General features: G+C 45.0%; 2 protein-coding genes across 2 annotated transcripts in view; one reads left to right on the forward strand and one right to left on the reverse strand.

The window, feature by feature from the left end:
* Positions 1 to 10,026: 10,026 nt before the first annotated feature.
* Gypc (glycophorin C (Gerbich blood group)) lies at positions 10,027 to 50,992 on the reverse strand. Its single transcript, XM_051163404.1, has 3 exons — positions 50,892 to 50,992; positions 21,194 to 21,241; positions 10,027 to 10,384 (listed from the first exon to the last, which is right to left on the reverse strand). Exons 2-3 carry the CDS (start codon positions 21,225 to 21,227, stop codon positions 10,188 to 10,190), a joined length of 231 nt encoding a protein of 76 aa, XP_051019361.1. The 5' UTR covers positions 21,228 to 21,241; positions 50,892 to 50,992; the 3' UTR covers positions 10,027 to 10,187.
* Positions 50,993 to 54,684: 3,692 nt separating this feature from the next.
* Tslp (thymic stromal lymphopoietin) overlaps positions 54,685 to 72,089 on the forward strand; it is a 160,214-nt gene continuing 142,809 nt past the window's right edge. Inside the window, exon 1 of the mRNA XM_051163981.1 lies at positions 54,685 to 54,763. Within this exon, the coding sequence (XP_051019938.1) occupies positions 54,685 to 54,763 (79 nt within the window). The remainder of the gene's footprint in view (positions 54,764 to 72,089) is intronic.

Raw genomic sequence — 72,089 nt, forward strand, 5'->3', positions numbered from 1 at the left:
AAAATTGCTTATTATTTTTAAAGTTTGCATGCAGTATATATCTTATGTGGAACTTATTCCCCTGGCTTCCTTTCCTTTCATATCTTTCCCCTTCCCCTCCCATTAGCTCCTTTTGTCCTTGTTGTGTGACAAACCTTTTCCCAGGGAGACACACACATACACATGTGCTCACCCAGATCGAAAGCTCACCACAGACCAAAGCACAGACACCAGTGAAGTCCAACCTGGTGAATCAATGAGTTTTAATGGGGTTACTTACAGGACTACGGGTGAGGGGTTACTTAGAGGAGCAGAAATGACTGGAAGACAGCTGCATCACCATCAAAGCCCACCCCAGCACGGGTGGCAGCTCACAAAAGCTGGGAACCTGGAGCACACTGCACAGCCTACAGGCCACTGAGCAGTTGGGGAGCATCCTTTCCAGGTGCCTCTGTTGGTCTCAGCCTCTTCCAGGCCTGGTTTCTGCTTCTCCTGGGCAGCTGGTCTGGTCTGTAAGTCTTTGCAGCTTTGCTTGTCTGACAATCTTCTCTGCAGCTAGACTTTGCTTACTCTGGCAGGGAGGAGCCTAGTAAATCTGGTTGGTTTCAGTGCGGTCTTGAATCTATTTTTAGTTGTTTACCTCTCTGCAGGATGGAATGTTTTGATCACAGAGGAAACTGTTACACAACAGTCCCTTACATGATTTCACTTCTGCTTTGATAACACACACACACACACACACACACACACACACACACACACACACACACACACGCATGTTTTTATGTATCTATGTAAAATATAGGAGCCACAAATAAGATAAATCATGACATTTGTCTTTCTGATGCTGGCTTAATTCACTCCACAGGATTAATTCTGATTGCGTCCACTTTCCTGTGCATGGCAGAAACCTTCAGGATGCAGACACTTTCTGAGTCCTTGGTTGTTCTGAGTCTTTCAGGACTTCAGTTGTTCAGGAATTAAGTCCACAGTCAACAACTAGGACCTTGTGAAATTAAAACCATCTGCACAGCAAAGGAAACAGTTTGTTACATGAAGAGACAGCTCCACAGAGCGAGAGGAAAATTCCCTAACTACAGGTCTGAGAGAGGAGTATGTCTCTGCAATATACAGGGGCTAAAGACCTGCACATGGAGTCTTACATGAAGCTAGTAAAAGGTCTTGAGCATAATGAAAATGAAATAAAGGAAAATCTATAATATAGAATCTATATGATAAAGTTTTATGTATTGTCATATTAAATGTCTGGTTTTTACTTTCTACAAATCAAGTTACCAGATGTCCATACTTACCATAAAGCAATGTGGATGAAAAGATTCCCTCCCCCCTCTGTGTGTGTGTATGTGTGTATGTGTGTGTGTGTGAGAGATCAGTCAGTAAAATACACGCCACACAGCCATGAGGATCTGAGTTCAATCCCCAAGATTCTGTCAAACTCCAGGCATGGTGGCACACACTTCTAAGTCAGTGATGACAAGGTAGGAGGCATAGTCACACACGCAGTCTCACTCACTTGCACATCTATTCACACATGAATGTGTGTGATGATCACATTTTTGCTGGAGGGATTTCTTTATGTTTGGCATTTTGAAATGACAAATATGTGGAAATGCCTTTGCTCATGATGACATCGTGACAGGCACAAACGCTGATTCATCCAGGTGTCTGGGGATAAAGATGGCTTCACTCATGAAAGGCATTGCGGCAGAATGTTCCTCAGAGCAAGAACAATGCATCTTAAAGAAGCATTTACCGCCCCCCCCCCCAACTTGCATGAATGCTGAAATTTGAGATGAAGCACGAAACAGGGCAAATACACACCTTGTGTTCATAAGATGCGAAGATCAATACAGCAAGGCTGCTGTCCATGAGAGTTCAAAAGTAGGCTTGAGAGTCCTCTACGCACTATAGAAATGTCACTCATCATGTCTGTTATCTGTTATATGTTTATGTGCATGTCCCTTTGTGCACACATGTGTGTGGGCGCATAAGTATGTGCAGGTGTGTACACATGCATGCCTTCCACCTACTTTCTGAGACAGGGTCTCTTATTGAACCTGGAAGTGACAAGTTGGGTGAGACAAACTGGCCAGCAAACCCCAAGGATCACCCTGTCCATGCCTCCCCAGGCCTGGTTACAGGCACACATACCCACACCTGCTGGGGATCAGACTAAAATTCCCCAAAGTGGCAAACACTTTATTGCCCGATCCATTTTTCTAGCCCCAAATCATGTCAACGATCCCAAGTCCCCTGTAGACTCCGAAAGTTCTCCCCACGGTCAGTGTTTGAAGTGTTATGAGCCACCAGTGCTGGTATGGAAGAATAGGTCTCTGAGCACTTGCCACCACCCGACAACTGTCTTGTCATCTCTGTCTACAGGGTCATCTCTGTCACTTGACCCAGCATCTCTGCCTACAGTGTTAGCCCTGTCACTTGCCCTGTGGTGTTGGTATTAGCGGTCTCTTTTTAACGACATCAATATTGAGACTTATTTACTTTCTTAGCACTTTGCTCTTCTAGTTTATCTGAAAAGGAACCCAGCTTTACCATCAGGCATGCCCAACCAGTTTCCATTGCAATACCCCTACGTTGTCACCTTCAAAGTCCATGTCCAGGAACTGTGCGGTTGAGTCACAAAACCCAAAAATCTCATGGTTATCCTCTGCTAATATTTTCAACCATCAAGAAAGAAAATATATATAGTCAATGTAAGAATTTCTATTGCAGTAGGAAATCCAAACGTTGATTATTCCACTAAGCATGAAATAATTATAGAATCATGCCATCCTTTGTAGGACTAGAGGAGACACCCAGTGATGTGAAACAGGAGGCCCGGGAAGATGTTTCATATTTCAATCATGGAGTCGTTATTGTGATCATTTAGGGTTTAAGACATCATTTCTGTTTAGACAGAAGCAGGTGGTACCAGTGTGGCCTCAAAGGGTGCACATCTGATGATGGCTAGAGGCAGCTCCAGGGGTCTGTATGGTGCCTATACACAAAGCCACCTCCAAGTGCAAGGGTGGTCTCAGGCTCAGCCCTGTGAACGCTTTCTTCCCTTCCATATGCTTATATAATCTTAGTGACGGTATCCAGTCCTGTGTCTTTAAACACAATTCATGTCGACTTGCAAGTGTTTTCTAGTCTTCTAGCGCCTCGTCTCTTCATCATAGATGCACACATGCCCCATTGAGTTTCCACGGTGGCCTGAATTTAGTAGACCTTGATCCACGTGCCTCAATTCCACCCCAAGCCTGCCCCCTCTCATCTCAGTAACTAACAGGCAATCGTCAGTGGGTGAAAACCTTTTGGGAAGGTAGGAATTAAAGCTGGTACCCATTTGGGAACACGAGAAAAGGGGGGCTTCCTGTGGGGACTGCGAGCGGGACATTGGTGGCGGTATGGCTCTCTTCCTGTTTGCATGTGCTCTGAGCAATGTCCACTTCCTGGCTTCAAACTGGCCAGTTGAATTGCTTTGACTTAGATAATATGGAAAAAGTGGTGTGCACCTTTCGGAGCCTGGACCCTTCATAGGTTCTACTTGGCCAACCCCACACAAAAAGTCTGCTTAGTTTCCAGGACAGTGAGACACTCCTGCATACAACAGAGAGGAATCTTCCCAGATGGGGTCCTCTGCAATGCACCAAGTAGCCCACATCAGTGCCAGCTGCCAGAGGAAGGATGGAGACACCAGTGACAATCTGTATGTATCTAGCCAAGTCGCTGAGTGCCTGTAGCCTTATGTGAGTCCTGAGTAAGACCAGCAGAAGACCTCCACCAAGGCCTTGCCCAGGTGGCTGACAACAGAATTCTGAACAAATGAAATTATTTTTGCTTTAGTATTAATTATGTGGCGAGAACCTAGAGTGATCCACCGATCTCACCACCTGCCACCAAGTCTTCCAATTGTGCACCACACAGTGGGCAGTAACCTCTGATCTCTCTCACTCTCTCTTCCCAGCTTCCTCCTCCTAACCAATGGTCCTTTTTGCAATGCAATACCCCCAGGGTGGAGTGCCAGAGCCTGTCTTTTTCTTGGGCTGAAACTCCCCCCATCAACCCCCCCTCAGTCTATCTACAGTCTTTATCAGTTTGTAGAGAGAAAGTCTCAGTGGGGTCAAGCCACCCAAGACTGCTTTCACCTTGGGCCCAGCCTAAGGCAAGGTCACATTGTCTTCACACGGCTGTAAAACTTGACCTGAAAACAGGTAAAATTTCATCACGATTCTTGACACACTTGCATCCTTGTGCGAAGAAGTGTTAGGCTGGGGAAATATCACAGCCTATAAAAATCCTTGCTGTACAGACACTCACAAAGACTGAGTTTGATTCCCCATCACTCATGTCAAAATCTGGGCATGGTGACACACACTCTCAGTTGCAGTGCTGGTGAGGTGGAGACAGCCTCAAGCCAAAGACAAACGCAGTCTCAACAGAACAAGGTGTATGACATCTCAGGTTATCTGTCCTCTGACCTCCATACACAGCTGCATACTTGTGCGTGTTCCTTCCACCACACCCCCATACTTCACCCCTCCACTGTCCCCTTAAAGTTCCAACACTTTGTTTGGTTCATGAGAACCTGGAGTGTGGAGGGGGTCAAGTAATTCTTCCTTGTTGTTGTTAAGAGTCAGAGCTTGAGGTGCGACTTTGTCTGACACTGACCTATTCCAGAACAATTCACCCGCCATTACCCTGTGTTGATGATATGCTACGTTGCAAACTTGCGAGTGTCTGCAGTTCTATTCACGGCGCTGAGCCAGCTACAATCCTGTAGGCCCCGAGGCATTCCGATGCTCTGATGAGAAAATGTTCAGGAAAGGAATGCAAAAACAACTGAGATAAAAAGTGTCAGGGGTTCTTTCCAAGGAGATAGAGTTCTCCTCTGGGATTTTACACAGTGCCTGGCTCTGAGCCCTGACCCACTGCCCTGCCTTCTGGAGAAGATGAAATCCACACCTCCCCTGACAGGATGGAATACACACTGAGAATCCAGTCTCAGCTGTGGGATCATGGGAGCAGAGTGTGAGTCTTCCCTCCCTCCCTCTCCTCCTCCTTCTTCCTCCTCTCTCTCTCTCTCTCTCTCTCTCTCTCTCTCTCTCTCTCTCTCTCATTCTCTCTCTCTCTTTCTCTCTTTGCCCCTGCCTCCACCCTGTATACAGCATGTGAGTGGGGCCAGAGGTGAACCTTCAGTGTCTCGTTCTGTAGCTATTTTCTTTTTAAGCCCTATGTAAGTCTCCTCTGTGTAGGCAAGGAAGAGAAAGAGTTGAAAATGGCTGCTCTTTGGAAAGCTAACTGACTCGGCCCTCGACTTTCTGACCTCTGCAACCTCTACTTAAGCCTGGCGGTAGAGTTCTGGACCCTCTGGTGTTCAAGACTAGATCTCCTGTCCTTCAGGGATGAGGTGGTGGAGGAGTGAGAAGTATAAACCTGCTGTGTGGGATTGCTAGGAAACGCTGCCTGACTTTGCCTTCGTGCGGTTTCACTTATGCCTCTGGTTTTAGCATCAACTTCACCCCTTTTCTGTGGCACTGCAAATGTGGGTCTTTCTAGGGTGCACAAGGTCATGGCTGAGGTTTTCCCTCCCAGGCCCTTCTGCTCATAATGTATCTCGTCTGTCAAGTCTGTCCCTTAGCCTTACCTCTGCTCTCCGTCTTTAAAAACTTCTGGACATCTCCTGATAGCAGTAGACTGAGCACAATAGACCGTTTAGCTGCCCTGGAATCTCATCTCCTAAATACAAATTAAGGAGTGAGAAAGGGTGAGCTACCCCGGGAAATATGTGTTGGAGGTTGGTCTGATGTATTTTGATGCTAATTACTGCTCGCTGTGTCTGTGCCCAACCTGTACCTTGCCTAAGAGCCTAACCTGTTTGACCAATAAAAGGCCATCACACCTGGGCAGGGCAAATGGGATAGGCATGGCTAAGGTTCCATGACTTGGAAAGACAGAGAATCTTGGAAGGAGGAGAGACTGGAGGAGAGGGGAGGAGAAGAAGGCTGGGCCCTGAGCTGGGTAGAGAAGCACATGGCCAGTGTGGATGGAGACTTGGCCCAGATGATGATAATTAGTAAGTATTTGGGATTAGGGATGGGAGGTAATTTGATAGAAATGATTAGAAGCAGATGGCATGGGATTGAGGCAGGTATCCCATACCTGCCCCACTATGGGAAGTAGTTTAGGGGATTAATATTGGCCCTGCTCCAGGTTAACTAAGACCCTTTTAAAATATAACAGGTGTCTGTGTCTTGATTGATTGCTAGCAGGTTAGAAAATACTGTCGTAATAATAAGTATAAGCCTAATACTGTGTGGTTTTTGAGACTGAGTCTCTTTTGATCTTACCACTCGAGTGTGCTTACTACTGTGTCTGGGTTCATCTTTTAAATGTATTTGCTCACATGTATACAATGTGTTTTGATTGACTGAAACTTTGTTTTCCTTTTTTTTTTTTTTTTTTTTTTTTTTTTTTTTCTGAGACAGGGTTTCTTTGTGTTATCGTGGCTTTCCTAGACTCACTCTTTAGACCAGGCTGACCTTGAACTCAGTGATCTGCCTGCCTCTGGCTCGGAGAGTGATAAGATTGTGGGCCAGCTCTGTTCTCGTTTTCTATAAGGCCTGGGTCCAGTTAGTGCTGCATGTATGTGCGCAGAGGGTGTGAGCCCATCCACAGGCAGCTGGGCAGCTTACCTGGGGCCTCAGCCCTAAAAAACAAAACAAAACAAAACAAAAGAAAAGAAACCCACTAACTTTCCCTCCTGGAACTGCCTTCAACATTTTTAAAAAAAAATTTTTTTTAATTTATGTGCATTGGTGTGAGGGTGTCAGATCTTGGAGTTACACACAGCTGTGAGCTGCCATGTGGGTACTGGGAATTGAACCTGAGCCGTCTTTTCAACTGTCTCCCCAGCTGGGGCAGGGCTGCAGGGGTCCCTCACCAAACCATGCAGTGAAGTTGACTGACTGGCTGGATCTTGTACATGAACGTTCAGGAGGCGCTATTTCACAGCGGCCTTCTCCAGACACCCTCTCTTACACTCTTTTAGCCTATCTTTTTGCAGAGTTTATTGAGCCCTACTGATTGGGGAGTATGGTGCAGATGCTCCATTTAGGGCTGCCAATCCAGCCTTTGAAGTGGGTTCTGGGGGTTCAAACTTCTTAGGGTGTGATAAGACCTCTGCTCTCTTCCTCTAGCCTTCCTCTACCAGACCCTCTTTTTCCTTCTCCCCCTTCTCCTCCTCCTCACTACCCCCGCCCCCCCCCCAGCACCTTGCTAGCTTAGGAAAACTTGAGTGTGCGCTGTGCATGCATTCCCAGCAGCATTTCTGGGGGGCACGATGCAACTGTGCATGCAATGATGCATGCATTCCCAGCAACGTTCCCAGTGGGCATGATATATCGCTTCTGCACAGTGCTGAGGGAAAGATAAAAAAGCTTCCACGTGATTTGTGTGTGTGTGCCTGTACCCTCACACGTGCTCATGCATTATGTATTTGTACTACCTCATTAATTCATTTTACTCTTTGGCACAGCCTTCCAGCTTCTGTAGTCACCAGAGATAGCACCTTTCTTGGTGGCCTCTGACCGAGCCACCTTCAGTGAGTCAGTTCCACACAGCTCGAATCATCACATCTGTTGTTTGGGTTGATCTAGGCTGGGTTGGGCATTAGACTGTTCCAGTAGGTTTTCTGGGCATTGGTTAGACATTGAGGTTGAGAGGATGGGAGGCCATGTGTGTGTGAGCACAGGGAACAGCTTCTCAGAATGTCCACAGGCAACACAGATGCCTTTGGGCTACTAGTGGAAGGAAGGACAGTTGTCCAGACCTTTTGGAGGCCCAGGGGCTCTAGGACCATCCTATGCAAGGATGGATATGTCTGTGCTGGCTCTGGGTGCCTCTTCTGTGCCTACTGATCAACCACTTGTGCTCACATCAGTGAAGACAAAGCCCTGAGCTGTGCATGCTGAAAAGCTGAAGTGATGACACCACAGAGAAGGAAATTAGAAGTCCTTTAGTGTTTCTTAGCCGTGTTCTCAGGAACCCACATAATAGGAGAGGACCGGCTCCCTCAAGTGCTCCTCTGGCCAACACATGTGTGCAACAGCTACACACACACACACACACACACACACACACACACACACACACACACACTATTAAGAAAACCTAGACACATTCTGTGAAGACACAGTGGGTCTCTGGCTAAGCCCACTTGAAAATAGAACATTTCTCAGCTCCCTCCCTTGGAGCCATAGTCTACCTGGCCTCATCAAGGCATTGAGATCCACAGCCCAAATTCAACTTTGCTCAACTATGATGCTTTCTAAGCTCATCGACACCGGACTACACCTTTTGTTTGTTTTGTTCTACAATTATTTTCCCGGGCTGCTGTTATGTGTCCCAGTCTCAGGTGTGGGCTGATAACATTGCAGGCCCTGTCCATAGGTGCTTTCTGAAGTTGTTAATTAGCCATGGCCATCTGCCATGCAGAAATAGACAATGCATAGTTTCAAGGCTCTTTTATTACAGCTCATAGTTACACCATTTTACGATTAGTCAACTGCAGTTAATGTCTTACTGTGCCTAATGTATAAATTAAATCTTAACATAAGTATGTGAGGAAAAGCTAAATACAAGGGGTTCAATACTGCCTTGGGTTTCAAGCATCCACGAGGGTTTTAGACCAGGTCTCTTTAGATTAATGGGTGACAACTGTAGCCAGGCTCTTACTTCATAGATGAGAATGCAGACATCTTCCATTACAGGTTCATCTGTCACTTGACCAGGACAGCATCCTGTTAAAATTAGATCCCTGCCTTTCTTTGACACGCAGCATTCCCACGGATTTCAGCTCCCTTGCCTGGCGTCCATGCTTGACTGAGCTTGTATTCTCTTTAGTCTCCCAGGGAGCATGACATGGCTTTTTTCCCCTGGATCTTAGTGGAGCTGGCACAGCTGAGGGAGATCCTGAGAGGACTTGGGTACTGCAAGGGGCAGTCTTTAAACTCAGCAGTGCTGGTCTCAGAGTGATGGCAATCTTACCTCGAAGGGGTTGGTTAATTAGTTCACTTTTCTCCCTGTTGTTCAGGAGGCTTTTTGAGGTGGTGCAGAGGTGAATTTTCATTAGTTGACACAGGCAAGCCATGTATCCAGTGTGTTAGTGACACTAGGATACAGCGGTCACCTAGTATAGGACACTTCTGTCCCTGCCCACAGTGCTGGGAGTTAGGAACCAGAGGTAGCACAATTTAGCATCCTTTCCACTTGAAAAATGCCAACACTAAAGCTGGAGATGTCAAATGCATGGCTTGAGGTCCTAAGACCAGTACAGAGGAGCTAGGACCCAAACCCAGGGATCTGCAATCTCTTCGAACACAGGGGCATTTTCGTTCGGACTAAGATGTGATGGAGTTCACTCATGGATGTTGACCACAGCTCTCTTTTTCTTATAGCATTTATCAAGAGGTCAGTGCTTCAGCCAGTGGCCTGGTTGCTGTGTTTTCTCCTTGCATTTGTTTCGTACAGCTGGTACTAGAGAGGGGAAAGGCTATTCTTTTCCCTGTTCTCTTGCCAGAACTAGACAATTCTTGCTCCATGCATACAGACACAATGTTATACCAGAGGAAAGCCAGCAATGGGTGGCATTTACTGTGTCCCAGATACCTAGAGTAGTGCCATCTGATACAGGATATTCAGTCATATTTCAAATCTATTTGTAATCCTTTTGAGCTGGGTTGATGAAGGTGCCTTTTAGGCCTGGCACCTGCTGTTCTCCCCAGATGTCAGTGACTGACATCTGATGCCATTATCCCCAGTCAGCTTATAGACATCCCACCTCTGTACATCCCACTCCCCAGTCCAACCACCCCGCGCACGCTGAAGAGGACTTTCAGGCTGGTGAGATGACACCTGCTTTGCCCAGGGAGATAAGTGTATCCAGATGGTCTCTCTTCCTTGCAGAGCCAATGCCAGCCTCTGGGTAGCCTCTGACTCCCCAGAAGCAGTGCTTTGTGCCTTGATTTCTCCCATATGTATCAGTTTCCTGGCAGGCACCCAGAGTTCTGCAATAAGAGTCTTGGGGTGCCCTTGAGGGTTTCCTGGTGCTGATAATGGCAGCACACAGTGTGGGTACTTTCTCTCCCGAAGCCAGAAGCATTTTGCAGGAGCATAAAGTCTTCTACCACTCAGATAAAGTATTCCTTCTTGCTGTTGTCCCCGGCGTCCTGGAGGGCTGGGTCACTTTGCAGGGCTGCATCGGCACTCTCCGCAAACTCTGTGCCTTTGGCCTCATTGGTGTGGTAGGTGCCCTTGTGTCTGTACAGGTAACGAAGCATGAGAAAGAGAAGGCAGACCAGGACCAAGGCCACAGCAGTGATCACAGCTGCAAGAGAGAGACAGGATGCATGTCAGTCTGGGGCAGTGTTGCAGTATGACTTTTTCCTCTGGGCGTAGAGTCATGTCATCTTGGAGTAGACTATACCTCTGCAAGGCCACGTAGCTATGGCCAATCAGCAAAATAAACATATGGATGTCTGGGTCTCTGCAACTACTGACATTGCCTGGTTGACAAGGGAAGAGAGAATCACAAGACTCTCACTGGGGAAATATAATTTCCATTTACTATCTTATGTCTGTGCATGATTGAGCATGCATATGGTTAAAATCAGATGCATCACATGCAGGCATATGCCCAGTATACAGAGGTTCACTTAACCAGACTCCATCAATTAACTTGAGAATTCACCCCGTGACTGCCCAAGTGTGAGCCAAACAAGGATGACAACAATGAACTTGCCAAACTTGATTTAAAAATTTTCATGAGGGCTCAACCCTACACAAAGAACTATAGTCAACTGAAGAAAGTTGGGAATGGGAGAGGTGGCCTTCCCCAAGGAAAAGTACACCAATTGGTTGACTACTGCCAAATGGTCAGCATTATATGGACTGAACAGGTTATATTTAGGAACATGTGTGTGTGTGTGTGTGTGTGTGTGTGTGTGTGTGTATGCATAAAATAAAATTAGCAAAAATAAAGGCCATGAATTTAAAGGACAGTGAAGAGGGGTATACAGAAGAGTTTGGAGGGAAGAAAGGGAGAGGAAAAGTTGTAATTAAATTATAATCTAAAAAAAAAAAAAAAATTCATCTGTGTTCCTGGGCTCCAGGCCCTACTGGCTATCCCAGAGACTGTAGCCATCAGAGAAAACCAGGTGAGAGGCCCTTCCCCAACAGCCTGCCTTTGGGACCTGCCAGGCAAACCCAGCAGTGGTGCGGTCCATGTACCAGTTTGCAGGCTTCAGCCCTACCAGCTATTGCAGAGACTGTAGCCATCAGAGACTACCAGGGGAGGCAACTCCCCCAATCTCTTGTCTGTGAGGTCTGTCCAGGCAACCTAGCAGTGGTGTGGTGTGGTCTGCACCAATGTCTTCTGAGCACTAGTCACCAGGCCCTAGCTCTACCTCCAATCCCAAAGGCTAGCAACCATTAGAGTCCTCCAAGTCTGGCAACAGGACAGCCAGATGGCCAAAGGTCAGTGTAAGAACACACTCAACAAAATCAAGGGCCATATGGCACTACCAGAACTTAACTATCCTACTATACCAAGCCCTGGATATCCTAACACACTTGAAGCACAAGGAAACAACCTTAAATCTAATCTTATGAAGATTATAGAGGAAATGAATAAATCCATCAAAGAAATACAGGAAAATACAATCCAACAGGTGAAGAAATTAAATGAATCCTTAAAGAAATACAGGAAAATACAAGCAAATAGGAGAAATAAATGAATAAAACTGCTCAAGACCTGAAAATGGAAATAGAAGCAATAAAGAAAACACAAAAATGAGACAAACCTGGAGATTGAAAACCTAGGAAAGAGAATAGAAACTACAGATGCAAGCGTCACCAAAAGAATTCAAGAAATGCAAGAGAGAATCTCAGGCATAGGAGATAAGATAAAAGAAACTAATATTAAAACACTAAATCCAAAAAGTTTCTAACACAAAACATCCAGGAAATCCGAGACACTAGAAAAAAACCAAACATAAAATAATAGGAATATAAGGAGAAGACTCCCAGCTCAAAGCCTCAGAAAATATCTTCAACAAAATCACAGAAGAAAATTTCCCTAACCTAAAGAAAGAGATGCCTATAGACATAAGAAGCCTATAGGACACCAAGTAGATTGGACCAAAAAAGAAAATCCTCCTGCCACATAATAATCAAAGTACTATCCGTACAGAAAAAAGAAAGAATATTAGAAGCCACAAGGGATAAGCAACATATAATGGCAGACCTATTAGAGTTACACCAGACTTCTCAACAGAGACTTTAAAAGCCAGAAGGGCCTGGGAAGATGTCTTACATAACCTAAGAGACCACAGATGCCAGCCCAGACTACTATATCCAGCAAAACTTTCAATCACCATAGATGGATAAAACAAAGACACTCCATGATAAAACTAAATTTAAACAATACATTCCTACTAAACCAGCCCTAGAAGGGATGCTAGAAGGAAAACTCCAACACAACAAGGGAAACTACACTCAAGAGAACATGGGAAATAAATAATTTCACACTAGCAAAACCAAAGGAAGAAAAGGACACACACTCATGCTACCACTACCAATATCAAAATTACAGAAACAATCATTGTTCATTAATTTATCTCAACATCAATAGACTCAATTCCCCAATAAAAAGACACAGACTAACAAAGTGAATATGAAAACAAAATCCATCTTTCTGTTGCATACAAGAAACACACCTCAGCAACAAAGATAGAGATTACCTCAGAGTAAAGGACTGGAAAAATGTTTTCCAATCAAAGGAACCCAAGAAACCATCTGAATAGTCATTCTGATATCTAATATAATAGCCTTTCAACTGAAACTAATCAAAAGAGATGAGGAAGGACACCCCATACTCATCAAAGGAAAAATCCAAGAAGATGACGTCTTAATTCTGAACATTTATGACCCAAATACAAGGGCACCCATATTTGTAAAAGAAACATTGCTAAAACTTAACTTACACATTGAACTCTACATATTAATAGTGGGAGATGTTAATACCCCACTCTCACCATTGGGCAGGTCAACAAGACAAGAAACTATATAGAGAAATAATGAAACTAGCAGATGTTATGAATCAAATGGACCTCACAGATATCTACAGAACATTCCACTCAAACACAAAAGAATATGCCTTTTCTCAGCACCACACAGAACCGTCTCCAAAATTTATCATATACTCGGTCACAAAGCAAGCCTCAACAGATACAAGATGATTGAAATAACTCTTTTTATCTTATCAGACCACCATGGGTTAAAGCTGGAACTCAACAACAGAAACATCAGAGAGCCTAAAAATTCATGGAAACTGAACAGCTTCCTACTTAATGACCACTGGGTCATGGAAGTAATAAAGAAATAAATTAAAGACTTCCTAGAATTCAATGAAAATGAAGGTACAGAATACCCAAACTTATGGGACACAATGAAAGCAGTGCTAAGAGGAAAGTTGATAGCATTAAGAATTTTCATATAGAATTCGGAAATAGCTCATATCATCAACTTAATAGAACACCTGAAAGCTCTAGAACAAAAAGAAGCAAATATACCAAAGAGGAGTAGACTGAAGGAAATAATCAAATTAGGGCTTAAATCAATAACTTAGAAATAATAGAAAGATACAAAGAATCAACAAAACTAAAAGCTGATTCTTTGAGAAAATCAACAAGTTTGATATACCTTTAGCCAAATTAACCTAAAGGCAGAGAGACAGTATCCAAGTTAACAAAATCAGAAATGAAAAGGGGGCCACCACAGCAGACACTGAGGAAACCCAAAGAATCATTAGGTCTTACTTTAAAAGTCATACTCTACAAAACTGGAAAACATAAATGAAATGAACAATTTTCTTGATAGATTCTACTTACCAAAGTTAAATCACGACCAGGCTAACAAGCCAAATAGTCCTATAACCCCTAAGGAAATAGAAACAGCTATTAAAAGTCTCCCAATTAAAAAATAAAGCCCAGGGCCAGATGGTTGTAGCACAGAATTCTACAAGACTTTCAAATAAGAGCTATACTAATACTTCTCAAACTATTCCACAAAACAGAAACTGAAGGAACATTGCCAAAATCATTCTATGAAGCTATAGTTACCCCGATAACTAAATTACACAAAGACTCAACCAAGAAAGAAAATTTCAGACCAATATCCCTCATGAACATTGATGCAAAAATACTCAGTAAGATACTTGCAAACCCAATCCAAGAACACATTATAGCAAGAGCATCATCCACCATGATCAAGTTGGTTTCATCCCAGGGATGCAGGCATGGTTCAACATACAAAAACCCATCAATGTAATCCACCATATAAACAAACAAAGAAAAAACACATGATGATCGCATTCAAAGCCAAGGAAACCTTTGACAAAATCCAACACCTTTTTATGATAAAAGTCTTGGAGAAAGCATGGATACAAGGCCCATACATAAACATAATAAAGGTTATATACAGCAAACTGATAGCCAACATCAAATTAAATGGGGAGAAACTCATAGCAATTCCATTAAAATCAGGGACAAGATAGGGCTGCCCATTCTCTCCATATGAACATACTTGAAGTTCTAGCTAGAGCAATAAGACAACTAAAGCAGATCAAGGAGATACAAATTGGAAAGGAAGAAGTCAAAATATCTCTATTCTTACTTGATATGATAATATATATGTGACCCCAAAAATTCTACCAGAGAACTCTTACAGCTGATAAACACCTTCAGGAAAGTAGTGGGATACAAAATTAACTTTAAAAAAAATCAGTAGTCCTACTTTATACAAAGGATAAATGGGCTGAGAAAGAAATTAGGGAAACAACACCCTTCATAATAGCCACAGTAATATAAAATAGCTTGGTGTAACTCTAACTAAGCAAGTAAAAGGCATGCATCACAAGAATTTCAATATCTGAAGAAAGAAATTGAAGAAGATATCAGAAAATGGAACGATCTCCCATGCTCATGGATTGGTAGGATTAACATAGTAAAAATGGTTAACTTACCAAAAGCAATCTTCAGATACAGTGTAGCTCCCATCAAAATAGCAACACAACAACACACCATAAAAAAACAAATCTCAACTTCATATGGAAAAAAATAGAATAGCTAAAACAATCCTGTACAATAAAAGATCTTTGGGAGGTATCTGCATCCCTGATTTCAAGATGTAATACAGAGCAATAGTAATAAAAACTGTTATTGGCATAGAAACAGACTGGTTGACCAATGGAATTGAATTGAAGACCCAGAAAAAAAAAAACTCACACAGCTATTGACACTTGATTTTGACAAAGAATCTAAATCCATACCGTGGAAAAACACTATCATCTTCCACAAATGGTGCTGGTCTAACTGGATGTCTATGTGTAGAAAAATGCAAATAGATCCATACTTATCACCTTGCACAAAACTCAAGTCCAAGTGGCTCAAAGACCTTAACATAGCTACATGAACTAAATCTATTAGAAAAAAAAATAGTGGGGAAGGGCCTTGAACTCATTGGCACAGGAGACAACTTCTGGAACAGAATATCAACAGCTCAGGCACTAAGATCAACAATTAATAAATGGGACCTCATGAAACTGAGAAGCTTCTGTAAGGCAGGAGACACTGTCAACAGAACAAAGCAACAGCCTACAGACTGGGAAAAGATCTTCACCAACTGTACATATGACAGTGGGCCAATATCCAAAATATATAAAGAACTTAAGAAATTAGACACCAACAAACCAAACCAGAGAATTCTCAACACAGGACTCTCTGATTGCCAAGAAACACTTAAAGAAATGTTCAAAGTCCTTAAACATAAGGGAAATGCAAATCAAAATTACCCTGAGATTCCATCTTACACCTGCCAGAATGACTAAGATCAAAAACTCAAGTGACAGCACATGCTGGTGAGGATGTGGAGAAAGGGAAACACTCCTCCATTGGTGGTGGGAGTGCAAACTTGTACAACCACTTTGGAAATCAACCTGGCACTTTTTCAGAAAATTGGGAATAGCTCTACCTCAATACCCAGCTATACCACTCCTGGACACCCAAAAGATGCCCCACCATACAACAAGGACCTTTGCTCAACTGTGTTCAACTATGTTCATAGCAGCTTTATTCATAATAGGCAGAAAATGAAAACAACCCAGATGTCCCTCAACTGAAGAATGGATAAAAACAAACAAACAAAAAAACCAACCAACAACAACAACAACAACAAAAAACAACTGTGGTACATTTACACAATGGAATACTATTCAGCCATCAAAAGCAAGGATATCATGGAACTTACAGGCAAATGGATGGAACTAGAAAAGATCATCCTGAGCGAGGTAACCCAGACCCAGAAAGACATAAATGGCATATACTCACTTATAAGTGGATATTAGCCATATAGTACAGAATAACCACACTACAATCCACGATCCCAAAGAAGCTAAGTAACAAGGAAGACCCAAGGGAAGTTGCTTGAATCTCACTCAGAAGGAGAAATAGAATAGACATTGGAAGTGGATGAAGAAGGGGAACTGGTTGGGAGGGGAATGGGACTCAAATATGAAGAGAGTGGGGGTGGGACGTGAGAGCTGGCAGAGAGAAGGGAAACTTAGAGGGCATGGCATCTCTAGGACAAGCTGGATACCTGTCACCAGATAGACTCCTGAAAGGATATGGGGTTACTCTAGCTGAGACTCCTAACGGGGCGGGGGCGGACATGGAAACTGAGTGGTCACCTCCTTATCAGGCAGGAATCCTGGAGAGAAGCAGACACCAACCTACCCACAAAATCTTCAAGCCAAAATTTACCCTGCAAGATGTACAGGGATAAAAATGGAGTAAAGATCGAGGGAATGGCCAACCAATGACTGGCCAGGCATGAGACACACCCCATGGGAGAGAACTAATCCCTGACACTATTAATGATGCTCTGGTAGGCTTACAGACAGAAGCCTAGCATAACTGCTCAGTGAGAGGCTCCACCCAGCAGCAGAACAGAACACTGAGACCCACAGCCAAACATTAGGTGGAGCTCAAACAGTCTTGTAGAAGAGTAGAGGGAAGGATAGAAGGACCCGGAGGGAATAAGAACTCCACAAAAAGACCAACGGAGGCAACTAACCTAAACCCAAGGGGACTGACAGGGATGGAAGCACCAACCAAAGGACACGCATGTACTGGATATACACCCCCGACACATATGTAACTGATGGGCAGCTTGGTCTTCAAGTGGATCCCCTAGCAATTGGAACAGAGCTGTCTCTGATGTGGACTCTGTTTCCTACTTTTTGGGTCACTTTCCCTTAGGTGAGCTGTCTTGTTTGGCCTCAGTGGAGGAGGATTTGCTGATGTGTCGTGATGTGATGGGGGCGGGTTGGTTTGGGGGTGGAGGGTCCTTTCCTAAGGAGAAGGGGATGTGGGTAGATGGGGAGGAGCAGTACAGGGAAAGGATGAGGGAGGGGCTGAGATCTGAATGTAAGATGAAAAAATAAAAACACCAATATAATAAAAAAGGGGGGGGACATAGGAATATCATACAGAAAATATATAGAAATAATAGGATTATTGAATATGCTCTTCAACTATAAAACTATTGTCATTCTCAAAAAAATTTAGTTCATTGGTATACAATGCTGTATACTGATACAGAAATCAGAGTATTTTTGATAGATGGGTATAGAATTTTATATATTGACTCAAATTTAAAGTTATTTTTGATACACATATGTATGTATGTATGTTTCTATTCTGGTATGAGGTATTGGATTATATGACTCATTGCCAAATATAAGGTTTACTTCCAGTCCTATAAAAAGCTGCTATTACAAATTGTTTAGGATAATTAACTTATGCAGGATAATGATTAATCAATCAAGAGTCATGGTTGTGTCAGATACTAGTCTGGTTTATCACATATATATCTCCTAGGTTGAACAGATAGTAAATATCTAGAAAGAAGCAATGTTTGTCTATTCAGATTTATGATAGATAGATATTATTATATGCTATGTAAATATAAATGTAAATAATCAGATGGTCCTCAAAAACTTCAGAGACCTATAGAATATGACATTTAAAGATTTTTAAAAATTAATTTAAGGCCTTTTTGACTTGAGACATGTCAGCTCCTGGCAATACCCCCAGTCTACCTCAACGAAGATGATGACCATCATAAAAATCTCCTTTTGGAGATATCATTATTAATGGCAAGCTAGCCACTGGACAAAAATGCCCCAGCTATCTCTACAGACAATATGCTGTCCAAAACGGACAAGACTTGGATGCAGGCTGAGTTGACTGCCAAGCTCTGCGATGACAGGGTAAGCAAGTCCTTCATATTTCCTGCTTCACAAATATGTCTGCCAGATCTATAAGGGCCAGAAGGCTGAAGCTGATGTTCCAATGTTATAGAGAGAATGGGTGACTGACCAGGCAGTAACTGTCTCTGTCATCTCTTAGTTTTGGAAGCTGCTTGCCTTCACTTCCTACTTAAGTGATAATTTTATTCCTTCTCAAATCGCTGATGAGATTGAAGACTAAATAGCTATAGTTTCACAGTTAGGCTAGGATTTAATAAAATGTTTTAAAGTCTAGAAAGATTTTTTTTTTTAAGTTGATAAATACAAGATCTGATAGAGGATGATTTAAGTACAAAACTTGAGACTCATCTAGACAGTACTTCCTTCACCGCTGCCAAATAAAAATGAGCTAAACATTTTGGATGTCACTTTTACATACGGTTTTCCTGCTTGTTTCATTAACTGTTCTTACTGTATGGAGTTTATTATAAATAAACTCCATATGCAATTGAAAAAAGAAAAACATTCATCCATACAATATCCCCAGCCTCTAATTCCTTGTCCTCCTATATCCACAAAAGGAAGATTCAAGCAGCACCCAGGCACCCTTGTGTAAATATTACTCAGGGCCAACAGTTCAGTTCTATCATGACATTCATACTCTCACTTTCACTTTGCTTTGGGGGGGTAAAAAAAAAAAAAAACTTGTTGCTTCGCTATTCGTGGGCTCTTATTCACTTCTTCAAACAAAAACCAGCAAACACCCTGTCTCCACAGAGACCACCAGCCACACAAGTACTTGTACTGGTTCGAAGCCGAAGCGCTCAGAGAATGCAGGACTTCACTTCTTCGGGCAATCCTAAAATGTCTGTGCCCAAATGACAGGAGTCCCAGAAAACCAGAAAGAACTGGTTGCTCTCCCCAGACAAGGGTGGTTGGGTCTAATATGATAAGGGTGGGGGGAGGTGCTTTTTGGAGAGCTGTCTCTTTCCAGCCTGCACCATTCGTTCTTGGGAGGAGGGTGAGAATCCTTCGGTCTCCAGGAAGAGGTGCGCTTGGCCATTCAGCGGACGATGTGCCAAGGATGTGTTAGGTCTCAGGAATCAGAGAACTAAAGCAGAAGGTGGGGCAGGAGGGGTCAGTTCACTTAGGGTCTGGAAAGGGAAATGTGGAAGGTTTGGGGACAATCGTCCCACAGGAGGCATTTCAAATTTGGTCACTAGGTTTGAAACTGTATAGTCAACCTAGCTTTACTTGGCATGCAGAGTTAATGGGGAATGTAGCTTCCATGTCTTGCAGTTTCCTAAGCTCCCTATGACTGTGCCAGGAACATTTGTGCCTGTTAATAATACTCCCTGGGAAAAGGAGGGGTCGGGGCCCAAATGAGTGACGGAATGATGAGCCGGATGAGACGGACAGGTGTCTTTGACGGCTTCCTGTTGCTTCTTTATTTTTAACTGAAGATGATCTTGGAGCTATGCATCAGCCAGTGGGATGCTTGTTGGATACCTCCCAGGCTTGGTTGCTCTTGAGCCACCACAAGTGGGAAGCCAACTGCTCAGGGTCCAAGCTCTAGGGTGGAGATGTGAGCTAGGGCAGGGACCAGCGTATGAGATGAAGGAGCTGTGAATTCCCAGAAGCCTGGGTTGGCTTATCTACTTGTACCCCAAACCTGCTCCACAGAGTTACGCCACAGGCCCGTTAGCTGCCGTTTCCTTGTTCCTAAAAATCGGGCAACTCTCTTCCAGTCTCTTTCAAATCTGGCCTTGGAGAGCTGCTGAGAACCTGCAGTTCTCCCTCTGTGTCTGACAGCAAGGCTAGCTGGTGCCTGGAGCTCTGACAACTTTGGATTATAACTTTACTTTTATCTAATGGCTTCCTGCTTTGTGACTCCGAGCACACAGACTAGGCCCCATGCTGTGAAACTGATCCCTGCCTTCTACCACTGCCCCAAACTGTAGAAGCCAGAAACAACCTTTGTTTTCTGAAACTGAAGGATCTCTCTCTTCAGAATCACTGTCATACGGCACCTCCCTCCTAATGCTTTTCTACTTCAGGGCCTCATCATGGCTGCTGGTAACTGCGGTGCTGTGAACCTACCCTTGCAGTAAGCTCTTCTGTAAGGTGACCATGGCCTAATATTCTCTTCTACTAATCTCTTCTTTTAAAAATAATTTTTATTTATAACACATGAGCCATTATCCAACCCAGGCCACTGTGAAGCCAAAGTCCAGAAAAAGGATGTCTTTTGACATTGCAAGCGCCTCTTGTCCCTACTCCGTTAGGCACCATAAATGACACTTTCTACTGGGACTGGAGTGTTCATTTCCACCCTCCAAGTTCCCTCTGGGGACAGTGACATAGTTTTTTCTAATTTGGCATAAAGCTATACACACCTAGGACTAATCATCTCAGCTGAGAAATTGCCTTAACCAGACTGGCCTATGAACACGTCTGTAGGCATTTTCTTGATTGCTGCTAACACCGTGATGGCTGCATCCCGCGGTAGGTGGGCCTAGGCTCTATAAGAAACACGGCTTAGAAAGCTGTGCTGGTGAGCAGCTTTCACCTATGGTCCCCACCTCTGCCCCTGCTTGAGTTCTCGCCCCGACTTCCCTCAGTGATGGATCGAGACATGGACATAAGAGTTAAACAGACTTTTCCCTCCACAGGTTGCTTTTGGTTGAGGTGTTTATCACAGCATCAGAAAGCAAACTAGAACAGAAGGGAAGCAGCCGCGGCCACCTCTCTTTCCACCCAGGTCCTCAGGCCAGTTTCGTCTGGGATCTTTCTTGGCTGCTAGAAGGTCACACTGCCATGCCAGCTCACCTGCGATGATGGCGACCTCCATGCCGTAGGACATCCCTGGTTTAGGCTCTGTGGAAAAAGCAAAAACCTGTGGTGAGAAAGGCGAGCACAGTCAGGGGCACCAGGGTCTGTGTAGAGAAGATCAGTGCACATAGACCTCTGCTGGAAGGCTCAGACCCAGCTACCGAACCAGGCTGAGAACATTCCAGAACCATGTCAGCTCCTCATTGAATCCCAGCACGGAAGCCCGTGTCCACACCTTGTAGGTTCTGTTCGTAGTGTAGACATTTCCCACCCACCCCCTGTATAATACGATCACCATCTTGGAGAAAAAATTACCTTGGCTAGGTATCCATGGCAACTCAATGAACAGAACAATACAGAGGTAACTATAATTATAGCAGTGGAGCTTCTGACATGCCCTACTAGGAGGAGGGCCTTAGGATTTCAGCCATCGCTCTCTTCTAGCTTTTCCCAGCTACAAGTGGTCTTTGGCGATACTACAGTCACACGACACAGAAGGTTAACCATAAGTGGATTTCACGATACATCTGTGAGTTCACCATCTATGATGTGGGACTTTGTGGTGATGCAACTGGCGCGTGCACGCGCGTGTGTGCGTGCGTGTGCATATGTATGTTATGTGTATATGTTTGTATGAGGATGTGAATGTTTGTAAGTGGGTGCCTGAGTGCTTGTGTGTGGAGGCCAGGATTCATTCTTGATGACTTTGCATCTTAGTTTTTGAGACAGGATCTATCCATCACAGAACCTAGAGCTCACTGACTCATCGGGGTGGCTGACCACTTAGACACAGGGCTCCTCTTCACTCTGCCCTCTAGTGTCAGGATTACAGATGCATCCTACCACACCTGCCTGTTTTCCATGGATTCTATGGATGCAAATTCAAGTCCTCATGCGTGTACAGCAGGCACTTTGCCAGCTGAGCCGTCTCCCCAGCCTCTGGTTATCTACACTTCTGTAAGTAAATGTTCACTCATGCTCTAAGTAAGAAAGCCCAAAATTGGACTTTGATGAAATCATTACTTCAGTGTGCTGTTGAAGCCATGTCTGGGGCAAATAGACAAGTGTTCATGTCTCCTCAGGAAAAGCTAATGCAACACTACTGCATTCAATTACAGAGGCCCACACAGGCTGGACACTCCCTGGGTTCTCTGTGGTGGATGAAGACCTGCACCATTGTGTTTAACAGAGGCCATTTGGTGGTCTGCTCATGCCAAGTGCAGCTTTGCTATTGCCTCACACCTGCTGTCACAGGGGTCTTCCTGAGAGATGTGGGCCATCCCAAGCCCATTCCACAGGCTGAATACTGACGCTCACCCATGTGATGTGGCTGTGGCCACAGCTCATTCAGTGTCAGGCTGGGACTCATTACATATCTGGGGTACACTTTCTCTCTTTCTTCCCCAAACCCAGGTCTTTGTATTCACTGCCTAGCGGGCAAGGCCCGTCTTATGGAGCTTTCCAAGTTACTGACATTGCTGCGAGTGTTTTTCTGCAGCTTTTGGATCTGGCACAAGGGAATCTCCTTTAGTTGTACCTCTGTCTCCTTAGAGACATTGCTCAGTGAGATCTTTCTTCCCAGGCAGTTACCATGTTCATGCCTCGATCTGACAAGACACTGGCTGCCAGAGTCTGGAGGAGGCAGTGGGTGGGAGAGAGCCAGGACAGGAGCCTGGGCTCAGCAATGAACTCCAGGGTAGGAGCATAACACCAGGTACCATGGATATTAAGTTAGCAAATGGGCAGAGAAGGCACACAGCGAGGGGATAGGGCAGAGGTTACTGGAGCTAGTCTCTGGGCTCTATGTTTCACTCAAAGCACTCCACAGCTCACAGGCGGGAAGAAGCAAGTTCAATGGGATGCTGGACTCTGACCCAGGATTAACAATGGAGGCCTCTGAGTGACTATAGAGCACAGAGTAGGTTTTTGAATAAATATTTACCCGGCACATGAATGGATGAATCCAGGCAAGCATTAGTGGATGGCATGAGTGGCTGAATTCTGCACCATTCTCAACCACCAGTACCTTATAGATCAGCAAGAAAGAACAGCATTTGCTCAACACAATGCAATTGGCTAAGAAGCTCAGAGACCCAGGGTCTCTTTCATGCTAGGCAAATGCTCTGACACTAAGAGAAGTCTCCAGGCTAACTTCCTCACAGCAGTAGAATAGTAACTAAGCCAGGGAGGATTCTCAAAAATAGGCAGAGCCATGTTTTCATACAGTACATGGCAAATCTGCCACCCTCATGATGGAATAAGCCACGGCAGTTACTGACCCTAGAGACATCATCTGGAAGGGAGAAAAAGATCCATGCACAGGGAAGTATGTTACAGTAAGGTTTGGAAAGAGAAAATGAGGCACCGAGGAGCTAACTGGGTAAAGTACTTACCATGCAAACATGAGGATCTGAGTTTGGACCTCAGAATGTATGTTTTTAAAAGCTGGGTGTGGTAGTGTTTGTTAGTGTACATTCTTAGTGCGGGGGAGGCAGAGACAGACAAACCATGAGGCTCACTGGCTTGATTCCATGACAGTAAGAGAGCATGTCTCTAAAAACAAGGTGGATGGTTCCTGAGGAATAACACCTGAAATTGTCCTCTGCTCCTTGTAGTGGTTAATTTAAAGGTCTGGTCTAATAATGTTTATTATTAGCCCTATAATTATTACAGCGGTATCACAATCAATAAGGACACAGACACCCGATAGATTTTAGACTAGCCTTAGGGCAGACATTACCTCCCAAACCCCCATCCTATGCCATCTGCTCTAATAACTTCTATCTGGACCACGTCCCATCCATAGTTCCATAAACACTTGCTTATTCTTTCATCTGGGCCACTTTCCTCCATCCACGCAAATCCGGTCATGAGCTCCTCTCCACGCTAACCCACCGAGGCCTCTCTGCTTCCTTCCTTCTTCCCAAGATCCTTCTCTCCCCAAAGCCAGAGACCCTTCCCCACACAGTCTCTATGCTATCTATGAAAAGCCTTCCCCCAATGTTTCATAGTCTTTTATGTGTTAACTATGTGCTGAAAAGGCAATGTTCTAAATAACTCAACATTAGTAATCAAGACCCAGAGAGGCCAATGAGGCAATAAATCTACATGACAGACCAGGAACTGAACTGGATGACTGACATTCTCAGCTGACTTGACATTAAGTAGAGGGTATGTGCTAATAATGATGGAAAAACCAAATGGTGTGCAACAGGGGGAAAAATGCTCACAGCCAAAAGACTCCCCAAAAGTCCCTGCCATAAAAATACAGCTAAAAATAAGGAAGTGCAGTGAAATTATAACCAGCGAATTTAGAATTTTATCGAATAAGAAATGTCTAGAATCTATGTAAAGAAAATTATACTGACAAACACCAAAGAATCACACGGATAGACAAAACTCATTCTTAGCAAGGATGAATGTTTAAAATATAGCATTCTCTCCTAATTTTAATTTTTGGGAAATTCTGCTCCCATCTACCAATGACCTTCTGTGGCATCTCTCCTTCTCACAGATAACAAGGTTCTGGATAAAGTCAAGCGTAATTCTCAATGGTGAAACAGATACAGTAGATTTTTAAGGAATGCTTTGGAAGAAGAAACCACTGGTGGTGATTTCCCATTTCTTACAGCTTCTATCCTGAGTACAGAACAAAATCATAGTTGGGTAACTGCAGGAACCCAGTCTGTTCTGGGTTCTAGCAAACAGAACCATCCAAAAGTAAGGGACATGTCAGAAAGGAGATATCCAAAGAGGGAGAACCCTAAATTCTGTTTAAAAATTCTGTCCGAATCATTGACTTGTCACTACACTTTCCTTCTGTGGGACAAAGTGGCCGTGGCTTGGAGTGGTTCGAATGAGAATGTCCCCATAGGCTCCTATGTTTGAATACTTGGTCCCCAGTTAGTGGAACTGTTTGGTAAGGATTAAGAGGTGTGGTCTTGCTGGAGGAAGCACGTCACTGAGGGCAGGGTTTGAGGCTTCAAAATATTCATGCCCTTCCCGCTCTGCCTCTCCAGCTGCCTCCTGTTTGCAGATCAAGATGTGAGCTCTCAGCTGTTCCTGACACCATGGCTTTGCTCTTCCATCATGGACTAAAATCCTCTGAAACTCTTAAGTCCTAAATTCAACCTTTTCTTTTATAAGTTGCCTTGGTCATGGTGTTTTACCACAATAATAGAAATGTAACTAAGACAGGACTGGTATTGATAAAAGAAGTAAAGCAAAATATGAGGCTATAGGTTTAAGTGGGGATGGAGAAGAGGAGGGGTGAGTTAACCATAACTACGGATGTATGAAAATGTCTTATGGAAACTCACTACTTTATAAGCTAATGTATATATGTATACACACACACATATACATTTGCACACACACCACACATGTGAATGGAATGAAGAGTCCCTGCTTTCAGAAGACATGGGTTGTTAAATAGAAATTTCAGTATCAGTCATAAGATATCTCTGTCTGGTTATTTATCAGGCTATAGAGCCTCCCAAACCAATACAGAATATTGGCATTTTTTTCTTCGTGCCCCACCACAACTAGATAGTAAGATGCTATGTGAGGGTAGGAATCACTGGGTCTCTGTATCTCTCATCACAGAAATCACATTTTTCTGCTCTTACCATTAATTTGCCTCTTTACTTGGTTTATTGAAGTCAGGCAGAGCCTGGCTTGTCAGAGCTGCCAGGACCCAGTCTCTGGCCCTAGTAACTTCTGCAGCCCCGAGTCACATCTCACACGTGCCTCAGTTCTTGCTTCCCAGCGGGCTCTGGCATGCTCATGATTGCCCCGTCTCTATAGGACTTAATTCATTTCAGAATATAATTGCATTTTCAGCCTAACTAGGTAACTAATTAAGTGACTCTGTGATGTCCTTGATCAGATTCCATGTGGGACTCATGATGATTTAGTTAGCCATGCTAACTCTAGGAGGCTCATTTGTCCGCACATGGATGGGAAGGTGTTCTCTGGGCGGCAGCAAATCCTGGGTCTATGACAAGCCGGACAGTTGGGTAGGAGGAAGTGGGAAAGAGTTTTGCAATCTTCACTTAGATAGTCTCTTTGTGTGTGTGTGTGTGTGTGTGTGTGTGTGTGTGTGTGTGTGTGTGTTTCAGGTCACTTGAGGTCACTGGTTTCATTCCTCAGGACACTGCATCTTGACTTTTGAAATGGTCCCTCACGGAGACCTAGGGCTCTCCAATTAGCTAGGTGGTGTGGTAAGTGAGCCTCATGGATCCTCCTGCCTCTACTTCTCCCTGCTGGAATCCTAAGTGCAAACCAAGCTTGGTGGGTTTCTGCATGGGTTGGTGCAGGGATCAGATTCAGTCCTTGGGGGGCATCACGATTAGAGGCTGAGCTTCCACAGTCTAAGGCAGACAGCAGAGCTCCAATGGGTGGGCGGGGTGAGCAAAGGAGGGCTGAGTCCTCTGAATGCTAGAGGCAGCAGAATGCAGTGTGTTCCCAGAGGGGAAAGTGCACTTGGGAAAGCATCCTGGAGGGAAGGAAAGGCAGGGGAGCAGGAAGTGGGTGTCCTTCCTGTCCTTTCTGCACTGTTTTTCTTCCTCTTGATCCTGGGAGGCTCTGAGCTAGCTTCAGGGCTACAGGACTGGTGCGGAGTGAGCAGAGGAGACCCTGTCTTTCAGGGCTGTGGCCAGGCTTGCAGGAAACCATGCTGATCAGGGCCAGGTGGGAGTGATACACACGGTTCCTGACATTGCAAACGGCTTTGATCTCCACGTGGTGGCTGTAAATTCCTCAGATAACCAAGTTTCCTAAATCGAACTTAACTTTCTTCAAAGACTTTAGGGAAAAGCCTCCAGAATCCTAGAGTATTTTAGAGCCAATTTTTCAAGCTGGACAGTCCTTTCTGCACACTCCAATGCTATCTATGACATCAGCGTCTCTGAGCAACCCTGCAGTTTGGCTCCCACGCTAGCTAGACTTGCATCTGAAAAGGGTCCAGCAGAAGGCAGAGTGTGCCTACATTTAAATATTGGGAGCATATTTGCTGGGTAGTGGTAAAGACTCTATGCAAATAAAATAAAACTAACCTTACAGCTTTTCAAGAGGTTACCACAGTGGGTGACAAAAGGGGGCCTGGAATTTGTGTTAGAGATTTGTCAGGTGTCCTGACTCCCTGTCCATACCATCTACACAGGCTCTGGCTTATAGAGGACAGTCAAATGTCCTAGATGGGTCCCTCCGGGTGGCACTTCCTACAGGAGACCACACACACACACACACAACACACACACACACACATACACACACACACACACACACACACACACACACACACACACACGCACGCGGCCTCAGAAAGCCAAAGACTGGACCTGAGCAGTGGAGGACCGGGTGGCAAAAGGCTCAAGGCCAGTGCTTACTCATCACCCGGACCAGTTGGGTTTCCTGAGTGTTTCCCATGGCGTCATTTACCCTTCTTCACCCCTCCAAATCCTGCCTGCTAGGTATCAAGGCAGGAAAAACACTCACATGAGTCAGCAGTTCACTTCCTCTTCACATCCGGGATGGAATCAGGAAGCTACCAGCCCATGGCCCCACCCCTGTCTTTTGTCTGTGCTTGGGGGTCGGATAGGCCATTTCTCTCCACCATTCCTGTCCCACTATTCCCTGTCCAGGTCTTGTGATTTGTATTTGCCCATGTTAGTTTTTTTTTTTTTTTTTTTAAGGCAAAGAAACCACAAATACATGAATAATTCTTCCTCTTGCCAGCTTAAGTCTCACGACACAAACCAGTTGCCATCTATAAATTAAGTGCTTTCTTTCGTAGAAAGTAACAAATGCCCAGAGACCAATCAGAGGAAAGCTAGCAAACAAGGACCCAGTTTCACTTCAGGAACTCAGAGGAGGTGTGGTTGAAGTCTGAACCTTGGAAAGTGGGCAGACTGATAGGGTTTCCCCACTGTGATGACACAGCCCTCACCACCTAGCAGGCATGGTCTCCAGACAGGCTGCTGTGACTATTTCTTTATGAAAGACAAGGCGATTTTGTTTAATCAAGCCAAATAACAGAATGAAATCTGTTTACTCCAGAAAAGCACATTGTTCAATCAAGATTAAAGACTCCTCACCTCGGAGATGATCTAAAAACAGGACAGGTTACACACTCTTTTAAAGTACAGATGCTTTTGAATGGAATGAATGTAGTTTTCTATCTTATACCTTTCAAATTATTACTTTTGAATTTGGGGGGGGGGAGAATTTAAACGATGCGACTTCGGGGGGAAAAAAAAGAACAAGAAAATATGAATGGCTAAACCCCTAACTATCATGAGCTCATTTTCTTCTTTTTCCTTGTCTTATTACTTATTCCACTATCACTATAATGTTCAGTATTATTAATAAGTCTTTATCACTTGTCTGCCTGGATGAGTGATAGACAATGAAAGAGCCCAAAGGTGAGGGTATGAAAGCTGAGTCTTCTCATGTGAGCAGTGGGTGGATACTGCAGAAGACAGGCTCTAGAGGGTATGAAAGCTGAGTCTTCTCATGTGAGCAGTGGGTGGATACTGCTGCAGAAGACAGGCTCTAGAGGGTATGAAAGCTGAGTCTTCTCGTGTGAGCAGTGGGTGGATACTGCAGAAGACAGGCTCTAGAGGGTATGAAAGCTGAGTCTTCTCGTGTGAGCAGTGGGTGGATACTGCAGAAGACAGGCTCTAGAAAGAGTGCCTTGAATAAGAATGGCTCCCACAGACTCATGTTTGAATGCTTAGGGAGTGGCATTAAGGGTGTGCCCGCGTTGGAGGAAGTGTGTCACTGGGGGTGGGCTTTAAGGTTTCAGATACATAAACCAGACCCAGTGTTATCCTGTTGCCTGCTGAGCCAGTTGTAGAACTCTCAGCCACCTCTCCAGCACACCTGACTGTGTGCCGCCATGTTTCCCGCATGACAATAACAGACTAAGCCTCAGAATCTGTAAATGTCGTCCTTTATAAGATTTATCATGGTCATGGCGTCTCTTCACAGCAATAGAAACCTTAACTAAGACAGAGATATTTCTATAAATGCTGGAGAAGGGGCAATTACAATTACCAAGAATATTTCTTGGGTCAAGCAAGATGGCTCAGTAGGTAAAGGTATTGCCACCAAGCCTGACAACCTGATTTCAACCCTCAGGACTGAACCGGTGAGATCAAGGCCATAGGAAGGAAAACCTTAACACTTCTGAAAGGCCAGGAGTCCGAGGCCAGAGGTTGCAGCAGGGCTGTGATTAGAAGTTAACGAAGGGGGCTGGAGAGATGGCTCAGAGGTTAAGAACACTAGCTGTTCTTCCAAAGGTCCTGAGTTCGATTTCCCAGCAACCATATGGTGGATCACAGCCATCTATAATGAGATGTGGTGCCATCTTCTCACATGCAGGCCAAATACTGTATAAATAAATAAATCTTAAAAAAAATAATAAAATAAAAAGAAGTTAACAAAGGGTATGTCCATGAGAGGGGAGAGGAAAGAGGCCTATGAGTGACTTTTCTATATTTCTATAAATGGAATTATTAAATCACAATAATCACTTTGAGTATTGAAAATAAATTACAGATTTTTAAACTTACGTAAGATATTATTGTAGATGGGGGTGTAACTAAGCGAGAGTTTTGGCTAGGCATATGTGAGGCTGACTGCTGTGGGAGGCATTCCTGAAATGGACTAAAGAGACGAGTAGGAAACACTCCTCAGAGACTTGCTTTGGGGTACTGGGGATGCTCCCCTGACCTGGAGATCTGTGCCTAATGATCTGGCCTGGGGTCCATGGAGGACACACTCAGAGGGGCAGCCTCTTACTCCTGGCTCTCAACGCTGGTTCCACACACGTCACCCAGAACTCTTTCAAAAACAACTATGCTAGGCGGAGTATGTAGCTTTACTGGTAGAGCATGTGTTTGGCTTGTGGAGGCTCTCAGTTCAATCCCTGGCACTGCCACAACAAAAACAAAACAAAACAGCATTGTCTCGGTCCCATCCTATTAGGACAAACTGCAAGATTCCTGATAAGCTCCATTTTAAAATAAACAAGAGTGTTTTAGTAGAAGTACATCCCAAATACTGTCTTCTGGACCCTGAGAAATCCCTGGATGTGACACGCTTGGAAGCTAGTATGGAATTTGAAGGTAGAATATAATGTCAATCTCAATCGCTCAATCTCTCTCTCTCTCTCTCTCTCTTTCTCTCTCTCTCTCTCTCCCTCTGTGTGTGTGTGTGTGTGAAGGTCCAATGAAAAACCTGGTTGTCCCCCTAGGAGAGGGGAAGGCAGTCTGCGGGCCAGCCAACATGGCTTCTAATCTGACCATACCTTAGTTGAAATGCTGTCTCAGCATTAAACCGGGGACAGCAGTGCCAGCTTCACAAAAAAAATTACGAACAGCTCATGCTTCACAAACAGCCCTAGGATCCCACTGGGCGCCATGTGCAATGCCATGCTGGCACCCAAAGGCCCCTCAGCAGCTCTGCTCCACCAAGGCTCCTAGCAAAGTCTCTGTGTGTCCCTAAGCATGCCCTACAGGCAAGGCCATCAGCAGCTTGGCCTGCTGTGATGTGCAGGAAATGAATGAGATTTCCTGGGTCTCCTTCTCCTATTTTTGAAAGCTGAGGCTCTAGGGGCAGGTCCAACACAGCAGCTGCTGAGTGTCTGGCCCAGGCCCACTGTATCAGCACCAACTGCGCAGTGCAGAGTCCTGTATCCCTCTGCAGCTGCCTGATAAGAGGCTCAGCTACTGTTTCAGGCTTATCAGGGGCAGACCTGGGTGGAGGGGCCACTTCCATAAGCCCAAGGGGGGAGGGAAAAGGTCCTCTGAAGAAATATAAAGCCTGCACACTCACACCCACACCCACGGTAGCTGTCTGTCCCATCAGCAACCCTCGGTACCTGGCATACATGCTCCACCTCACTGTTCATTCAGATGTAGGTCACGCCACACCCTTTTATGATAAAGTGACAAGATGCCACCTGCACTCCCTACTCAAGAAGAAACTGGGGTTCAGGGTTGCTTGGGATCTGAAGCAGGTCAGAGGCTGGATATGATGATAGTCAAGAGGCCAAGCCCTATAGGTGGAGCCAGCTGTGTCTCCTTAAGAGTGTGTGTGTGTGTGTGTGTGTGTGTGTGTGTGTGTGTACAAGTACAAATATGTATAGTGGGGATACATATGTGGTAAATGAAGTCATCTGCCCCTTAATAAGATGCCACCTTATTAAAGTACACAGTGACCCAAAGGAAAGATGACACAGACTGTGGTCAGCCTATGAGTGACCTACATTGTGGAAAACATCTGAATTCTTGCCTTAGGTCTGCTATTCACTACTGCTTGTGGCCCTGTTACAGTTATTCCCCACATCTCCAATGTGGTACCAAATGTATAAATACGGGTAGAAGCCAGATTTTCATCCCTAGCACAGATCAATGGATTTGGATTTAGTCTTTGACACATCGTCTCCTACCTCTCAAAGGCATACTATTATCTCCGAGACCTCATGCTTGGCCCTTTAGCTTTTTCCAGATCTTTCTCGAACATCACCTCTCTGGTGACATATCCTCTGGCCATACTCTGTAGAGTGACACTCCCTTGGGGCTGAGGAGACAGCTCAGTTGGTAAAGTGCTTGCCTTCTAAGCACGGGGATCTGAGTTGAATCCCTGGACCTCACAGTTAAAGAAAAGTTTCTGTAATCTCAATGCCTGGGGATGAAACAGGCAGATCCCTGAGGCTCCATGGTCAGGCAGCCTTGTCCATTTGGTGAGATCCAGGTGAGTGAGAGACCTTGTCCTACCCAACCAAACAAAACAAAAACCTAAGGTGGATGGTGCCTGAGCGATGACAACTGAGGTTACCCTATGGCCTCCACATGCCCATGCACATACATGCATGCACACGCACACATCAGCATCTTCATTCATATGAACACAGTCACATACACACATTGATGCGTCCCTTCTCTCCTCTCCTTTACTCATCTTTTTTGGATTGCATCTTCTCTCTAACCAGTAGCGCTGCCTGATGGACTGAGCTTTCTGCCGTGTGTCTGGCCACTCTTACTAGAATGTCAGCTCTTCTTGAGGACCTCTGCTGGTTTGCTCATTGTCATATCTTTGGGGCCTGGCACGTAGGTGGTGCTCGATACACAACTTCTGGGCCACAGGCTCACTGGTATTGGTTGAAGAGGCAAAGGGTAAACCTGACTAGATTACCTGCTCCTTATTCCCTAGCCTGCCATTCACCCCAGTCAACTGCTTACAGGTGACTCAAAACATTTTTGAGAATCTTCCTTCCTTCCTTCCTTTTTTCATTCATTCATTCATTCATTCATTCATTCATTCATTCATGTGTGTGTGCACGCACACACAAGTGCGTGCATATGCACATGCTATAAAACACATATGGAGGGCAGAGGAAAATTTGTGGAAGCTGGTCCTCTCCTTCAACCACGTAGATTGAAATCAGGTTGTCAAGGTTACTTTATGGTTAAGAGACTTTACCAACTCAGCCATCTCACCACCCCTCATGTGACTTTAAAACTATCATTCTGGGAGCTGGCGGGCGGGGGGGGGGGTTGGACCAGTGGTAAGAGTACTTCCTGTGCAAGCATGAGGACCTGAGGTTGGAAGCCAGGATCCACGTTAAGAGCAAAGTGTGGCTGCTTCTGTGCCTGTACCCTCAGTTACACTGCTGTCCTCCAGGGTAATTCTAGGCTGACTGACAAACCCTGCCTCAAAGAATTAAGGCAGAGAGCGGCTGAACAGGTACTTGTCATTTGTCCTAGACTACAGGCAGGGACAGGCACACACACCTGCATACAAGTGTCCATTACACGCATACATTTCAGACACACAGTGAAAAACTTTAGTGGTCGGAGTGGTACCTGAAGATGACGTTCCACCAGACCATCGCTGACTTTCTAACCTCCAGCGGCCTGGCCCCACTCCTTCCTCAGCCCCAAAGTATCACTCCACTCTACTCTGGGGAGTCACAATTCAGACTGTTCTCCTATCTTCAGATATGGACTTCGTGAACAAACTCCTGTGACACTTGTCACATCAGCGAAAATACCCTGTGTCACAGGCATGGAGAATGTTTCCTGTGCTTGGGGGCCATCACTTTATAACTGGCAGATACAGGCACACTTGACCCCAGAATCTCCATTTCCAAGTCTGAGGGCTGCTTCCCGAGTGGACATACCTTTCAGTACGAAACATGAAATAAGCCTGGTCTGGCATATCTCATGTGGAAAGTTTGTTCATACTGGGGTGACAAGTACCATTTTATGAATGTGGGAGAAGGGTGGTGGAGCCCCAGTGTTGGGGGGTGGTCTAATGTATTTTGATGTTAATTACTGCTTACTGTCTCTGTGACTTACCTTTTGCTTAATAAAAAGCCATCCGACCTGGGCAAGGCAAAAGAGATAGGTGGGGCTAGCCGGGCCTACAGATAATACTGGTAATACAGATAATTTTTAAAACACTACCCTAGTTTTAGGGTCATGGGGAGCCTGTCTGATACACAATACACCTGCTTCATAGTGCCTCCTGAACCTTCTCAGATGAGGCAAGGCTACTTTGGAGGACACTGGCAGAGCCTAGGGTGCTTGTTTTTGTAGAGGTGACGGGATGGCCCTTGGCTAGCAACAGAGGCTGTAGAGGTCAGGCACAGGAGCCATTGGGCTTTTGGGGACCAGTTAGCCAGACACCAGTTAGCCTGGGACACTTTATGCTGTTGCCTGTACCCTGATCTCAGCGACAGAGTTTCAGTCTATAGTTACCCATCTGTGAAGCTGGCCTCCTCCTCCTTGGAGAGTTGTAATGGACTAGGTTGCATCTGAACTTAGAGGATCTATCATTCTGTCAGTTTAAGTGAGGAGGAGTTGGCAGAATTTTTTTCCCTACAGAGCTAGAGAATAAACAGTTTAGGCTAGGTCAGTCTGTGGCAATGGTACAACTCAGCCATCACAGTGAAACAGCGCAGCGACATTCTAGTAATACTTTACACAAACAGGCAGCATGGCTAGGAGGAGGTCTCGGGGGACAAAGGCTTACCTTGCACACACAAGGGCTCCTCAGTTTAATCCTAGAGCCCATGAGAAAATGGTAGCACAAGCTTGTGACCCTAGAGCCAGAAACAGGTGGGGGGGGGCGGTGGGAGGGGGCGGGCAGATCCCTGGGCCTCTCTGGGCCCAGCCAGCCTAGTTGCTGAGTGCAAGGCCAAGGAGAGACCTTGTATCAAAGGAGGGACATGGTGGTGCCAAGGATTGTTCTCTGGTCTATACCTGCATGTGTACACACATGTACCCTCACACAGAAACACACACACTAACCTGCCCACACATAGACACTAAAAAAAAAAAAAACCAAACAAACAAAAAAGAAAAAGAAAAGAAACCAGGCAATGGCTTGAATGTTAGGTAGCCTACTGTTTACAGACGGGAAACAACTGGAAGGAAAACAAAACAAAACAACAATAACAACAACAACAAAACACCAGCTGGATGCAGAGGGAAGCAAAGAACATTAGCCATTTCCAAGGAAATAATAAATTCTGATAGGAAGATTCTGGGGTGCTCATCAGCTAGAAACATGGGCTCCCAGGGAGTCTGCGAGTTTAAGACCAGCATGAGCTGCCCCCGCCCTTGACTGTGCTGTCCTCAAAGAGGCACTTCACTTCCTTCAGCAATGTCCGTTCTCTCTGTGGACAACAAGCATTGCTTCACTCAAATGTTTAAAAATAGAAGGGTTCTGAGCTGGCTCTAAAGGATCTGGGATTCTTAAGTAGGAAACGACCCAAGGGTAATTACCGAAGCCTGACACAAACCAACGTACTTAGCTTTTTGGGAGGAACTCTCTTTCAATCTTGTGAATGAAAACCTTTTTTCTAAAATGCCTTGTTTCCTGTGCATTTGAGGGCTGGTGTTGTGGAGGGGTTCAAAGACAGTCAGGGAGTTGTGCTGAGTTCAAACCATTGTCCCCCCTCCCACTCACGGAGGGGGGTGCGTTCTGTGTTCCTTCATAGGGCATCGCATAAATACCCACCCACTGCATAGGAGGATGCTCCTGGAGGCCAGGCTGCTTCTGCACGGTGCAAGGACTTTGCGCATTAATTCACTCCCTTCTCTGTTTGGCATCCTTCCAGCTCACCCTGACTCCAGTCACTCTCCAAGTTATGCCATCAACCAACATAGAAACACCAATAGCTTCCTTCTGCAAACACAATGGGATTTGTGTGTGTGTGTGTGTGTGTCTGTGTTCAGGCACATGCGTGTGGTTGCGTGTGTACATGTTAGGGTATGTGTTCAGGGCAGAGGTTGAACCTTGGATGCTGTTCCTCAGGTGTTGTTCATCTTGCTATTGAGATAGGTTCCTGAGCCTCCCCCCCCCCACCCCCGCAGGCTCTGTTCTTATGTACGTGAGGCCAGCAAGTCCCAGGGAACCACTAGTCTCTATCTCCCCTGCACAGGGATAACAAACCATACCATGCATTCCTTTTTGTTGTTGTTGTTTTGTTTTGTTTTTCGAGACAGGGTTTCTCTGTGCAGTCTTGGCTGTCCTGGACTTGTTTTGTAGACCAGGCTGGCCTCGAACTCACAGAGATCTGCCTGCCTCTGTCTCCCAGAGTGCTGGCATCAAAGGCATGTGCCACCATGCCTGGCTCATGCCACAATTTTCTAAGGATTAATTGTGAACCTGTATCACCATGCCATACTTTTCTAGAGATTAAACTTAGGTCCTCCTTGGTTGCACAGCAAGTACTTTACGTCATGGTCTATCTCCCCAATCTATACAATGTTTTGGTTCAACTAGGTAAAACTACATCATGGAAAGTAGAAAACCAGTATAACTTAGTACTAGCTAAAGTGTATTACTGAGTATATTACTTGGAGCTATTCTTTAAATACCCAGGTGCCTGTTTAGCTATTAAGTCAGGCACTAGGAAGATGTGAGGCAATTTGATCCCAGTGCTGAATATGTGAGACAGAATGCCCTTCAAAGAACGGGGTGTGTTGTATTCCAATCATGATGCATGCCTGCTGCTCTGTGGGCAGGACACTAATGATCGTCACGTCTTAGTCTAGAGAGCCATGGCAGGGTAGCCCACCATAACTCCATCTATTATAAAGCACAGATGCATGAGCTAGCCCACCAACATTTGTGGATAAACTGTTTCTGTCCTAGAATTATCTCTCTTTCAATTTCCCAGGCTTTCTTTGTTTTTTGAAAGTATGTAATTTATTGAATTAATGTATGAGTGTGTGTAAGTATGTGTGAGTGTGCGAGTGTGTGAGTGTGTGCATGTGGGTTTGCACTCATGTCTGTGAAGGTACCTACAGACGTCTGAAGAGCGTTTCAGATCCCCTGGTGCTGGTGTTATGGCTGTTAAGGGCCACTTGAGGTGGGTCCCGGGATCTGAACTCAGACCCTGATGATTGCACAGCAAGAGCTCCTAACCACTGAGCCATCTCACCAGCTCCATCATTTCCAAACATTCTTCATGGTATCAACCTGGGATTGCTGAGGTTAGGTTATGAATATTCTTCAGAGGGAGGGTAGGAACAGGAAGAGAAGAGCAAGGTGATAACAATCTGGATGTAATGTGAATAAATTATAAAAACTGAAAAAAATTTAAAAAGAATTTTCTTCATAAGTTGGTGAAGGCACACACCTTTAATCCCAGCACTAGGGAGGCAGAGACAGGAAGATCTCTGAGTTTGAGGCCAGCCTGGTCTATAAAGCAAGTTCTAGGGCATCCAGGGCTACACAGAGAAACCTTATCTTGAAATAAAACAGAAACAAAAAACCAAAAATGAATTTTCTTCATGTGATTAACTGGCAAAATGGTACACTGGGGTCTGGACAAAGGTGAGCGATGAACGGCAAGACAACGTTTTGCAACTCCATCTGGCAGAGATCAGTTATCTAGAAGGCTCCGCTGAGATCCAAGCACATGGGTCTTCATGGAGAGCAAGGCAAACAGTGGGTAACTGCCCTGGCTCTGAGAGTCACCGGGTCACACACTGCACATCTGTCTCAAGATAGAGTCATCACAGGGATCCCACAGAGGTGCGGTTCACAGTCCTTTCACTTCCTACTCCGCTGTCTCACGTGGAGATTCTGTCTTTTGCATTTGTGTACTTCAACTAGAATTGTTACCGTTGGTGCTGAAAAATAACTAAAAATAAAAATAACTGCAGTAACGATTTGAGGTGATACCATCATTTTTGTGGGTGTGGCTTAGAGTGGGGCCTCAGGTGGGAAGCCATTTCTTTTGAAATTGCAGGGACAGGTGGCAAGGCTGCCAGCTCTGTCAGATGCACCTGAACCAGGCGAGGCTATGCCAGGTGTTCCTATGTGATACAAACTTCCTTCATTCTCTCATGTTTTTAGGCCTTGACTTCCTAACCAGGCTCCAGTCAAGACAGTATCCATGAGGTCTTGTGTCTCCTACAGTCTTGACGTAGACAGGACTGACTGGATTAAAGCCATCGTTCACCACCTGGGAAGTGGCTCAGCAAGTAAAGTGCTTGGCATGGAAGGCTGAGACCCTGAATTTGAATCCCCAACACACACATATAACTGGGTGTGGTGGTGTGTCTGTAATCCCAGCATGCCTACAATGAGAAGAAAGGCAGAGACACAGGAGTCCCCGGAAGCTAGGAGGCCAGCTAGCCTGACTTGCACTGTGACAAAAAGCAAGGGACCCTTAACTCTAACCAGGTAGAAGGTGAGGGCAGACATCCAAGGCTGTCCCCTGACTCACACAGTGTGCTCGCACACACACTTACACGAGTACACAGCATCACACATGGTGGCTTCTGCTGGAGGCATTCCACGAGCAAGCAGAGGGCATTAGGCTCTCCGTACAGTAACCCTAGTAGGCAGCTGCCCACTGCTTCCCCTTTGTGGGACTTGGGGCGGACTCACTGATAGGACCTACACAACTACAAACTGCCACAGATAGCATTAACAGTTGTTGTCACAAAGGGGCACGCCAAGACGGGTCGAAGTAAGACTTTTTCTTTTTTCTTTTTGTACTGAAATTGGTAGCATAGGCCTCTTGTCTCAGCTACCCGGTGGGTTGAGACAAAAGAGTCTCAAGTTTAGGCCCTGCCTGGATGAGTCGTTGACACCTCTCCTTAAATTTTAAAAGAGCAAAAAGAAGATGTTGAGTCCAGCATGTGCCTAACATGTACAAGATTCTAGTGACATCACAAAGAAAAGGGGCATGGGAGACAGCTGGGTTGTGGTAAAGTGCTTGCCCCCCAAACATGAGGTCTTGGGGTCCATCCATAGAACCCACATAAAAAGCCAGTTGTGATGGTGCACATCTCTAATGCTGGTGCCAGATACAGCGGATAAGAATCACCGGGGATACAGAAAGCTAGTCTAGCCAATTACTGAGTCCAAGACCAAAGAGAGACACTGCCTCAAAAAATAAAGTGGGATATGACTGAGGAGAACAGATAACATCAGCCTCTGGCCTCCACACGCATGTGCATCTACACGTGTGCTCCACCCATGGATACATAAACACACATACACCACACACTCACCCAAGGAAAAGAAAAAAAAAGAAAGAAGATGAAGAAATACAGGCTCCTGGGGCTGTGGGAATGGCCTTGGGTCTTCTGAGGGTCAAGCAGAAAGCTCCAGCATGGCAGCTGATCAAGTCCTGGGGAAGAGAAATCCTGGCATCAAGGCTGGAGTGTGGATGATACTTGGGAATGGGGGTATGGGTGGAGATACGGCCTTTTGAACCCCATGTGCCACCTTTGTAATCTGGAATTAATAACCTCTATATAGACGGCACTGTGGGTGAATGAAGGACGGCATGCGGATCCTTGAGTGGGAAGGCGTGGGTCCTTGCCATGCACCACTCACTGCCTCCCCTTGTGTGCCTGGGCTAAGGTCTCGGCCTCGGGCTTTGCCAGTTTCTGATTGTGGTTAAAATGTCAATGTCCTCCATAGGCTTGTGTGTTTGAAAACTCCTGGTCCCTCACTGGTGCTGTCTTAGAAGGTTGTGAGCCCTTGAGAGAAGTAGGCGGCTAAAGGATTGCCTTGAGGTTTATGGTCCCTTGCCACTTCCTGTTTGTGCTCTGCCTCCTGACGACAGTAACAATGTGACCAGTCTCCTCCTGCCTCCCCGCCTTCCCAACTTCGATGGACTAAATCATCTTGAACTGTGAGCCAAGATAAACTCCTCCTCCCTTAAGTGGCTTCTTGCCAGGTATGAGCACAGCAATAGGAAAAGTAACTAACACACTAGACTATACACAAATGCAAGAGATGGGTACAACTCTTACGTCAGTGGTTCTCAACCTACGGGCCTCGACACCCTTGGGGGTTGCATATCAAATATCCTGCATGTCAGATGCTTACATTACAATTCATAACAGTAGCAAAATTACAGCTATAAAGTAGCAGTGAGATAATCTTATGGTTGCAGGTCACCCCAACATGAGGGACTGTATTAAAGGGTCTCAGCAATAGGAAGGTTGAGAACCACTGTCCTAGACTGTCCATCAGGACCCTCTGCCAGTCCTTTATACCTAACTTCCATTTACCCACAATCCAGTTGTGGCTTGTGTGTCTCCTAAGTGCGTCCAAGCCACTCTCTTCCCTAAAGGGTATCTGTCCTCTTACACAGCACCTTCCACCCACTAACCTACAACAGTTTGATGAATACCATTGCTTCTGGGACAACGAACCACAATTCTCAAACTTTTAAAGAAGAGTAACCCAGCTTCATGGTTTAAGAAGCCAAAGGAAGGGCTGATGAGATGGCTCTGTAGGTAAAATTGCTTGTCACATTAGGGTGATGAGGGAAGCTTAGACCAACGGAACCCACAAAAGACAGATGTGGCGGCTCACATCTGCAGTCTCAGCACTCTAATGATGACGTAGTGACTGCCCTAGAAGCTTGTGGACCAGCTATCCTGGGATACACACAGAGAAGCAGAAATAAGAGAGTCCATGCCTCAGTGAGGCGTAAGGACAGAACTGGGAATTATCCTGACCTCCACGTGTGTACTGGAGCGCGTCCCCACTCCGTTCAATAGCAACAAACAAAGTCTTTACAAAAGAAGCCAGAAAAGTAAGAGTCAGAGACAGTAGCATGGAGGCAGACAGGTAGAGAGTTAGCGAGGGTGCCAACCGTTGCACAGTTCTTTGCTCTTGGGGAAACCTTCTTTCTGTCAAATATTAAATATTATATTTTATAGCTGCAAAGACAAGTGCACTCTTTGTCATTAATGGATCATTTTATTCCTTCTGGTTGTGTGTGTGTGTGTGTGTGTGTGTGTGTGTGTGATCCTCTAGCAGCTCTGTGAACTCTAATTCCTGTGTCCTGGGGTGGGTGGGCCCTGCTGAACCCCTCCCCCACACTCTCAGTGAAGTGGGCGAGGAGACAGGAAAAGAGGAGGAGGGGACAGGCAGGGCTGTCTGCAAAGTCCCCTGTCACCTCGCTGGTTTCAGAGCCATCACACGCAAAAGGGAGATAAAAATATCTCCCCTGAAGCTGCTCAGCGGTGAAATGAGATAACTTGTGCTGCAGCCAGGCAGTGTCTCCTCTCTGCTTTGAGTCAGGGTTAGAGGAGGAGGAGGAGGAGGAGGAGGGGGAAGAGAAGTACAGCGTTGATGAAAAGGAAAACGCAAAGAGAAACTGAAAAGGGGGGGGGGGGAGAAACCACCTGACTTTCAGTCATGGCTGAGATTAATTTTCCTAAAATGAGAGTCCCTTCAGAAATAGAAGGAGAGCCGCTTAGAGGGTGAATCAGCCCCAGGGCAGGAGCCACTAAGCAAGGGCCTGGCTCTCCTCACAGCACCCCTCAGGAGCCTGCTGTATGGGCACCAGGAGGAGAGAGGAGTGTGTAGAAGAAGAAGGGAAAGGAAGGAGGGAAAGGGGGAGGAGGAGGAAGAAGGGAAAGAGGAAGTCATTCTTCAGGAAGAGGAAGAATAGTCATCTCCAAAAGGAGGAGGGAGAAGAAGGGAAAAGGAGGAAGAAGAGGAGGCAGAAGGGGAGGAGGAAAGGGGAGGAAGAGGCTTGCCACTTGAGAGGGAAGCCAAAGCCTGGGCCACACTGTGGACCTCTCAGAGGGTAGCACAGCGGAACAGAGACAAGAGGAATGCTGGCTGAGAAGACACTGAAGGGCAGAGGGCCTCGAGGTCAGGAGCTGGGAGGAGACGCCCTAAAACTAGAGGGCGGGTTAAGAGGCAGAGCCAACAGTTGCTCACAGAACACTCTGGGCCACTGATAAAAACATAAAGGAGCATGCTGGGAGGCTGCTCTCCTGGCTCTGAGGGAGCGCTATGCTATGCTATGCTATGCTATGCTATGCTATGCTATGCTATGCTATGCAGTGCTATGCTATGCTATGCTATGCAGTGCTATGCTATGCTATGCTATGCAGTGCTATGCTATGCTATGCAGTGCTATGCTATGCTATGCAGTGCTGTGCTATGCTATGCAGTGCTATGCAGTGCTATGCTATGCTATGCTATGCAGTGCTATGCTATGCAGTGCTATGCAGTGCTATGCTATGCTATGCTATGCAGTGCTATGCTATGCTATGCAGTGCTATGCTATGCAGTGCTATGCTATGCTATGCAGTGCTATGCTATGCTATGCAGTGCTATGCTATGCTATGCAGTACTATGCTATGCTATGCTATGCAGTGCTATGCTATGCTATGCAGTGCTATGCTGTGCTATGCTATGCAGTGCTATGCTATGCTATGCAGTGCTATGCTATGCTATGCTATGCTATGCAGTGCTATGCTATGCTATGCAGTGCTATGCTATGCTATGCAGTGCTATGCTATGCTATGCTGTGCTATGCTATGCTATGCTATGCAGTGCTATGCTATGCTATGCTATGCTATGCTATGCAGTGCTATGCTATGCAGTGCTATGCTATGCTATGCTATGCTATGCTATGCTATGCAGTGCTATGCTATGCTAGTGCTATGCTATGCTATGCTATGCTGTGCTATGCTATGCTATGCTATGCTATGCTATGCTATGCTGTGCTATGCTATGCTATGCTATGCTATGCTATGCAGGGATGTGCTATGCTATGCTATGCTATGCTATGCAGTGCTATGCTATGCTATGCTATGCAGTGCTATGCTATGCTATGCTATGCAGTGCTATGCTATGCTATGCTATGCTATGCTATGCAGGGATGTGCTATGCTATGCTATGCTATGCTATGCTGTGCTATGCTATGCTATGCTATGCTATGCTATGCAGGGATATGTTATGCTATGCTATGCTATGCAGGGTTGTGCTGTGCTGTGCAGTGCTATGCTATGCTATGCAGGGCCATGCTGTGCTGTGCTGTGCTATGTAGGGCTATGCTATTCTGTGCTATGTTATGCTATGTTATGCAGGGCTGTGTTATGCTATTCTGTGCTATGTGATGCAGGGCTGTGCTATGCCATGCTGTGCTATGCTGTGCTATGCAATGCAGGGCTGTGCTGTGGTGTGTTATGCTATGCTATAGGAGGAGAGGGACCCTGTGGGAGGCTGCTCTCCAGCTCAGAGGGAGTACTGCCATGGTGTGGGAGGGGGAGGACACTGTGAGGCCTTCCACTGTGAGGGCCTCCACAGAGTGCTGGACTCTGCAGAACCTGATACTCTTTGCTCTTTCCTTGCAGGCAAATTTTCAGAAAATTGACATATAGAGGAACAGTTGGGAAGCAAGGATGGAGTGGGATGGTGGGGAACATCTAGGCATCTATTCAGAACATGAGCTTGTATCTGGATTATACTGTGAGAAGTTATTTGCACATGTGGAGGTGTGCAGATTCACCTGTGTACACATGCACATGGAGGCCACAAGTTAGATTTAAGTATTGTTCCTCAGGTGCCCTCCACTTTGTTTTGTTTGTTTGTTTGTTTGTTTTTGGCAGTGTTTCTCATTGATCTAGAACTTTGCAGTAGGCTAGGAAGGCAGGCCAGTGAACCCTAGGGCACATGCCTGTTTCCACCTCTCCAAGGTTAAGCCACCATGTATTACTTTTTATTTTACTTTATTTTTGACATGAATTCCGAGGAATGAAACTTATGTCTTTGTGCTTTTAGTGCACGCATTTGAACTGACTGGTTTATCACCCCAGCCCAAGAAATGTTCTATCTATCAGGAAATATTTGATACACCCTTCATATAAAGATCACCATCATCCCCTGTACCAGTGAGAAATTTGGAGTTTTGGTTTCTTTAAAATACAGAAATATTATAAGAATATCTTTTTGTTTTTATCCCAGTTATGGGGACACGGCTCTGCTTCACAGCAGGTGACTATGATTTGCCTCGTGCTCTAGCAGAGGCGTGCTTTTGCCAGCTGCAGATAGTTCCTGCAATTGTGTGACATTTGGAAGCCTGGAGACTTTTCAGAGGATATATAATGCTAGGGCCCCGAATGGGATGGTGGGTTGTTGTCTGGCCACTGGCTGCTGTTGGTTGAGGTTTGTTAAATAGTCGTGCACAAAGAAGAAACAGCAAGAAGAAATAAGATAGCCTGACAGCGAAGATCAAACTCGCTCCAAGGAGCTCGATGCTCCTAATCAGCAGGAAGTATTCTAACAATAATGATGGCCCCTTTTCACTCCCTGACTTCATTCATGGATCTCTTTCCTTTCCTCTCTATCCTTTTTTCTCTTATATCTAGTGTTGGGGTGTGTGTGTGTGAAAGGATAGGAAAACAGTGGAAGAAAGAACCCACAAAGCTAAAACCCCGGCTACAATCCCCTTAACTAGATAAAGACCAGCTATAAAATTTTGGGACTCAATGCAACGTGACAATGAGGGCACCTTGTTAAAACACAAGAAAACAGCAACAGTAGAGCAGGAAGTAAGCACACTACCTCCAGGCCCCGGTAGGACAGCCAGGGTTATGTAAAGAGGCCCAGCAACTTGTCCGAGGTCATGGCTGCCTCACAGCAGCTCCAGATTCCAAATCCCATCCACTAACTACTACTGCCAACCTCTTCAACACTAGCCCATTAGCAGAACCTATTTGTGCTCCATGGTGTTTTATGAATGACGGAGGAGGGCATGAGAGATGGCCTAGTAGCTTGCCTCAAGCTTGAGGACCTCAGTTTGACTGTCTCAACCTATGTAAAGAAAAAAGAAATAGGGCATGGTGGCATGTACTTGTGATTCTGGCACTAGAGAGGCAGATGAGAGGATTCCTAGGGCTCCCTGGTCAGGCAGCCTAGACTAGCTGCTGAGCTCTAGATCAATGAGAGATCTTGTCTCTGAAAACAAGGTGGGTAAAGGCATTTGCTTCCAAGCCTAGTGGCCTGAATTTGAACTTGGAACCTCATATGACTCAAATTGTCTTCTTCTTCTTCTTTTTTAGATTTATGTATTTATTATGTATATAGCATTCTGCACCAGATTTTGTTATAGATGGTTGTGAGCCACCATGTGGTTGCTGGGAATTGAACTCATGACCTTTGGAAGAGCAGTCAGTGCTCTTAACCTCTGAGCCATCTCTCCAGCCCCCTCTAATTGTCTTCTAACACACACACACACACACACACACACGCGCACACACACACACACACACACACACACACACACACGCACGGCACACTAAACAAACAAATAATGTTAACAGCTCCCAAGGTAGATACTAGAGGCTGTCCTTTGGCTTCTACACACAGATGCACACACAAGTATCCCCCCTGAACATTCAATCCCCCACACATGTGCTGCCACAGTCACTGTGGAGGAACCTAAATTTGAAGCCTCTAGCACTACGAAGTGAAAACTCTGCTGCTCAGTGGGCACCGGAACTGCTGATTCAGGGCCCAGCACAAAGGACAGAGGCATGATTGCTCTATCAGGTTTGGTCTGGAAAGCCATCCTTTCCCCCCATCTTTTCTAGGCCCATTTGCTACTGCTGAAATGTGGTGATTCTCCAGTCTAGCATTCCAGGTAGTAGAGCTGGGGTTACAGGTTGGCTGGAAGAGGATGCCCTCAGGAACATGATCAGTGCATGAAGGAGCATGTGGGAGTGTAGGTAATGGCTCTCTGTGAAAAGTGCCCATCAGCACCACCGTGCAAAGTAGAGATAGGCAGCCAGCTATGCGAGCATGTGCCAGGGTGGAAAGGGATACCCGGGCAGTGTGCACCACAAGGATGACCCGAAACAGAAGCTCCTTCTCTTAGCCTGGAAAGGAATCATCACCTAAGAGAAGCAGTGTGTGGCTTAGTGCGGAGAGAGACACATAGAAATAAGACTACACAGCAGTGAGCGGTGTCAATGAGGGGATGGGAAGGTGGCTCAGTGTGTAATGCATTTGCCACACAATCGTGATCACCAGAACCCATGTGAAATGCATAAAAGTCAGAAGTAGCAGTGTAGGCACCTGAGGCTACAGGGAGATGGAGGCTGAGACAGGAGGATTCCGAGAAACTCTTGGGCCAGCTATTGTGGTTTAGGAAGTGGTCAGTAAGAGAAATCTTGTCTCAAAAAGGGTGGAAAGTGAAGACCCCATGTTGTCTTCTGACCTGTACACACATATCATGGTACATATGCATCTGTATACACACATACAGGGAGAGGGAGAGACAGAGACAAAGAGAGAGGGGGTGTGAATGAGAGGTGATGGAGGTGAGAGTGATGGAGGTGAGAGTGACGGAGGTGAGAGTGATGGAGGTGAGAGTGATGGAGGTGAGAGTGACGGAGGTGAGAGTGATGGAGGTGAGAGTGATGGAGGTGAGGGTATAGAGTATCAAGGCAAGAGAAAGATCAAGGACCTCAGGGTTAGAGGCCAAAGGGACAGTAGGCCCTTTCCTAAGCTCTGGGGGCTCCCTTTGACATGGACGCATCTGTGCACAGGGCTTTCAAGCATCTGGTGTGAGGTCTTGTCCAAGCCCCACCTACCCCCCAGTTGGAATCTAGAGCCTTGGGCTGGGTTCTAGCCAGCAGGCAGGAAAGAGACCATCGTCTGTTTCTACCACAGGCTAAAGAGTTGTACAAAAAACATTGTTTTAGAAGAATGTACATAAATTAAAATTTATAACACTGAGGGCAGTGGCCAGCACGCCCCCAGAAGGTCAGATTATATAAGGATCTAAAGGGAGCACCAGGCCAAACTGCGAGGTGGTGGGGGAGGAGGCGGGGGGGGGGGGGGGGGGGAGAAAGTGCGCACATGCAGTTCAGCTACTGTGTTCTTAGCATGCCGTGCGTTTGGTGCTGTCTCTTCTTGTTTCGATGTTGTCTTTACTGGCCGTTCAGTATATGTCAAGTTCTGGTCTAGGAGCTATAGAGGTGACTTCTCAAAGACACCTGAAGGGGCTTCTGGCCCTGGAATGGTGCCACCTCTGGGCTTTAGCATGCTCTGCATAATCACCACCTGTTTCTGAATGGCTCCCTTGACAATTCTTTGTGCTAGGCCTCAAGGAGCAGAGAGTGGGGCCAGGGGAGAGTGTGGGCACAGAGCCACTTAGGAGGTCAGATTCCTGAGAAGGGGCAGATGCAGGGACCCACTGGGACTACAAAGTATCCCCTTTGTAGGTTTGTTTGGTGGGTGCCTTCCAAGACTGGGGGATTTTTCTTTCTTTTTTCTTTTTTAATGGGTTGGACTACACAGACAAGCCCTTGATAGACAAGCAGATGTGTTGAGGGGAGGGTACGCAGGCAGTTAGGAGCTGGACACAAGTTGTTAGGAAGAAGTGAAGCTGAAAAGGCAGACAACGTGGGCAGATGCGCGAGGGCCATCAGGGAAGGGTACAGGCCGAGGGGGGCAGGCCTGACCCTGGGAAAGGGAGAGATCAGGTGAGTAGGTGGCCATGGGTCATGGCTGGGACACAGGCCTGGCTGAGGAGCTGGGGGATGGCTGGCACCCAAACCTCTGGTTTGGCTAATCAGATACAGTTCTTGCCTTGCACCTGCTCACTGGCAGCAGGCCTTTTAGTGTACTGACAACCACTCAGGTGAACCTCAGCTGTCTGTGGGGGTCTGACAGCCTCTGTCTCCAGCCTGGCTTTACACATAGTACATTAGAAGCCTGAGCCAGGCAGTCCTCTCTGGTCTTCCAGATTTCTTCGGCCAGACTCCCATTACTTCAACCATGCCGGGGTGATGCAGGCAAGGTCCATACCAGCGCTTGACCCAAAAGCACCAATTCTAGTGCTTTTGATAATGTTACACCAGTGATACTGTAGCAAGGACACTACTGAAAGCAAGGAACAACAGCTGCTGGGAAACTGTTGGGAGCACCCACACCTGCAGCAATTCTCGCTTTCTCTGAAGCCCCCACTGCTGGGTACGTCCCCCAAATGAACGCCGTGCGGTTGGCTGCTATTTGCACCAACAGAGGAGAAGATGGAGATGCTGAGATATTGTGATTCCCCGCCCCCCCCCCCCCCGCAAAAGCCAGTGAACGCCCAGGTCTGACAGCACACATGGACAGATAGACAGAGAGAAGAGGGATGGAGTGAGCTCTGGCAGGCACTTCCCCCAAAAGTAATGGCACGTCTCTTATCAGGGTCATAAAACACACTTAGGCTGTCTTCTAATTAGAGAGGCATATTCCAAAGTGGCCACATTCCTTTCCTGTCAGTTTAGCTGAGATGGTGAGATGACCAAGCAGGTGGGCGCTTTGCCATACCCATCAATGGCCGTGGGCATTGGAGACTGGCGTAGGACTGGAGAGATCGCTCAGCCCATAAACCACACAAGAGAGAGACTGAGTTTGATCACCGGGACCCATGTGGAAATGCTAGGCGTGGCGGTACATATTTGTGAGCCCATTGCTGGGGAAATGGAGAGAGGTAGATCCATGGAGCTCACTGACAAGTCAGTCTGGCCTACTCACCTACCTACTTAGTGAGTTCCGGTCAGTGAGAGGACCTGTCTGAAGGCAAAGATGAACTGCACCTGGGAAACGGCCTCAGAGGCTATGGGCCAGCTTGTTTTCATGTCCTGCCCCAAAAGAGGTGCATCTGGATACACATGAGCAAACATGTACACACACACACACACATACATACACATACATACACATACATACACACACACATACACACACACACACACACACACAAACTGCCATGACCTTCAGGAGGGCGGTTTCTGAATAACATTTTAAACACATAAAATATTTGTCTTATGGATTAAACCCACTTTCTCCTGAAAGCTTGTCATCACGTGTAGGCCAAGTTCTACTTACAAAGATCAGCCACCCAGAGACAAACCCAGAAGCCTTACTTTACCTCTCCTTACTCACTGTGGAAGCAGTTACCCACTTCTACTGCACACGTGCGCCCACACACACACATACACACACCCCGAAAATGCCTCTTGCCCACAGCCCTCTACTTTCCAGAGCCTTTCGCCAGCCTCTATAATACTTGCCCAACCAAGGGTACCTTGGGAAAGGTCCAGCACTTACTGTGCCAGCCCCATGAGCCTCCGAGGGTCCCCAGCATCTAGAGTGATTGCACAAGAGTGAGATGAAATTTCACTTGGCACTCTTTCTGCCTCTGCCAGCGACAGCAAATTCTATATAAAGCTGCCAAACTTGGCATCTCTTCACTAAGCACTGACCCCTTCCATCCAAGTGCAAGACTGCCCATCTATGGGCCTGTGCATAACTTGCTGGTAATAACGATCACAATCAGGCCTAGGAGAAGCCCTCAACACGGCAGGGTCAGGGCAGACCTGACACAGGGAAGTCAATTCTCTCTGCTCCGATCTCAGGCTCTGAGTAGCTATAGCACCATCATGGAGACAGGATATAGACATATCCTGTCTGAGCTAGCAGCAAGAAATAGGGCCCCAGGGGCCTCCCAGAGCGGGGACCCTGCCACAAGTCCAGCGGTTGTCAGCCCTGCAAGAGAGGTGTTTAGCCTTACTGGCCAAGCCTGATCTGAACCCGTGATGTGATGTCAGAATACTGGTGGGGGTGGGGGCAGGAATCAGGTAACCCCCTGCAGACACTCAAGTCTGAGGGGTCTGAACACCTGAGTGTCTGCAGCCTGGACTTCCTTGGTGCCCGAGATGAAATGGATGCCGCACTCCTGACTTCCTGTCCCCTTAACCGAGGCCCTAAGCATGTGTTCATACACGTGCCCGTGCAGACACACACACACACACACAGAAGCCAGGGTCAAACACACACTGAAAATAAATGCTGGTGAACTCTGCCGATCCTCACTTGCTGGCAAAGTTCGCCTCGAGGGTGCTAGACAATTGTCAACAGCTGGTACATCTCTGCCTTCGGCGCTCAGGTTTTTATATGCAGCAGCTCATTCTTACAACCCAGTGAGAAACAGTCTACGAAGATTCTCACGTTGCGGGTGCTGAAACTGGCGCTGAGAGATGTCACAGAGATGATCCCAATAGGTGTGACATACAGGGTAGCATGTACTGGTGACACCCATGGGCGCACTGCCACAGATCGCACTGCGTCCGGTACTTATCTCCTAGCCACACAAGACAGGGGTCCCAAGAGGCCTCCACCAACTGTATTTATATTTACAGGACTTAACCAAAGAATGGTGGCAGTTGGTAGAGTGCTGGCCTCACAGTCAAGCCCTAAGTTCTCTCTCTAGTGTGGTTATAAACTCTGTGTGGTGCCATATCCTCAAGATCACAACACTTCCGAGGTGGAGGTAGGGGGATCAGAAGTTTAAAGTCATCTTCGACGACATGGCCTGGCCCCATCTACAAACTAGCCTGGATTACATAAAGTCCTGTCTCGAGAAAAAACAAATTAAATTAAATAAAAAATGAAAAAAAAAAAAAGAAAAGAAAAGAAAAGGTCTCTATTATCCCTTATTATTTTACTATCGTGTTAGGGAATACCGTGTAGGCTTTGAGTAATTCCTCTCTGAGGTGAGGGGTAAAAATAAACAGTTGTGTTCTTTTAAAAACAAAAATTTAGACTGCAAAAGTCCCAAAACGGGGCGGGGAGGCCCATCAGTGTTTCCAACACCCGGAGAGGCTCACTGCTCTTGTCACTAAGTTAAAGTGTTTAAAAGGACAGTCATGTTTTTGTTTGTTTGTTGTTTGTTGTTTTATACTCCCACAGAGACAAGGAGAGCGGATTCCGCAAAATCTGTGCCTGTCCCAGGGCCAGTGGGCCAGAAGGAGCTGTTGGAGTTTCTTGGAGTTTTCCCGGAGTTGGCCCGGGATCTCTGGAGCAAACTTGACCGGACCGCTACCTCTTGCCTTAAGAGAGGGTGGGGGTGGGTGCCTGCTTGCTGAGGGCTCGGCCTCTCCCTCTCTCGGGTCTCGGACCCTTCCCAAGCCCTACACAAAGAAACCGCGCGCCACCGCGGGGCTGGTGGCCTCTCTGGACTGGAAGACATCCACCCCGCCAGGGCGCGGGGCCCGCGGTTCCCCTGGCTCGGACCCCGCGCGCTCCGTGCGCCACAGTGCGGCCCGGGTCAGGCCGAGATCCGGGACAGCCCGGGTACTCACCCGGGCGCTCGGGAAGCGGCGTGCTGTCCGGGCTGCTCATCGCCACGCGGCGGGGAGAAACGCGGTGGGGAGCACTGCAGTGGCAGGGGTCCCCAGCTCCTGGACCGCGAACCGGGCCAACAGCACCTGAGGATCCAACTCCGCGCGCCTCGCAGAAGGGGAGGGGTTCCGCCCCAAGATAGGCACACTTCAACTATTTTTTTCTACAACTTGGCCATGAGGTTTCCACCCATTTTTTTTTTTTTTAAAACACGTACCCGCCCACTTCCGAACGTTTTCTTCTGCGCTCTAACTTTCTGCTCAAGGCTCACAGTTCTCCGTGTTTCTGTTTCCATCTGCCAATCTCAGATAGAGAGCTTGCAGTTAGAACCACCCTGTGTGTGCTCTGGAAAAGTCCTACATAAGACCCAGTAGCCTGGCTGGGCACTCTCCAAATAGGGGCAGAGAGGCCTTTCAAGCCTGGCTTAGGTGCCTTGTAACCAGAACCAGTCTAAACATTTTTTTTTTCTTTTTAAAATGATTTCTCTTAATTAATATTCGTTGTTGTGTATATTTACAGGGTATGACACAGTATTTTAGGACATAACATAGGCTGTGTTCAGTGGTGTCCTTCAACATTGCCTTTTGTCACTCTTTTACTTTGGGGGACATGAGCTGTGTGTGTGTGTGTACACCAGTCTCTGTCTTAGAACCACCTACCCAATCTCGCTCTTTCACTAGTCACTAGTACTTACTACTGGACTTTTCTATTTTGAGATGACATTTTAGATTCTACAAGACGGATATTTGTATTTGCTTTTCTGGCTTAGTTTACTACACAGCATGTCTCCCACTTCCACCCTCTCTATGGCACCTGACAGGGTTGCTAGCTTTTATCATTATCTTTTTTTTTTTTTAATGTTTTATTATTAATTTATTTAGATTACATCTCAATTGTTGTTCCCTCACTTGTATCCTCCTGTTCCTCCCTTCCTCCCTCTTTCACCCTATTCCCCTCCCCTAGGTCTGTGACAGAAGGGGACCTCCTCCCCCACTATATGGTCACAGCCTATCAAGTCTCATCCTGGTAGCCTGCTAATCCTTTCTCCGAGTGCCACCAGGCCTCCCCACCAAGGGGAAGTGGTCAGATATGGAGCACCAAAGCTCATGTCTGTATCGTTATCTGAATAATGCTGCCACCTTGCAAGCAAGAGGACCTGAGTTCAGTCCCAGTGTCATAGCTACTGTTCCGTTGCTGGGATAAAATGGGAATTTGGCTGATTTGAGGGTACAGACTGCTGTCTCAGAGAAGGCATGGCAGCTGGCCACATTTCATCTACACTCAGGAAGTAGAGAGGGAACTGGAGTTGGGCACTGATACTCAGCCCATAGGTATTCCCAGATGCTAACCTAATCAAGTAAAAAAAAGAGAGAGAGAGAGATGCAGTGCCACACACATAACGTCAGCACTGGCAAAGTGGAGGCAGGTAGATGCGTTGAGTTGGCTGGCCGGCCAGCCTAGGTTGCTCAGTGAGTTCCAGGTTACTGAGAGGCCTGCTTTAAAAATCAAAGTGGATAGTGTTAGGTCCAGCTGCAAGGCCTGGCTGGCATACCCTGCCCTCTACCTAGGGGCGGGACTTCCCTTCTCCCAGAGACCCTTCACTATATAAACCAGACATTTGGGTTCCACTGCACTCTGGCCCTTTTCCCCACCTTCCTGCCCTTCTCCTTCCCTCCCCCCCCCCATCCCCAGCACACTCTCTCTCCTCCCCTCCTCCCATGCTGCTTCCAATAAACCTGCATTTATATACTACAGCTTCGTCACCATTAGCTCATTCTGATATCTAATCCATCAGATGGTACCTAAGGAACAGCAACCGAAGTTGACCTCTGACCTCCACATACACAGGCACCCTGTGAACATAAGTCTCCAAGTCTCCCATTTTCCCTTAATTTGCTATCCCACAAGCGGCATCGCTGCATCACGCTTAGAAGTACCTTTAAGACTTTTGATATGCTCAGGAGGCGCTGTAGCTGTTCAAGTTCCAATCAAGATGACCTATGCCGCCACCCTTGAAGCTTCCTGCCAGAATTTAGCACTAAATTGCATACTGGTGGTTGCGTTAGTTTATATTCCCTTTGTTGCCATAAAACACCCCAACAAGAGCAACTTGAGGAAGTAAGGGGGGTTTTACTTTGGTTCACAGTTCAAAGACGCAGTCCATTCTTAGGAAAGTGCTAGTGGCAGGAGCATGAGGCCTGTTACGGTTATTTTCATAAAACAGTGTTCTTGCTTATTCCTTAACCCGGCTATCATACAAATAATGAAGACTCTTTTATAACGCAAGGCTTCACAGCACAATCCGAAAACTCTAAGTCTGTTCTTAACCGTCTGTGCTACTTTGTCTCACTCCCAGCAAACATCCCAGCAACACTTGTACTTTGTAGCTTTCCTAGGCTCCAGCTCCTTCCTCCTGATCTTCCTTGGACCTCTCCCAGTCACTGAATTCCTTCTTCTTTTCCTAATGTCTTCTCACTTGGCTGGCAGGAAGTCCAGCCCTGTTCTCTTTCCTGCTCATTGATTGGCTGTAACCTGCTTTATTGACATGTCAGGGGGACAATTGGGAGCAGAGTTTATACAACATTTAGACAGAAAATTGTAACTTAAACTACACAATAACCTTATGCCTACTTTTCCCCCTTTTAGTCTAATAAAAGGGTCCTTTTCTTACAATAACAAACTATATGTAATATAACAATTATGAAAATTATTAGGTAAGACTTACATTTGTATATTTGGCAATCCTTGGATAAAGTATTTTACTATCAATTTCTATCATCATAAACAATTTGTTTAGTCTCCACCCCATCAGACACTAAGAAGGAATAAATATTACCTAAGTGTGTAGGAAGTTCAGGCAAGCAGCTTCCAAAAGTATAGAAGTGATAGACATTTAGCTGCTTGGATAGTCCCTCAAAATTTTATCAGAACTTCAGAGCATCCTCTTCAGGTTTTTGGCCCAGAATATTTGACAGACTTTTCTGTGAAGCAGGAATTATAAAGGACTTGCCTACCTTGTCCTTGCCAAACTTGTCAGTTGTCTCTCCTGCATCCATTTTGTTCCATTTTTTACAGTATTCTGTTTGTAATTGACACAAGAACATTTTCTTATCCAGTGGCTAGCGTCACATATGAAGCCTTTGATGCTCTTCGAAGTAGAACAGGGGTGCTGCCAGGAGCCGACTTGTCTCATATCCAAAAGATGTTATGTTAATACAATCTTTAAATGGCATATTCTGTAGATCTCTGAGTTTTTGAAGCTCATCTATGTTTTTATCTTATCTGAATTGCTTGTTTCTAGCTTTTGTTGTTGTTGTTATTGTTTTGTTTTGCTTGTTTGGTTTGGTTTTTCAAGACAGGGTTTCTCTGTGTAACTTTGTAGATCAGGCTGTCCTCGAACTCACAGCAATCCACCTGCTTCTGCCTCCTGAGTGCTGGGATTAAAGGCATGTACCACCATGCCCTGCTATTTCTAGCTATTTTTTATTGGTCAGTCTAAGAAACACATTTCTGTAATTAACTAAACTAGTATCTAACATGACTATGAGTTTGATTGTCTGACTAAGATACATTTCTTACTTCTCCTAAACAATTTGTAATAGCAGCTTTCAAAATGACTGAAACTTAACACTACAATTTTAAGAATTACATAGGTACAATACCTTAGCATTCTGTAACCAAACATCATCTTAAATCTGTCTTAATATACAAAGGTCTATACCAATGTAATATTTTTTGCTTATTATTATGTTCTTTTGTCTAAAAGTAGATTCAGTAATCTACCCTTCTACTTATTATTCCTATAACCAACCCCTTTGAACAGTAACAAACACCTATGGCCCATACCATGACCAAAAGCCAAACACCACCCCCATGGGAGTGGCACATAGTTTTCTTTGGGGGGGGGCAAGAAAATTGGAATACTTAACTAGCTGAAGCTTTTGCTGTCCAGTCTTTGAGTGTTGAGAAAGTTCAGAGCTTAACTGAAGTCCCGGCTGGAACAGTCTGTGATGCTGGATGATCTAGCCATCCATTGTGGAGTTGTCCCAGATGAAGAGTTTCAAGGAAACATTGTCATTGAGGCCATCGGTAAGGTAGGATCACCTGCACTACTTGTCTTATCTTTTTTTTGTGTCTGGCCCGCTTGCTCTGAAAAATATATAAACTTTCAAACATATTACACATTTTGTGGTAATTATGTATGGGCTGTGCACTGTGCACTGAGTTCAGTTAAAGACGATTCTCTGTAAAACAAATTTTAATCTATGACATTTCAAAGAATAGCATGGTAAGTCCTGAGGATTTTGTAGCCAAAGATTTGTTGGCCATATGAAGTCCTTGCTGAAGACATTTTCATGTCTCAGAGCTGTTCCCATGTGGAGGGACCAGCAAATTATGTTACCTGTCCTGTTTGGCCTTTTTGATTTTTTTCCTTCTGTCCACAGTCAAGATCCTCAGGGGGTCTCCCCCTGTCAAATCTTATTTCCAAAAGTTTGGATGGAACACATATCTTTTTGTATCTTGTTGAGACAGGAGCATATTCTCTTCCCCAGTGTAACACACTTTCTATCTTCCATTTTGGAACTAGGACCTTTATATGCTGATCTAATTCTGCAGTCCTTTCTAAAACCTAGTGCATCTTAGCAGGTGTGCTACTTGTCTCATTAAAAAATTTTAAAATCAACATATCATTGTTTAATCTATTTTGAGGAGATATTATATTCCTTTTCTGTTTTATGACCATCTTTTTAAAATTAGTGTTAGATATTTTCATAATTGTTTGGCCTAAAGGATTATAAGTTTTATCAGTGACAGGTTTTACATTATTATGTCTAGGAAAGTGTGTATTGCAGTGGATATGCATGCTGAAGCACCATCAGCCCCAATTAGCAAAGGCGTCTCCAATGCAGTCACCATCTCTAACAGAATCATGTTTTCCAGATAGAATTCTGAATATGAACCTATAGTAGGGTGTATATATTTTAGTTCTCTAATAGCTATAAAATGGAGCATCCAAGCCATTGTATATCACCTTGTTCCAAGGCAACATATACTTGGCATATATACCTTCATCTAGTAATTGAATCTTGAGAATAGACACACAATATCTAGTCTGACCATGTTGGCCTGTAACCAAAGCCTTCCTAGCCAGCATCTCAATGGGCTGCCTGCCATTCTGCAATTTCTTCATGCCTTTGTGGATTTTCCTTATCTGGAATTACCTCTTTTGGTGTTCTTGTAAGTTCTAGATTGGATTTCTCTGTAGGTTCCCTATTTTGATTTAAGGATTCCTCCAACCTCTGTTCTATGTCGTTTAATCTAGCACCTAATTTTTCGGTCTCTTGTTTCTCTATGTCTTCCTTATTTTGATCTCTCCCAAAGAGGATATACAAAACTGAAATATTTACTGAAAAAATTATTTGTAGGCTAAGAGATACAAACTCAGATGGAATCCAGAAACACCATGTTACTGTGTCTTCCATCTTTATCAACATGAAAATAATCTTTAATCTCAAAATCTCTTCCTAAAGGACTTTAATTTCTTAGACTCAGCTTCCTGTTTAGACCTTACCAGTTCAGAGGCTTGGTACTTTTCAGTATGTCTCTGGCTCCTGCTTGCAAGGAGAGGCTCCTTTCTGTCTCCCTCACTAGATTCTGATCCCCTCCTCCACTCTGGGAATTTATTAGGTCCCCAAGTGTTTGCTCCTCTGGCCTGTAGGATTCATGCCAGCACTCTTGCTCAAAGGGATTTAGCTTTTTGCCTGGCTAGGAAAGCTTTCAAAGTTTGCTTGTGTTAAAGAGCCACTCCCCCACCCCCACCCGCCTTCTACCTAAAGAAACTGCCTCTCTAGGGTTTGTGTGTATTGGTTTTTGTTTTTCTGCAGCGGTGGTGGGGGGTAGGTCTGTCTAATCAGGAAGCTGTGAGCTCCTGCCTTAGAAACTGTGGTTCCCATCTTAATGAACAGAACTAAAAAACTGCTCTGTAGTCTTGTTTTCTACTTAAGTTATTGCTAGATTGCTGTAAATTCCGCCCCTCATTGATATATCATTTGCTAATGTTATTTTTATAAAACAGCCTTTATCTTTGCTTATTTCTTAACCTGACTATCACACAAATAATTGAGACTCTTTTATTGTACAAGGCTTCACAACACAATCTGAAAAGTTTAAGTCTGTTCTTAATTCTATATGCTGTTTTGTCCTGCTTCCAGCAAACATCCCAGCAACATTTACACTTTGTGGCTTTCCTCAGCTCCAGCTTCTCCTTCTTGATTTTCCTTGGACCTCTAACCCTAGCTGAATCCTCTCCTCTCTTAACTCCTTCTCCCATGGCTGGCAGGAAGTCCAGCCCTATTCTCTGCCCTGTTCACTGATTGACTGTAAGCTGCTTTATTGACATATTGACAACTGGGAAGCAGCGTTTACACAACATTTAGACAGGAAATCAGAATTTAAACTGCACAATAACCTTAAGCCTCCATTGGCCCCTGAGTAATTGCATCAGCAATCAGGACACAGGGCACTATGAGTTCTGTTGCTCAGCTCGCTGTCTCCTTCCTGTGCAATTCAGGACCTTCACCCATGGAATGGTGCCACCCATATTTAAGGTGGGTCTTCTTACCTCAAATTAACCTAATCTAAATACCCGATCACGGGCATGCTTAGAAGCCTGTCTCCAAGTGAGTATATTCTATCAAGTTGATAATTAGCCCTAGCCATAGTATACGAGAACTCATCAATAATATACAATGCTAGATCCCAACAAAATAGTACTCCCAAAGAGATGGCAGGCTGTGGCAGGTGGCGATGATGTTGAACCTTAAACCTTATACCTGACTAGGGGGTAACTTGGTTAGGACAGGAGAAGAAAGACTCCACTGGGGATGTGAAGATAGACAATGTTGGCTTCTTGCACAAAGCAAGCTGTTATAGAATCATATGCTGTAAAGCTGGAGAGAACGGCAAAGGGTAGAACCCCAGGATGTGGGCCACTGCTTCCAGGCAGGGAAGACCAATGAAGTCCCAGGAGAAAGTCAAAAGAACACTATATAGATGAGCTGGAAGACCGTCATGAGGTAGGACATGCCTGAAAAACACAAGGATGCCTATAGTACTTTCCTATAAGAAACAAACAAACAAACAAACAAACAAACAAAAACAAACAAACAAAACAAACAAACAACACACACACACACACACAGAAACAAAAGGCCAGAAAGGTGTACACAGGGCTGGAGATATAGCTCACTGGTTGAAAACATTTTCCAGGTACCCATGAGTTTGGATCTCAGGACTCACATAACAAGCCTGGCAGGATGCTGAGTGCACCTGTGACCCCAGCCACAGCCAAAGTCCAGGATGCTAGGAGCGTGAGAACAGGCCTAAGCAACTGTGACAAACAAACGTGAAGAGCCCCCTCTTCTTTCTTCCTTCAATTCATCCTTTTCTCTCTCCCTCCGCCCCTCCCTTCCTCCTTCCCTCCGTCCCTTCTTCCTTCCTTCCTCCATACAGACTTGAATGGAGACCAGAGGTCAAAGGTCAACCCTGAGTGTCTTCTTCAGTCACTTTTGAGACAGGGTTTATCAGTGAATCTCACTGAACTCAAATATTTCTGATTTCATTGGATTGCTGGCATGTGGTACTGCATCCAGCTCTCTTGTGGGTGCTGGGTATTGAACTCAGGCCCTCACGCCTGCACGGCAAGGCAAGCGCTTTAGTGCCTGCACTCTCTCTCCAACCCCAGGAGAGGCTCTCTGAAGGGGATTTCCACTATTGTTGTTTTTGGAGGCACTGAATTGGCTGGGAAGAAATCCTAAGTTTCAACCCTGTTTTGATTAATGAGTTCATTAGAGTAATTCCAGCTCAGAGATGTTGCAATAGATACAGCCAAGGCCACTGGAATTTATTAGATAATATCAGACTGTCTTAAAAAAATGTGTCAGTTTCTGTTGCCATTGGAAGTTCATGGGGTTCTCAGTATTTCTATCTGTCAAATATTTGGTGCTTTTGTTCTTTTACATTTACTGACTGTCTTGGGCATTGGTCTCCTCCTCCTCCTTCTTCTCCTCCTTCTCCTCCTCCTCCCTGCTCCTTCCCTTCTCCCCCTCCTCCTCCTGGTCCTCCTTCTTTTTAGAAAAGGTTTCTTTGTGTAGCCTTGACTGTCCTAGACTCAGTTTATTGAAGGAAAGAAACCTGTTCTTTAGGATCCCAAGTGTGGGATCAGAACGGTCTAGTGAGAGAACAGGTGATGTTAATTCACTAGAAGAGCAACCACCTCGTGCAGGAGCTTAATTGTTGCCAGATGAAAATGATCCCGTGAACAGAATCTGGGAGGAAATATATAAATGAGCCCAGAACTGGCGGGGGGAGGGGGGACGATTGGAGACTTGGGATAGATTTGGCTGTTCATCACTGTCCTTCAAGACGCTCCTAGAGAAAACCACTCTAGGGAAGGCTTTAGAGCTCTGGCTCCTGCTGAGGCTCTGGGATCTGGTTACCCCCAGTTCCAGTGGAAAAACTCCTGCGGCTCCTGACCGGAGAATCGTTCCTCGGGACTGATATCCTTAAGGTTTTGTTGTTGTGTCAATTAATCTTCATTTCCTACTGTTTTGGTTAATCGGGTTATAATTGACGTAGACTCGGTCAATAAGTTGTTAATAAAATATTTTGGTTAAAAAAAAATTGAGTCTACAGTTTATAGACCAGGCTGACCTCAAACTCACTGAGATCTGCCTGCCTCTGCCTGCGCCACCATACCCTGCTGGGTGTTGTTCTTAACTTGGCATAAATTGATGCACGTCAGATAACATGGTCAATGAGCTGAAGTACTTGAAATCAAAATGGAATCCTGGGCAATTAGATGGACTGGGAAACCTGGGCTTTGGCACGTGGTGGCTAGTTTAATTGTCAACTTGATACAACCTAGAATCAACTGGGAAGCAAGTCTCAGTGAGCTGTCTTGGTCAGGTTGCCTTGTACACACATCTGTAGGGGATAGTCTTGATTCCCTTCACTGACATAGGCAGCACCATTCCCTGATTTGGGAACCTGGACTGTATGAGAAGTTTAGCTTAATACCAAGCACGCATACATTCACCCTCTCACTGCTCCCGGCTGTGATGTGACGTGTTCCTCTGAAGCCCTGCCTTGACTACCATGATAAACTACAACCTGTAATCCAAGTAAACTTTAAGCTCATTTTTTGGTCAGGTTGTTTTTAATCACAGCCACAGGAATGAAACCAGGACAGGAGTGGATTCACATGGTATTAGTGGATTTGTTTTTCTCTCTTCTGTATACAGTTTTCTTTTATCGAGTTTATCATATAGAAAGTGGCCTGGACACAGTAGGCACTCAATAAGTGGGAGATGACGATGACGATGACAAGGAATACATCTACAATGATGGTAAAAGCCACCACATCAGAGCAATCTGGCAGGGTTCTGGAGAGCAGCAGGTGCGTATCAGTGTAAACTGCTGGAAGAACCCCCATGGTAGTTTGTTATATCATCTCACAAATATGTGCTCTTCCTGTCCTCAGCACGAGCCAGCGCCCCCCCCCCCACCTCAGCCTGAGATCTGCTATGCTTAGAGGAATGTTAGTGGACCTCCCTGTGTGGCACCCAGCAGAGGCTGGAATGTTCCTAGGGGTGGTGGGGGGGGGGGGGGGAGGTGGCCTTCTGTTTCAGCCCGCCCTCATGTGCAGAGCACACTCAAGTGGCCACTGCTTCCCTAGCCCCCTGAGAGGGCTCTTACCACACTGTTCAGATTTGTGCACAGCTTGGTCGGAACCTGCTGGAGAGGACACTCTGAGACATATCAGAATTTTATTGTCTACAGCGATAGTAAAAACTAATGAATACGAAGTGGATTTTCTTTTCAGGTCAGAATGACCATGACAGCAGTCAGATGCTCAGACACTTATGCATGAAGCAGCTCCGTGCTTGGCTCTGAAGCATGAAGCAGTTAATACAAAAGAGAAGAGATAAAACGGTACCCAAAGAAAACAGACCATTTGAAAGTCATAGTTGTCTTGCTCCCGGCACACTTAAAATGTGAAAACCAGAGTCTTGGCAGATGGAAGCAAGCTGGGTGTGAATATAGAAATATTTACAAAACAGTAAACTATAGGCAGCATTCTTTGTACATATAAGGAAAAGGTTTATACTAGCTATGAAGTATTATTTTCATTTTCCTCCCTCCCACCCTCCCGTTCACCTATTCATTCATCTATATATATACACTTATTCAACCAGTCATGTATTCAACAGTTAACCATGGATGACACAGGGAACTCATTATGGGGACAAAGGATGACTAATATAAGGTTGCCTTGAATAAGAAGAGTCAGCCCTAGAGATAATGTCTTCTCAGAAAAAAGAGATTATCTTGATTATCCTAATTGAAGTGGGAATATCCACCTTGAAGTGGGCTGAATAATTCCATGGGTTGGGCTTGTAGAATGCATTAGAGAGAAAAGGTAGCTTGCAGGTCACAAGCATCCATCTTTTCTGCTTCTAGCTGTGCATGCAACGTGACCAGGCACCGCACCCTCCTGCTGCCATGCCTTGGCTGTAAGCCGAAATAACCCTTTCCATTGCGTTGTTTTTGCTGGGTGTTTTGTTGCAGCAACAGCAGAATTAACTAAGACGCCAGTCCCCTGAAACTGTGCCTGGTCTATATCCAACTGTTAAAAAAAAAAAAAAAAAACAGTCTCTACTCACACGCAGCAGATTGTCCCATAGCCCAATCCTCTTCTACCTCACACTAGGCTATGTCTACTGCCTCTATGCCACTGTGAGGATTAACAAGATAATCTCAACAAACGTTCCCAATAGCTGCGCACCTTCATGTCCTTCTGTGGAGACTTCAGAAAGGCAGTTAGACACGGAATTGCTGGGTGGAGGGTTGATAATTTCAAAATAACTGAGAGCTATCAGACAACTGGTAAAATTTCAACTGGGCTTTTTTTCTAGCATATAAAAGTCCCCACTTGAGGGACTGGGGAGATGGCTCAGTGGATAAAACGCTTAGTCACATGGTGTGAGGACATGCGTGCACATTCTTGAAAGCCACATGAAACCAGATGCAGCAGCAACTAGTGGGTCTTTAATCCATGCACTCCCTATGGCAGGAAGGATGGTAGAGACAGGAGAGGCCCCAGAAGCTTCTGAGCCAGCTAACCTGGTATACTGAAACTCATATAGGAGGTAGAAGGTGAAGACCAATGCCTGAGGTTGACCTCTGACCTCTATGCATGTGCCTGCATACACATAAGAATCAACTAGGAGGACTGGGCTAACAGAAACAGAGAAGGCTGCTTTATATATTTTTGGAACTGTAGCATTTCTTTCCTGGAGTCTTAGTATCCAAACTTAGACATACTTGTCTTAGGGTTTCTATTGCTGCAGTAAAAAACCATGACCTAAAGCAACCCAGGGGAAATGGTCTGTTTCAGCCTTCACATCATGATCACAGTCCAACATGAAGGGAAGTCGGAGCATGAACCCTAAGGCAGAAACCACAAAGAAATGTCACTCTACTGGCTGGCTCCTCATGTTATAACCAGCCTGCTTTCTGATACAACTTGGGACCATCTGCCTTGGTTTAGCCCCACCTACAGAGGGCTGGGCCTTCCCACATCAATTGGTAATCAAGAGAATGTCCTCACAAACTTGCCTCCTGGCCAATCTTACCGAGGCACTTTCTCAATTGATGTTCCCTGTTTCCAGATAATTCTAACTTGTGTCAAGTTAACAAAAACTAACCAGGGCAGCAACTCTAGAGTGTCTGCTAGTATTTGTGAGATTGGAGAGAAATCTGTTCAGCATACTCCCTTGCTTAAACCTAACCTTTGTGAGAGCCACACACTAAACAGGGCATGCACTTTTACCCATCCACACATTATTGCTAGTGTGGTGAAGCATAAAGTGGCCCTTTCTAGGGAAAAGTGTCTCCTGTTCTCCATATGCCTTTCTCATCTTCACACTCTCCATGGGATTAGAGAGACAGATAGATGGATTGGAGACAGAGCTACCTAATCAGTTCAGCTACCCTCCTCCAAATAGACAATACCTGATGAGCTGGGAAAACAAAAGGGGGAATTGTAGTCCACATTGCCTGGCTTGAAGAAGCAGGCTTCCTGGTACCCTGCTGGTCACCTTAGAATATGCCTCTCCTTCCTGTGATTCTCATGAGTCTGACCTGAGTGATTTGCTCTCTCATTGCCAGAGGTGAGTCAATCCAACTTTGCTTTTAAATGGACAGACCTAGAGGGTAGGTGCAGTGGCCAACATATGTGGACCAAGTTGTCCTGATTATTTTAAAGATACTAAATGCTGATCTCCTGCTCTTCTGTCAAAGGTTTCCCAGGGCCATACTTTTATAATATGTAAGTTATCTTCTTCTAGCCTTTAAGCCTAAATTATAAAAGGGTCACTGAGGGACTTATGCAAGAGTTACAGGCATGTTGGCTAAGAAAGCCCAGCTTTGTAGAAGGCTACCTATTTGTCTCCCAGCTGAAGGGAGGCAAAAAGAACCTGTCTCAGACTAGGGTTGCAACCACAGTCTGAGGAAATAGAAAAGGCCTCAATACACCAGCACAAAGGGGAGCACTGACTCTGGACTGAGTCTAAACAAAAGACCTCTGAGGCTTCAAAAACAGCTGATTTCAGCTCCAGCCCTAGCTCTTCCAGATGTTTCAACATCTTTTTTATCTGTTTGTCTACAAAACAAAAACATTACAAAATGGCCCTTAACCCAAACTCTGAGGCTATGAATATACCCTGTGACATACCTGTGCAAATGATTGGACCTTGGAAGCACAGGATAGCCCACCTATCTATAAAGCATGGTGGCTACTGCTAGTCTAATGAAATAAAAACAAACAAACAAACAAGTTAATTGTGAGTCCAGACCTTATACTCACAGCACCCATGCCTTTGAAGCTTCCTTGGAGGAACACCAGAATGTGACCCAGTACCAGGCTTACTCCTGGCCCACCCTCAATTGAGGTTTGAGAAACATATCACCATCAGTCCTGCTACGCACTTTCCTGAAGATGACCCACAAGTGTGCATCCATGACTGTCATGAATTGAAAGGTGAAACCAGCTTCATGGGAGTGCCAGTGGTTAATTTAACTGTGTGGGCCCAAGCCAGGTACCTCATCCCAGAGAGCAGAACTGAGCAATGTGATCCAGGTGCCTCTGATAGGTAAAAAGAGAGTCCACCACCATATATCCAATAGTTGCTGTGCCTTTACTACAGTGCATGTGCAAGGCATGATCTGCAGAGAAAGAGGGATTCTCACTGCTGGAAAAAATGACATTAAAAACAAAGAGCAGATCTTGATCCTCCTAGAGACTGTTTGGCTTCCCTTGTGGATTGCTGTCCTTCATTACTGAGGTCATAAAAAATTGACTCCCCTGAGACAAGAAGTAACCTGGTTGCTGACCTGGCTGCTTGACAAATGTCCCTGGTATCAATAGGACCAGCGAGGCCTATTGATATTTTGATGATATACTGTGACCCAGGGCTGCCTGAGACTCCAAGTGGAGAGTTCAAACCCATAGGTTGATGGAGGACACCAGATGGAAAGATAATTCTTCCAGAAGAAATAGCAGGGTTCTGGTAACTGACCATCACCAGGCTCCTCATCTGGGGTCCACAGCTGCTCAGACCAAGGTCTGTTATACCTGGACCAGAGCACTTAGTGTGGAATGTCTCAGGCAGATGCCAGGTTTGTGCTCAGGTAATTCAAAACAGATCTGTTATTCGGGAATGGATCTGACTGAGAGGCGGACACACCAATGGACTCTGGGAAACTGACAGCACCAAGACCCAGCCTTCCAGGGAAGAATACAAGTACTTGCTAGTTTTGATAGCTATCTTTCCCAGGTGGGTAGAAGTGTTTCCTAACCAGACCAAAACTGCTCAGATAGTAGTATACAATCCTCTCCAGGAGCTGTTCCCCTGATTTGGCTTCGGCCTAGCAATGAGGTCAGACGATAGCCTAAACTTCTTAATCACTAGTAAAAGATGTAGGGCTAGATGGAAAACTTCATTTTGCATATAGACCTCAGAGTTCTAGGTAGGCACAAAAAGTAAACAGGGTGTTAAAAGAAACTCCTAACTAAAATCTCATTAAAGTCCCGGGAAGGGTCGAAGGACCACATTCCGTTGTACCCCGTTTAGGCAGGGATTTATCCCCTAGGAGATTGTGTTTGGAAAACCTCCCCCACTGCTTCCTAGGATCAGAGACCAGCAGTTGGCAGAACACTCTAGTCATTCTTTTCCAAAGTGACTACAAGGGCTCCAGTTATTCATAATGTCTATTCACTGGACTATCTGAGAGACCCAACCAACCGCTAAGTCAACCACCAGTTTCCATACATTTAAGACCAGTGATACTGTCTGGGTCAAGCAGGTAGCCAAAGAGGCACTGGAACCAACTTGGAAAGGACCCTACACAATGATTCTCTCCATTCCTGAGACTGTGAAGGTAGCTGGCATTATGGATTCACCACACCCAGCCCAAGAAGCAGTCATGGATGTTGCCAAATGGAATATCTCCTGGACTATGGACCCACTATTAAAATTAAGATTTCATTGGTTCCCCAGGCCCTTCCAGTTCCTGCCCTTCTACCTCTTCTCTATTTTAAAAATTTATTTATTTATTTATTTGTAATACATTTTAAAATATATATTTTTTTAATTTTTAAAATTAATTTATTCTTGTTACATCTCAATGGTTGTCCCATCCCTTGTATCCTCCCATTCTTCCCTCCCTCCCATTTTCCTCTTATTCCCCTCCCCTATGACTGTTCCTGAGGGGGATTACCTCCCCCTGTATATGTCATAGGGTATCAAGTCTCTTCTTGGTAACCTGCTGTCCTTCCTCTGAGTGCCACCAGGTCTCCCCCTCCAGGGGACATGGTCAAATGTGAGGCACCAGAGTACGTGAGAAAGTCATATCCCACTCTCCACTCAACTGTGGAGAATGTTCTGACCATTGGCTAGATCTGGGTAGGGGCTTAAAGTTTACTGCCTGTATTGTCCTTGGCTGGTGCCTTAGTTTGAGCGGGACCCCTGGGCCCAAATCTGCCTATCGTAATGTTCTATTTGTAGGTTTCTAGGACCCTCTGGATCCTTCTACTTTGCTATTCTCCCATGCTTCTCTCATTTTAAAAAATTTATTTTTAATTTATATATTCACTTTACATCTTGATCGTAGCTCCCTCCGTTCTCTCCTCCTGGTCCCCTTCTCTCATTCTCTTCCCCTTATACCCTTCCCCTTGTCCTCTGAAAAAGGGACCCCTCCACAACCCACTCCAGCACATCAAGTCATATCAGAACTGAGCTCTTCCTTGCCCACTGAGGGCCAGGCAAGACAGCCAGCGAGGACGCAGTTATTGAGAGCAAGCAACAAAGTTCATGTCTTAGATAGCTAAGGGACCCACATTTCTGTTTCTTTTTGAGCCTTATGTTTGGTACAAATACAGGGTTATGGTCCAACCCCCACCACCTCAGGCCTGAACTAGAAACTGAGGAAGACAGATACAGAGAAGGTGTTTGATAGTGCAACTGTAGACCAGCAACCCACTTTCACTCTGACCTTTGTTCACCCGTGCCCACTTTAAATGTTTGGTTGTAATGGAGAAGGGAAAGGTACAGGAGTTTATCATTTGAGATAGAAATAATCCCTCCCACCTGGAAATCAGCCAGGATTGCTGGCTGTGTTGAACCCTCAGCCTCTGTACTATGTAGAGATAGAAACTAACCAGACTGTTAACTAGTTGACTGACAAAACTCATTGTGACTGGGGCAGCCCAAATTAACGTTAGAGGACTCACACAGAGCTGGGACTTGTCCAGTATCCTAAATTTTTAACCGAGGCACTTCCCTTATTCTGATGTCTACCATTTGCCTTCTGGGTTAACTCATCTGGCCAACAGCAATAGTACCAAGCTCCTGAGACTACTTGGTGAGCATGCACTAATGACTTAACTAAATGTCCTTCTTCCAATGATTCATATAATATGGACACTGGACTAAGGAACAACAACAACAACAAAAAAAAAAAACAAAAAAAAAAACAAAAAAAACCCGAGACTCCCCTCTCCTCAGGTGCCAACCCTACCAGTCAGAAGGTGACCCGCCTTCTGGCAGATTGGCTCCACTCTTTAGATTGGTTCCCAAAGACTCATTGCATCACCCACACTTCCACCCCATTACCCACCCTATGGCTGAGTCTATGCCTCTGACTCTGGAAAACTTCAGCTGCTTAAGTGCAGGCTACTCTAGTCAGAAGAACAATAACCCCCCTGCTGCACTAAAGGCCAAGCTAATCAACAAAAGTCCAGCCACTAACCTGGTCAGGGACTCACTTCTAGATCAAAGGTCGTATAGGCCACCAGAAATCCAGGCCACAAAGACCAGAGGACCAAAGAGTCCTTCAGACCAGCTCTGGGAACTGGTGAAGAGGAGAAAAAAGAAAGTCTTGGTGGTTCTGTGGTAGGGAGAATTGAGCAGGAGGTAAACAGCTGGCTAAGAGAAGCCACCTATTGGTGGAACAACTAACCAAAGGAACTAGTTGTTGAGGAAAGGCTGAGGAATGGAGAAGAAAAAAATACGGATATCCAGGCATATCTGGTGCAAACTGAAAGGTCTTGTACCCCAAGAGAACTTTATTTTTCTTCTGCTTTCCTTCTTTGTCTGTTACTCCTTTGTGTCAATCCCAGCACTTTATTTAAAGTGAAATTCAGTTTTCTTCATTACAGATTGCATCATGATTTTCTCAATCTTTTACAACCGATACAGCTGTTAAAAATCAACAGAGCAAGAAAACAATCTAACAAAGAAATACAAATAGTTATGTATAACCTACAATAAAGCATCAATCAATATCCAAGCAATGGTCAGCATGACCTGATTATTATTTCTTAAACAATACTTGGGAAAGTTTAATCATAAGTTTCCCCAGGCTAAAGCCATTGTGTTTACATGATTGTCATAGCAACATAGCTTGAAACTAAATGTTCTCTAACAAATAAAAAAACTTGACTTACTCCCAGTCCCAAATCAACAGGTATGCTATCCGTCTTCATCTGACCCTAAGCTAACTGCCAAGGGGTCCTCTATTGTAAAATATCTGTAAAGCATGACGTTCCAAGCTCAACTTCTTTGCTTTAAACATAGATTCTAAAGAAACTTTTCTATATCCAACAATATCTAGCCAGGTACTGTTATGTCAAAGTCCTTAACTTTCTTTTCAAGCAGTTTCTGCCTGGCTGCTCACAGTCAGAGCAAAAACTCTCTCATTGTCTCAAGCCTTTGGCCTGTTGCCTTCTTTCAACATTCTCTGTGGGAAAAAGTTTTCCAGTGTAAATTTCATTATGGCTGAGAAATAAAAAGAAAGACAATTTTAAGAGAAAAAATAGATTTCAAAGTAGTTTTTAGGCAAAATTACACCTGGAGCATACATAGTATTTAATGGCAGTGGTGACCATACACTGGATCCTGAGTGTTGGTGGGATGTGGAGCTTGTTATGTGAACGCTGAGATCTGTGTTCCAGCTCTCACAACTGTACAGTAAGTACTCTAGCCTTTGACTTGCCTCTCCAGAGCCCTCTACTAACTTTCTCATAGACTCTTTCCGGTGTATTTCCTTAATGATGGATTGTGTTGACATTCTCTGCATGGGTAATTTGTTCTGCGTACAAGCTGTGTATTTTGTTTAGTGAAATGCCTTTGTCTATTAATTTTACTGGGCTTATACATTTTATTCTAGTTGAGTTTGGAAATGAAAAAATATGTGGTTTGCATATAATTCCTTTACTAGATGTGTAAATTACATTATTCTCTTTTGAATGTGTGCTTCTTAACTTTCACTTACTTAATACCTTTAAGGTCATGTTCTCATTTTAAATGAAACTAAATTTATAATTTTTTACTCAATCATTTTTTAGACATAGTACCTAGCAATCTTTTACCTACATAATACTTTATATGGTTTTGAAAGTTTCAGAGTTTTATGCTTAACATTTAGGTCTATGATCCAGTTGGATCATATATTAGTTGTATACAATAATGGGTTTTATCTTTATGTGTTCATAAATGTAAACAGTGCATTTTTATCAGCTTTATCTCCCCATTATCCTCAAGTATCCTCCTCTGAGTTTCTTTGTCTGGTTGTTGACTGAGGTTGAATGGAAATGCAAGGTGCTAATTTGTTCAGTGGAGGACATTTCCAGACACCATAGCATCCAGGATATGGCATGGTGATTCATAACAACTTTCGCTGAGATTTAAACTAAAAAAAAAAAAAAAAAAAAAGAACAGTAGGTGGAGCATAAATGTGATAATAGGCTATTTGTCAATGAAGAGGGTGTGATTGCAACCAAAGCAATCCGTGATGGTTGAAGAGACTTCCATGATTGTCATGGACCCAAGAGCTCCATGCTGGGACACATGGAAAGGTTATCACACCTTCTGTAGACTCTAGCACATTAAAACACAAATCTGTGGGTTTGGACAGGTAGTTCAGTATTCAAAGCACTTGCTGCTCTTCTAGAGGACCCAGGTCAGTTCCCAGAGCCAATTTCATAAGAATCTATAAATAACTCCAGTTCCATAGGATCCAACGCTCCCTTCTAGCTTCCACAGACACATGCACACTTGTGGTTCATGTGCACACAGACATGGACATACATATACAAAGATTAAAATGTGAATTTACATGAAAGGCAAACATCTGAGAAGAGCCACCTAGCGAGGCCTTTTTCCAAGGTCCAGGCACAAAGGCACACAGATGCTCATGTAGCTGTGGGCTGGGGGGCAGCAGAACTCATCACTGTCTATGGGGTAATAGACGTGTTTGCAGGCATAAAATCATTATGGTATCATGAGACCTTCCTCAAAGTTATAGAAAGGCAAAGAAATATAGTAGGGTCAGATTCCTATCATGAAGCTCCTGGGTGAGCTCCATGTGAAGCTGTGAAGGTAAAGTCCAACTCACAAAGGAGGTCACACAAAATGCCAGAGACAGCAGGAATATGGGAGGATCACCAAGGGAGGCTGTAGGCACACACTGGAGCCAGACCAACAGAGAGGCTATGGATATAGCAAAAAGCAGAGTTGAAGAGACAGGGTAACATGGACAAGTTGGAGCCAAAATGATATCACCATAGCCTTCCCCCCAGCTTTCAGTCTTGCTTACCATACTCCTCCATTTTACTTATGGATTGTTTAGTCTGTGTCACTGTGTATTATAGTACGTAATGTGTTGTTTTCATTTTATAAGACCTCATAGATAAATATTGCCTTGAGTCTCAGAAGAGAGTTAGGACTTTAGGACAGTGTTGGAAATGTAGGTTTATGAAGGCTTCTGAACTTAGACAGAATGCATTCACCACGATATGAGCCCGTTGGAGAATGGCAATGGGGCGTTATAAATAGGTGTCAAATGTCCCCACCCCATGAATTTGAACTTGGTCCTGAGCTGATGGTCCTTCTTTGAGAGTTTGAAACCTTTGGACATGGATCCTGGCTAACAGATGCAGAACCAAAGGGATGGCTAGAGTGCAACACCCAAACCCCATTCTCAACCAGGACTGTGTGTTTCCCATTTGGACACTGAGAGGTGAATCACCATGGGCAGGACCCACTCTCACTTCCAAATATATGCATATGCATATACATATTATATATAATTAAATATACTATTTAAATATATTAAAACATTATGCTTTAAATATATTATATAATAAGTATATATATTTAAAAACAACTTAAATGTATGTGTATGTATCTGTTGATGTATGCAGCCTGTATATAAGTACCAACAGAGATTAGAAGAGCGTGTCAGATTCCATTGAGCTAGAATTATAGGTGATTGTGCGACATCAGACTTCTGGGGCTGGGGAATGAAAGAAAGATCAAGAACTCTTAGTCACTGAACCGTCTTTCCAGATCTGACACAGATAATTAGACAGAGAAGTAACAAGGTAAAGCATAATTCAGAGGAACATTGCAGTGGGCTTACCAAACGGATATGTGATAGCCTACTGGGTTTTGTGTTGGCAGTTTTTAAGACTTTATGAATACATATGATGTGGGAAGCATATTCATGAGGATAAGGTGACCCACTTTCTTAAGTCACGCTCAACCAGATCACCCCTTATGGTATTTGTTTCTACGACTCTCTTGAAAGCTTGTGGGGAAGAGGATTTCTGTTGTGATAGAAAGGACCGAGTAAAGCCAGGCCCAAGGTTCTATCTCTCTTTGTCTCCTTGTGTCTCATGTCTAACTCATTGCCCTACTCAGTCTCACAGTGAAAGCCTGTCTCCAAAGAGAAAACAAGACAGTATAAAACAAGATAAAGAAATTGATATTTAAAGAAAAAATAAAAAACAATGTAAAAGAGAAAAGGAAAGATGAAATTATATATAAATATTTAAAGTGACCCGGAATGATCAAACTATCAAAAGGAAAACCAGCAAGGAGAAAGATTACTTAATTTTAAAATCATTATTCATAATTAACAAATTGTTGCTTATATATTACGTGATACATGTGAAATTTTGTTATGTGTTGTGTGTATACATTGCACCTTGATTTAAAAGTTAATCAACACATCCATCACTGCGTATTTCTTACTTTTTTGCACTGAGAGTATGCGAAGTTAACCTTCAGTTTTGAAACTCACAGCGGTTTCTCTGAACTGTTACTAAACTACCCAGTTTATCCAGTCACCCCTTCTACAGTCTTATGAGGCAGGAACCTGCCTCTGCACTTGACCATTTTGTACACTGCTTTTTCATTTTCTCCTATAATCATCACTCAGTATGAAATGTATCTATCTACACCTGGCAAAAATGCCCAGCAGGGCTGTGCCACCTTTTGACTTTGTGACAGATGTTATTGTCTAAAATTGTGCACTCAGGGCTGGAAAGGTGGCTCAGCAGTTAAGAACGCTTGCTCTTGCAGAGGACAAGTACTCCTATGGGTGAACTCACAGCCACCTCTAACTCCAGTTCCAGGAGTCTTACACCCTCTTCTGGCCTCCTCGGGCACTGCACTCACTTACTCAGGAAAGTTATTCCTTCCCCAAGTAACAGAATCTAGGATGTAGCTTTGGATCTATGGGGGACAGTGGAGCTGCATAGGCTTGGCACTTCTGTATACTTACTTTGCTCAGTGAATATGGACATCCTGCCCAAAATTAGCTCAGCAATGATCATGCCTACCACATATTCACCACATTTTGTAGTGGAAGGCATTTTGATCAGCAATTTCTGGTGTGTATATGTGTGAAGGTGCACATTCCATTTCTTCCATGGCATTCTTCAACTCCTCCCTTTCTGTTCCATCTCCCTTCCTCTCTTCCCCTTTCCTTCCTTCCCATAACATTGGTC

This window comes from Acomys russatus, chromosome 20 (assembly GCF_903995435.1).
Source record: "Acomys russatus chromosome 20, mAcoRus1.1, whole genome shotgun sequence".
Lineage (NCBI taxonomy): Eukaryota > Metazoa > Chordata > Mammalia > Rodentia > Muridae > Acomys > Acomys russatus.

Bases quoted from the DNA above. Each gene is read 5' to 3' on its own strand.
- Gypc (XM_051163404.1), bottom strand. From the start codon at position 21,227: ATGTCCTACGGCATGGAGGTCGCCATCATCGCAG. The intron at 10,385-21,193 runs GTGAGCTGGCAT...TCTCTCTTGCAG, and splicing joins GGAGGTCGCCATCATCGCAG to CTGTGATCACTGCTGTGGCC.